At 48.9% G+C, this 69,988-nt stretch overlaps 2 protein-coding genes, 1 long non-coding RNA gene and 1 pseudogene across 8 annotated transcripts; 1 reads left to right on the forward strand and 3 right to left on the reverse strand.

Moving 5' to 3' along the window:
* The first annotated feature begins 2,043 nt into the window (after positions 1–2,043).
* LOC142360522 (DNA-dependent metalloprotease SPRTN-like) lies at positions 2,044–6,063 on the forward strand (annotated as a pseudogene).
* A 622-nt stretch (positions 6,064–6,685) lies between these two features.
* LOC142360523 (protein NYNRIN-like) lies at positions 6,686–13,250 on the reverse strand. 4 transcript variants are annotated; one of them, XM_075413459.1, is made up of 4 exons: positions 13,143–13,250; positions 11,586–11,734; positions 10,525–10,572; positions 8,658–9,812 (listed from the first exon to the last, which is right to left on the reverse strand). In XM_075413459.1, exon 4 carries the CDS (start codon positions 9,775–9,777, stop codon positions 8,854–8,856), a length of 924 nt encoding a protein of 307 aa, XP_075269574.1. In that variant the 5' UTR covers positions 9,778–9,812; positions 10,525–10,572; positions 11,586–11,734; positions 13,143–13,250; the 3' UTR covers positions 8,658–8,853. The 4 variants fall into 4 exon arrangements, with proteins under 4 accessions (XP_075269576.1, XP_075269574.1, XP_075269575.1 ...); XM_075413461.1 differs by adding an exon at positions 6,686–8,322 and having other exon boundaries at positions 9,045–11,734; XM_075413460.1 differs by lacking the exon at positions 10,525–10,572.
* A 1,601-nt stretch (positions 13,251–14,851) lies between these two features.
* On the reverse strand, positions 14,852–38,202 carry LOC142360520 (uncharacterized). 3 transcript variants are annotated; one of them, XM_075413452.1, is made up of 18 exons: positions 38,182–38,202; positions 36,597–36,799; positions 30,976–31,032; positions 30,670–30,752; positions 29,870–30,035; positions 29,046–29,152; positions 27,357–27,584; positions 26,150–26,294; positions 25,062–25,255; positions 22,742–22,848; positions 22,368–22,537; positions 21,384–21,563; positions 20,552–20,686; positions 17,379–19,841; positions 16,458–16,613; positions 15,919–16,026; positions 15,701–15,751; positions 14,852–14,970 (listed from the first exon to the last, which is right to left on the reverse strand). In XM_075413452.1, the coding sequence occupies exons 2-17, from the start codon at positions 36,618–36,620 to the stop codon at positions 15,719–15,721; spliced, it is 4,356 nt and encodes a 1,451-aa protein (XP_075269567.1). In that variant the 5' UTR covers positions 36,621–36,799; positions 38,182–38,202; the 3' UTR covers positions 14,852–14,970; positions 15,701–15,718. The 3 variants fall into 3 exon arrangements, with proteins under 3 accessions (XP_075269567.1, XP_075269568.1, XP_075269569.1); XM_075413453.1 differs by having other exon boundaries at positions 14,852–14,980; XM_075413454.1 differs by having other exon boundaries at positions 14,852–14,990.
* A 163-nt stretch (positions 38,203–38,365) lies between these two features.
* On the reverse strand, positions 38,366–41,202 carry LOC142365441 (uncharacterized). The gene is made up of 3 exons (XR_012766475.1): positions 41,148–41,202; positions 38,893–38,964; positions 38,366–38,421 (listed from the first exon to the last, which is right to left on the reverse strand). It is a non-coding gene; the product is annotated as an uncharacterized LOC142365441 (long non-coding RNA).
* Positions 41,203–69,988: the final 28,786 nt, after the last annotated feature.

Raw genomic sequence — 69,988 nt, forward strand, 5'->3', positions numbered from 1 at the left:
TCCACTCCACGCTGCAGGCCTGGATGATAGCAGAGAGCTCCTGCCATAAGATCGTCTGGCGGCAAGACTTTGACGTTAAACGTTCGTGACGGTGTTTCTTTCTCCTGCAGACCCACGGGCATGTCTTCCCCAAAGCCCTCTCCTGCCGGTTCTGTGAGATCTCAGCCGGGACGTATTGCTAACAGCTGTGGTGGGAACACCATCCCCTATAATATCCCAAGTATCACCTCTTCCTGTGTCAACATCACTGCTGGTATCCTCTCTGCATGTGCTCTGTGGGAACAGGCTGATGCACTGGCCAGGGAGAATTAGGGTAAGTTTGTGCCCTCTGGCTTTTCTGCCTTATGTGTTGTCGTTCTGTGTATGTACTTGCTTAAATCTGAACACTCGGTGTAGCAAACGCCAGACCTAAAGCTCAAAGCATGAGATATGTTGAAATAGACAGCTAGGGCATATTGGCAGAGATACTTGATGGTGATATATTGATGAGTGTTCCAATTAAAAGGTTGTCTTGGCATCCTCAAATGTCGAAGAGCTAAGGAATGAGGGTATCAAGTGCAGGAAAGCTGCCACCTTGCTTCATGGTAAGACAGGAAGCAGAGGAGGTTTTTTGCTGTTTGTTTTTCCCTTTGGGGCGCTTAGCTTTTCTGAGTTGGTTCACCTTCTTTAAGAACAGCTTTGTGGCCTGTAGCCTTGTGGTTTAGTTAGATTGTCAAACTTCCAGGTATTTTTGCCTTGCGAACAGTGAAGCCGGCTGCTCTGCGTAACAGAGAAGCTGAGCAGCATTTGAACTCAAGTCCTTGCTGGGCACGTGACCAGTACTTGCCAGCAGCATTTCCTAAAGTTGCTGCTACTTGTCTATTTTACCGTTTTGTTGTTAAAAATGTATTGTTCTGTGGTACAAGCAGTGGTGAATAAGCAAAAGCCCTAGAGTATGTGCAGTTCAGTCTGTAACCTGCCATCCCATGTGGCATTTGCAGTGACATTTTACACAAAACACAAAGTTTTGTGAGCTACTGTGGGCAAAGGGATATATTGCCACGATCTGTTGGCAAACTTGCAAAAGAGAATAAGCACCGTGTGCCTGGCTCAGCTGTTGGAAGGCTGTAAAAACACTCACGCTAATGAGGCAGGTGCTGAAATTCAAACGGCTTTGCAAGTCCCCTTTGAATAAAGAACCTCCAGTGGTTGGCTGTCCTCTGAGCAAATCTGTGCTCACGGCAGCAATACACGTGTAGTGTTTCGGATTCTGTCCTCACAAGGCTGGTAAGAGACTGTCACACAGAAGGAGTGGTGGATGCTGCTGCTAAGCCAGAGGAAGGAGTCTTGGAGGGAAACCTGTGGGAGGGCAGCCTGAGCACAAGCTTGCTTCAGCCAAGGCCGAATTCAAAACCTGCTCTGTGTTGCCGTTGTCATGTAGGGGAATGATGGCTGGGGTAGTCAATACTCCCAAGGGAGTGGATCTGTGCGGTGGAACAGTAAATACTCACGTAGGCCTGGCAAGCTGTACAAATTTTTAAACCTGTTCAGCTGAGAAATCATGATGTCTCCAAGGTCTGAGGATGGATGATGGAAAGGCACCAGTCCCATTTCTGGGCATCGCTCAGGAAGACACTCGAATTTGGCTTGCTTCAAGTCTGGGGGAAGCCTGCGGCGGGGACTGGGCTGTGAACACCCAAACTTTTGCCCACCTACCAGGGAGTCTCGACGTCCTTTTAAAGCCAGCGCTTGGGGAGCCGGTTCAGTGCGTGTACGCGTGTGTGAGTGCGTTCTGCTCTCACGTGCCCTGCCTCGTGTGCTTGTTACGCTTCCCGGCCTTCCGATAGCGCTGGGCTCTCTGCGTCGACAATGTGTTTAACGGGACTTGCCGACGGACAGCGTGACGCTGTTGTTGCTCCTGGCAGCCCCCTCGCCTGTCAAACGTGCCTGCTGTGTGAAACCAACCAAATGTTTTCGCTCTGCCTCCTCTTTTTGAGAGTTTTCTATTGAAATCAGCGCAGCGATGTGGCTCGACGTGCCGAGGCTCAGCAGGCCGTTGGCGGGATGGCGGAGGACTCGGTGCCGGCGGCGCAGCTCCAGGAGCGGCAGGACGCGGAGGATGAGGCGATGGCAGCAGCAGCAGTGGGCCCCATGGCTCTGCTGGCCCCCTTGGCCCTCCGCCCGCTGCTGGTGGTGGACGAGGCCTGGGAGCTGCCGGACCCCAGCCCCGACGTGCGCAGCCTCTTGGTGCGGCTCAGTGAGGAGCTCCTCTGGAGGCACCTGGCCGCCGTCGAGGTGTCGTAGAGCCGGCACATGGCCCTGTACGCCGCCGTGGGGGTGCCGGGCTGGCTGGCGGGGCAGCGCTGCCTGGGGACGGGCCGGGGGCTGCCGTGAGCCGGAGCTGAGAGGCGCAGGCCGCAGCCGTGCCGCAGGGGAGCTGGGGCCGTGCTGGCTGCTGGGGCCTGGCCCCGCTGGGCCTCTGCTGGCGGCAGCGCTCGCCAGGCCCTCGGCAGCACTGGGGTGCTGAGCTGGTGGAGGACACAAAGGGAAGAAGGGACTTTGAGGCGTTCCTGGTGGCTTACTGTGCAGGAGTGAGGACGTGAAAAGGCTCGGCAGGCGTCAGAGGCTGGGGAGGGCGAAGGGGGAGATGGCAGAGGCCGGCAGTGCAGTCGGCATTGGCGGCTGTGGGTCGCAGCCTCTGATTTCTGTATTTCGCTCTGTCGGGAGCTCTGGTGGAAACAGCCCTCTGCCTCCTGAACGGGTTAGCTCGGAACCGGCCTCTGTCCATTCTTTTTTTTCCTTTTCTTCAGGATTGCTAGCTTTGAATTAAGTGATTGCGAGTGATCTGATAATTTATAGTGTTTCTTCTGCTAGTTCAGTCACAGTTTATTCTCAGGAACCTACTGGCTTAATTTTTTTTTTGCTTGTTGACGTTGCATTTTTGAAGTAACTACTAAAAGCTCTTTGTCATGTTCTGAGTTACCTGAAGTGTGTTGGAAGGGGCCAGCACTTTAACTGCGACTCTCAATTTTCTTCACAGACTACCGAAACAAGTAGCTGCAATATTTTGTTTCCGTGTCTTTCAGCTCTGCTGGAGCGTGCGTATATGAAGGAGCAGGTGGAATGTGTTCCATTCGTCTGAGCGAGCCGCTCCTGAAGTTAAGACCAAGAAAGGATCTTGCTGAGGTATCTGAAGGTTGCTTGTGAATTTGCACATAAAGCGTATTGTGCCTCGTCCCCACTCCATACGCACATTTTACGTTTCATAGTGGGATTCGTACACACAGTGACTTACAGATCAGAGAATAGGGGTGGCTTTATTATTACATTTTTGTTCCTTGTGTTGCAACATCGCGGCAACCTTTCAGTTTTATGTTTCTAAATGGGCAGCGCTGAGTAGGAGTCTAAACTCACATGTTTTACTGACTTTGTAAGGGAAAAAACCCAACTCTTTTTTACTCCTAAGTTATCCTCTAATATTAAAAACAAGCAGAGACTGTAAGCGCAATCAGAAAGTGGCTGTAGTTTCATCTTCCAGGTCAAAAGGCCAACAGCAGAAAACAAGGATCTAGGATATGGCTGTAAACATCGCTTGTGTGGCTTCTTGTCCCTCTGTCAGGGCTGCTTGTTTGAGTTTGCTCAAGGTTCAGATTTGCTGAATGAAGAGAAATGCTGCAGGGCGTCGCTCCTATCACAAGCGTCTCCTTCTTTGGTTGTAGAGGGGATCTTCTCTTTAAAGATCTGACTTGATTTTGAGGATGATTTCTCCTTTTTGGAATGTTGCTTGTTACAGTAATGTTCTCCAGCTTGTTCTTGTGGTATGGGAATAGAGGGAATGCGGCTTGACAGACAGAAGTATTATGCTTTTGTGACGCAGAGTGAACATGTGAATGCATGAGAATAAAGTCAGTACCAAGACAAATGGAAAGGAGGAAAATATCTCCAGCGTAATTTTGAAACTATATGCAATGCTTTTCAGTAAATAGCTAATGATTTGCATCGTTTCAGGCACTGTTGCATGAAATGATCCATGCCCTGCTGTTTGTTACTAATAACGAAAAGTTCATGAATATCATGGACCAGAGTTCCGCAAACACATGCGTCGCGTTACTCGCTGGACTGGAGCCAATGTCACAGTAAGCGTAATCCACTTCACCTAAAGTAATAAAGATTTTTTTTCCTGATGAGGTTTTTCCGTATGCCTGGTGGGATAAAGAGCAATATATTTGTTCTTGTTAGGCACTGGTGGCACTGATACAAATTTGCATCCACGTGTGTGCCAGTTCCACAGTGACTTTGTTGGGGATGAGGGTGGGAACAGGTTGAGGCAGAGGTGATGCGTTATCAGTCGTCTCATTTTTCGAGTATACTCTCTGCAAGTATTTTCCTATGAGCTTTTGTTTTAAACTTCAAACAACTTAAGTGATGCCAGGGACAGAATAGCCCCATGGTCAGAATGAGATCTGGGGAAGACCAGTCTGTTTTAGTTAAGATTTGTATCAGTAGAGGCTAATGAGTTGAAGCTATTTAAAAATCATCTGTCTGATAAGGTAAATTAACATTTCAGCTGGAGGAAGAGCACAAAACTGGTGTTGTTTGCAGTACATGCTAAACAGTGTGTCATTTAGGCTGAAACTGCAGACAGGCTTTTAAAGTGGTTTTATTGCCATTCAAACAAGATAGCCAGGACATATTCCTATAGATCCTGTCTTCTTTTTTTTTTGAAGCTTTGTTTTAATAGCATCTAAATGTTGATCAAATTTCACCCAGGTTCAGTCCTTTTAGCTGGTAATGTAAAAATCACAGCAGGAACGGAAGGAATGGTAATATATTTTAAAAAAATACATTGTGGAACTAGTGATACAAAATTAGAACCTTTCTGATTGACTGCCTTTTTTCTTTTTTCTGAAACCTAGATCCATCATAGTTTTTGTGATGAGGTGGATTTGTACGGCCAGCACTGGTGGGGATGCAATGGCCCCTGTCAGAAGAGCAAACCTGACTTTGGATCTATGAAACGCTCAATGAACAGAGCACCCTCTGTGCGAGAGCATTGGTGGGTTGAGCATCAAGAGACGTGTGGAGGTACATTGCCAAAAGTGAAGGAGACGGAGAACTTCTCCAAGAAACCCCAGGGGAAAACCCAGCCAGCAAAACTTCCAAATTCTGACTCGGCTAACAAAGGTGTTTAAAATCATTCTGTTTTTCCTTTGCCAGACTCTTTTTGTCCAAACAGGCCATTGACCAAATACGGATCAACCGCTACATGAGCTTTGTTTAGATATTACTGCAAACATTAATTATAGTATTACTGATATTAATTAATCATGATATTACTGCTATTACTGAAAGAAACTGCCCATTTGATTTGTGCATTTTTAGGTGGCTCCTCAGCTTATTTGTTTGCAAAAGGTTTAGTTTACTACGCTGTTTTCAAGCAGCAGATTTTTTGGGCGAGGCACATAAAGTACTAAACCTGTGATTTCTATATGAAAAAGTTACTAATTTTTCTTACTTTCTTCCCTTCTTGTTTTGCAGGGAAGACGCAAACGCATGATGTGCAAGATCTAATGCCATGCAGGGGAAAAGGATATCGGCTTGGAGGAGGAGACAGTGGACTCTCAGGAAAAAGCACAGATTCCAGCAGCGTTGTTAGAAACAGTGAAGCGCCTGGTTCACAGCATCGTTCAGCAGTGAAGACAATACCAATCCCTAAAAGTGAGATGAAATTTGAAAAGTCACCCCGTAACGGCATCTTCTTTCCACTTTCTGCTGATGATGCCAGTGAGAAAATCAACTTAGCTTCAAAGCATGAGTTTCCTGAACCCTCTGTTGCCAATACAAAAGCTTACAAGCATGGTAGCGAGCCACCTGTTAAAATTGCTCGCGGTGTGGGAGAAAAATCAAACCAAGGCTCTGCAAATGGCAAGAGGGCTGTGCCATTTTATGGCAGGACATCGAAACAGTTTTGTTTTGAGCAGACAACAGCAGCTTAGGCTGCATCTGAGAAAAATGTTAAAGATTTTATCCTCACACGAGTGGGTTACACTAGGTACTGCTTTATTCACAACTCAGAGTTGGGCTATCACCTCAGTGAATGGCCAAGCTGAACTCGCTAGACTAGTTGATATACATTTATTAAACCGATTACATCAACTCTAGAATCTTCACAAGTTTCTAAGCAACCATTCTGTTCCTTTAAGTACGTCATTTATTAAGTTCTTTCTATTCTTCTGTCTTCCTAGAATTCTCCCTCGCTGGTTTCAGGGTCATCTCGGAGTCGTCATCTGTCCTTCATCTTCTTCTGTGAATTCTGTTTGGTACAATCCATACAGTTGTTTTCTAACCCAACTGCAACATACCGATTGTACGGTTTCTTAACGCAGCTGTGTTCACACCATTGAACCTATGTTCTAGTTCTATGATTTTATTCTATTCTATAATCAGTCTTCTTTATAATCCATCTCTAACATTCCCTCCTTTTGTTTTTATTGCATCCCTGCAATTACTAATTACTATATTTCCAAACTTCTTTTTGACACTTCTTAGTGATTGACATTAAACACGTTAGTATACATTGAAAAATCACAAACAGACAAACAACTATTGTTACAACAAAGAATAAGATCACTAAAGCTTTCTTTAGCCAAGTAGCTAGGTTCGGGAACCAAGAGGTTAACCAAGAAACAGCATCAGTGAATCCCCACGAGGTGTCTTTTTGCACTTGTTGCATCTGTTTACCAATTTCCCAAATTTTCTGCACATCAGTAATTAGCTCTCCACTATGATCGGTGTACATACAACAACTTACACTTAAAATGGTGCAGACCCCTCCTTGGGAAGCTAATATCAGATCCAATGCCATCCTATTTTGTATAGTAATTTTCGAGAATTCAGAAACCTCTTTTTGCAAAGTGAGCAGTCCATGTGCTGTGGAATTTGCTAGTTTTTCAGTCTCTCCAGAAATGTTCAGAATTGCTTTTTCCAATTCACTTACCCCTAAAGAAGGCATAAAGCAACGGAGCAAAGAGTGAAATCCTGCAGGTCTTTCTCTCAGGGGATTAAGATTTCTTTTCACACGATTAATATAGGTCCGGTGCCAAGTGTCTTTGGGTAAGACTTCAGGATGTATTTGCAAATCTGAAGTGAGAACTCCAAGAGCACAAATTCCTCTCCAAGCTAGAGGTAAAGCTTTATATGCTGTTGTTCCGCAAAGCCAAAAGATACCTAAATCTGGAGGGGCTTGCCATCTTAACTGCAACCCAGAACTTATTGTGGTTGTGCTTTGGCAGTTTGTCCAATTTCCCACAATTGTGTGATTTTGGCATAGGAATCGATTAGAACACGTAGAAGGATAACGTCTTTGAACACAATGGACTTGGGAATAGTTCCATTGCTTGGGTAATTGAATAGCCCAGATTTGCTCTTTGTAGGTGTCAGTGAATGTAGTATTATACCAATATCGATTCCAATTTACTGCTCTAGGTACAGGAGTACCTATTAGCTGGAACCCCTGATCAACAGTTTTTGGCAACAAGACACAAATCCAGCGTTCGGTTAGATTTAGATTCTTAATAAAGGAATTCGAGTGACACATGCATGTTATTATGCCATTCATTTTCAATCTGTTCTCCGTGGTTTGTTTCCTCCAGACCTTTTAGGCGTCTGCTTAACCATTGAGGGGTTTGCATGCTTCGATATATGGTGGGTCGATTAATCCTAAAGACAGACATCACATTCAAAAGGTTAGTACATGCATAATCATAAATCACAATCCTAAATTCACCATAAAAACGATTGCCTGATATATCGTATCTATGACAGCACCAATCTCCATGGCCATAAATTCCCCACATGTGATGATCGTAGCACCATGTTCCTCTTACCCAGAGGGGGTCTTGTAACTGAATATGATATACAAATAGAGAGAATTTGCCGCTGTCCCAGTCCCAGTACGCATGCAACCATAGGCAGAGGTCCAGGTATCCCATCGACCGTCAAGCAGAGTTTGTACGTTGACGCAGAATTGCAGAGAATCTCCACATAGATTGATAGCGTCTCTCATCTCAGTCTTCGGACAGTCAGACGTAAGAACGAACCGCCCAGAGTCTGTCTGAATTCCTGCAGCTTGGCCCTTAAGTTCGCAAGACAAATTGCTGTACATGACATTAGGGATATTGGCACCGGCATCTTGATAGTGTATTGCTGATCTTACCCAGAATCCGTGGAGACTGCTAACAGGTATTTTACATCGAAAAATTAGCAACACTTGTACCCAATTCATTGCTCTTCAGTATCTTTCCGGACGTGAGAATGATGGATCCAGGTCTCTTTCCCAGCAACCTTAACAGCATAAAAAGAGGTTAATAGTACAGTGTATGACCACTTTGGTTCCAATCTATTTTCCCGATTGTAATTTTTCACATAAACTTTATCTCCTGACTGTATATCATGTAGCTGGACTTCAGGAGATACACCTTGATACCAATGAGCATGATTTCTCATCTGGGAAAAAGAATCCTGGAGGTACAAAAGGTATTGAGTGATTTGCTCATCTCCATCCAAAAGGCTAGCTTTTGCTGGAACAGAAGTTCCTGGAATGGCAAGAATTCTACCAAAAGGTTGTCTTGGAGTGTTTCTGAGATCCCATAAAACTAAGTTCAAAGCTTCTGGCCATTTTAATCCAATTTGTTTACAAACCTTAACTAACTTCTCCTTAATGGTTCTATTCATCCTTTCTACTTGTCCAGAGGACTCTGGATGATATGGGGTGTGTCATTGTTGTCTAATTCCTAAAGCATGATATATGTGAACCAAAATAGCTGCCGTAAAGTGTGCTCCCCTGTCTGAGTCAATTATTTCTGGAACGCCATATCATGGAATTAATTCTTTTAAGAAGATCTTAACTGCTGATTTTGAATCATACTTTCTTGTTGGGAAAGCTTCTACCCATCCAGATAACTGATCTACAGTCACTAACAAGTGTGCATAACCCAGAGTCTTAGGCATCTCAGCATAATCAGTTTGGAGCTTTTGAAAAGGAAAGGTGGCCGGAGGCCTTTTACCTTGTGGCGGGTTAATTCGCAACGTAGCATATTGCTTGAAGAGTTTACAATTCTCACAAACTCTTCGTGCTGCAGCATAAATTCCTGGTGCTGCCCACAGTCTTTGGATTTGGGAGGCTGTGCTCTCCGGTCCTCCATGAGGTTTCTCATGGAACCAACGGGTTAAGGGTAATAAATACCTTGTTGGCAACAGAGGTTTGTTGTTCAAAATCCATTGCTCTCCTTGTCTCTGAGCTCCTAGTCGTTCCCATAAGGATCGTTCATCTTCGGTTAAGGATTCATAGAGTTGGCACACGTCCAGTGGGCTTGTCCATTCTTCCTTCGTTTGCAGTGCAGCCATAAGATGGTTGCAATGCCTAGCAACTGCTCGGGCTGCTTGGTCAGCCAAGTGGTTACCTCTTGAGATGGCATCTTGTTTTCCTGTGTGAGCTTTAATATATATTACCGCTAAAGCTGTCAGCAATTGAATCGCTTCCAGTAAATCTTTTATCTGCTTTCCATGAGCAATCGTTTTTCCTGCTGAAGTTAGAAATCCTCTCTCTTTCCAGAGGGCACCTGTTGCATGACACACTCCAAAAGCGTATTTTGACTCAGTATAAATGCTCACTTTTTTCCCTTTTGCATACCTGGCTCCTTCTGTCAGTGCGACAACTTCCACACCTTGCGCTCCCAGAGACAAAGGTAGAGGTCCAGCAATTAATACCGTTGTGTCTGTCATCACCGCAAAACCCATAGCCCGTCGTCCTTTATCATAATATGATGATCCATCTGTGAAAAGACTCACCTCTGGGTTATCAAGTGGTTGATCTGTTATGTCGTCTTGTGACTTGCTAGTAAATGTTAAAATTTGCATAACAATGTGGCAGGGTTAAGCATGTTGCACCTTTCCAATTTCAAATTGTCAGCTAATAACAATACCAGTTCATAACAATGTGCTCTTTGGGGTGAACAAAATTTCCACCTCATGGGGTACACATACGGTTAGTGCATGTCCTAAAACAATTGACCAAGATTTTTCTACTATCTCAGCTGTAGCTTCAAGTCTTCGAATACAAAACGGAGCTCCTTTTACTACAGGATCTAACGTAGTTGAAAAATAAGCTACTGGTCTTTCATGAGGCCCTAAAGTTTGGACTAAAATTCCTCTGGCTGTTCCCTTTACCTCATCACAATAAAGTTTAAAGGGTTTGGTATAATCAGGGAGTCCTAATGCTGGGGCATTCAATAACGCATTCCGAAAAGCTTTTTCTCTTTCAGATCCCCATGCTACAGGTTCCACCTCCTCATTCCTAGTTGCTTCATGCAACAGTTTTGTTATTTCACTTAATCCAGGGATCCAAGGTGTGCAAAATCCAGCTTGCCCTAAAAATCCCCTTAACTGCTTCTTAGTGGTAGGTCTTGGCAGTTCCTGTATTATTTTAACTCTTTCAGGATCAATTTCTCTTTTTCCCGGACTTAATAAAAATCCCAGGTACTTTACCTTAGTCTGGCAAAACTGCAGTTTGGATGGAGAGACTCGAAGACCCTTCTGCACCAATTGACAACACAAATATTTAGTATCAAGTATACAATTTTCTTTTGTCTTACTCACAAGTAAAAGATCATCCACATATTGTATAAGAACAGGCAAACAGGGAAGATTTAAATCTGGTAAATCATTTCTCAAAATATGAGAGAAAATAGTGGGTGATAAAACCTTGCGGCAATCGTGTCCAGGTTAACTGTTTCCCTTGCCAGGTGAAGGCAGAAATATGTTGGCTTTGTTCTGCTATTGGTATACTAAAAAAGGCTCCTGTTACATCAAGCACAGTGTAATATTGGCCCCAAGGTGGTATTTCAGTTAATATCAAACTCGGGTCTGGAGCAACTGGATGGGGTGCAATGACATGCTCATTAACTGCTCGTAAATCTTGAACAAACCTATATTCAGGGTCTCCGTCGTTGTCCAACCTGTTTTTACTTACAGGTAGAATTGGGGTATTATAAGGGCTCCTACATTCCTTTAGAATTCCCCCTTTTAAGAATTTATCAATTTGTTTACCAATACTAGGAATTGCTTCTGAAACTATTAGATATTGTCGAATAGAAGGAGGTGTCCCTCCTTTTGTTTGGATTACCACAGGTTCAGCTGATTTTAACAGCCCTGCTTCATCTCCAGAAGTGCTCCATAATTCATGAGGAATATCAGAGAGTTCCTCAGGGATCTTTTTTTCCTCCTTTTTATTTTCTGGTATTTTGATTAAAGACATCCCAGTTACTATTAGTTGGATACCAGTTGGAGTTTAAGAGATACAAGTGCCAAATTCTTGCAATAAATCCCGTCCCAGCAAAGACACAGGTGTTTCAGGGGAGATGCCAAACTTTCCCCAAGCCATTTTTCCTCCCAATATCACTGGAAGGGGAAGCGAAAGGGGCAATTTCTTACCTCCCACCACTCCATCTACCTTGATTTTTTTCTCCTGATAATTGCGGAACAAAAAAGCTTAATAACGATATAGTTGCTACCGTATCTACTAGAAGATTGACAAAAGTACCATTTACCTTTGCTGTGATGTGACCGTTATGATCTACCTTAACTCCAACCACTTCCATCAGTTACTGTGAGTGAGGTCTGGGAGGTTTTTCTCCATAGTTTCTAACTTCGACTGCCGAAGTCACTGGTCTCAAGGGGCATGCGCGCTGTATATGACCTGAATTACCACAATGAAAACGTTCAGGAGTGTTAAAATACGGGGAAACAGAGGGAGGAAGACCTCTGCCTCTTTGACCTCTTCCTCTGATTCCTCTGTGGGGAAATCCCTGGCATCTTCCTCTTTGGCTACAATTCTGAGCAATTGCTGCATCGAGCAAGCTGATTTCTCTTTCTTTTTCTTTACGTTCTCTCTTCCTCTCTGCCTTCAGTTTCTCCCCTTCTTGCTTCTGTTGTTCTTCACTCCTTCCATCAAAAACAAAAGTTGCTATGCTCAGAATTTTAGTCAAAGTTTCGCGTTGCCAGCCTGGCATGTGTTTTCGGAAATATTTATCAATGTCAGGAGAAGATTGGTCCACAAACACACTTAGGGCCAACGGTTCCTGCAAATTTTCACAAGCCATTCCCCCATATTTTTAAAGTGTAGCTTTTAGTATTCCCCAATAATCGCTGGGATGTTCATTAGGTTTTTGCCTACATTCCATTACTTTGGTCCAATTTGTGACTCATTCTCCAGTTCGCCAAACTGCTTCAACTATTGTTGAGCAGCAGTTTGATATGCTTGAAGTCCTTCTGTGGTAGTTACAGCCCAGCCTGGATTTTTCTCAGGACATGGATGAAGTCCATTTCCCCTCTGAGCCATTTCCCTGTCTTTTTGTAAAATTTTTTCTCTTTCGTCTGGTTCGAATAGTTCCCGGAGGAGAGTTCTTACATCACTCCAATATGGAAAATAATCATTTATGATGCCAGGTCATAATTGAGCACATTTTTCGGCATCATCTCGGCATTTTTGCTTGCCAAGATACTAAATTTCCTTGTTTCCAAGGTTCATGTCTTACCACGGCTTGGACTGCAAGGACCTCTGGCGGGGCTCCTGGTCCAGCCCTCGGGTTTGGAATGCAATCCAGTTTCACGGGATACATTCCAATCCCTTTTGAGGTAGAATTATCATCGTCTGCCTCCGGAGCAGAGGGAGCAAAGGGAGCAGAGGGTGATAAGCGACCTCCATTGTTATGATTACCTGCAGGTTTCCTTCTTTGCTGGGCCCAATTATACCAAATATACTAGTAATCAATGTCTTGAGTGCCTGCATCCTCTGGAATTATTCATCAAAATTATAACTTGTGTATCTTAAAAGCTCCCCTAGGGGCCACACATCCATAGGTCCACCTCCTCTAGTTCTAGTGAGAAATGGCCATTCCTCCTGACATAATAGTATCAATTTCTTTTTCTGCAAAGTCTGAGACGAAGGTATCTTACTCCAATTTTCAAAAACCTCAGCAAGGGGCGTCCCCCTTTCCACGCTGGGTGTAGTTCCTGTATCAAATACTTCAAGCAAAATTTAAACACGAGAGAAAATCTCAGCAATCAGTCTGAACACCCTCGAGACCGAAAGCTCTCGGACTCACCCAGTCCTTTTGTTTGGCGCCGGCACTTTGAGCGTTGGTCTCGGGTGTTCCCAGAAAGATCCTGAGTATCCGTCTCCTGTGTCAGTGTCAAAATGTGGCATCAGCCGGCTCTCCAGTGCGGGGAGAGGGCGGGGCCGGGGCGGGGCCGTGGGCGGAGCATGTGTTTGGGGTGGGGCGGGGCTTATTCCGGGGCGGGGCAGTTCTGGGGCGGGGGCGGAGCCATGGGCGGGTGCAGAGCTGGGAGGGGCGTGGCCGGGGCCGGGGCGTGAGCAGTGCTGGGAGAGGGGCGGGGCCGGGGGCGGGGCCCCCGCGCCTCGGAGAATTCCTCGCTGCTTGAGGCAGAGCCCCGACGGGCCCGCTGCGGGGGCGGTGTCAGTGACTGCGCTGCTCTGCAGGGCCCCTTCTGCTGCCGGCTGCGGGGAACCTCCAGGGAGAGAGAGAGATCCAGCCGCGACAGTCCGGGCTCGTCTCTCGCACTCCGGGAAGGGACGATGTGACGAGACAGGGCTGCCGCCTTCTCCTCCAGAACGCCCCTGGCGCTCGCTTGGCTTCGTGTGGCCGCAGTGTGGGGAAACACGGCCAGGCGGAGGACTTTCTCATAAACAGGCACTTCTGTGTGAGCCGCCAAAAAGGCCCCAAACCCCCCCACAAAAAGGAAAGGGCAGAATAATCGAGGCCGAACCCCACCGGTCCCTCCCCGAGAGAGCATTCGGACGTCAGAACTCCGGCCTGGCCCAGGCCGTGCCCTGGGAGCGCCGAGCACCGGCAGCAGACAGCTGCTCTCTCCGGAGGGAACGAAACGGGGACGCTTCCCCTCCCCGGCGAGGCGGGACCGCGGCTCTCAGCACAAAGGCAGCGCCGCCAGGAGCCCGCTGGCCGCCGCCGCCCCCCGCCCCGCCTCGGCCCGCTCACCCGGCGCGGGACGGAGGAGCCCAGGGGCGTGGCCAAGGCGCCGAACCGCGGCGGCCGCCCCCGCCCCGACCCCCGGCACTGCGCCCGCCGCAGCCCGGCCCCGCCCCTGCTCCGCCCCCGCATCGTGCCCGCCCCGACCCCCGGCACTGCGCCCGCTGCAGCCCGGCCCCGCCCCTGCTCCGCCTCCGCATCGTGCCCGCCCCGGCCCCAGCCCCGGCCCCGCCCCTCACCCAGCACTGCCCCGCCTCCGGCCTCGCACCGCCTCCGGCACCGCCCCCGCCCCTCCCAGCTCTCGCCTGCCACGCCCCAGGCACCGCCCCCCCCTCGGTCCCGGAACCGGCCCCGGCCTCGCTCCGCCCCCACATTGCCCCCGTCCCGCCTCTCTCCCAGCACTGCGCCTGCTCCGCCCCCGGCACCGCCCCCGGCACCCCGGCACCCCGGCACCGCCGGCAGAAGGGACACCCGAGAGGGGCAGCCGGCCCGGCTCAGGCCCGCCCGCAGCTCCCGGCACCCTCGGCCGCCAGCCCCGACGGCCGCCGGGCCCCCGCGGGGTACCCGGGGAGCGGCGGAGCGAGCTTTCCTCTCGCCGCCTGCGGAGTCCCCCGTGGCTGCGTGGGCCGCGGGAGAACGAGCCCGAGGGGGCTGCGGAGGCCGTGGCGGCCCTCCCGCCCCGTCACCTCGGTCAGGGGCAAAGCTCCGCTCGCCAGAGCACTCCATGGACACCCCCGAAACCCACTGCATCGAGCCTGGAATCTGCATCAGCTTCCGAGCAACCGCTCCGTTTCTGTGAGGACGTCATTTATTGAGCGCTCTCTGTTCCTCTGTCTCAGCAGAGCTCTCCCTCGCTGCTTTCGGGGGCGGCTCGGGGGCCTCGTCTCTCCTTCACCTTCTTCCGGGAACTCTGTTCCGTACAGTCCTGAGAAAGACTTTGAGACACTTCAAAAAGTTCTGTTAAACTTACTCCTCTTTCTGAAATTTAACCTACTGACCTATGACATTGATCTTGCTACACCTTCTCATTCTGATCTTACGCTGGGTCAGCTGGTGTTTAACCCAACCATGGCAAGGCCTACTCAGGGCACAGCTGAGAGCAGCATTCCACCCCCGTGTGGTTTCCTAACACACCTGTATTCACACGGCTGAGGCCATGTTCTAGTTCTATGATTTTATGCTGTCCTGTAGTCATAATCAAGCTTCTCTACAATCGCTCTCTCGCACCCTGCCTGCTGCACTCCCTTCCCGACACCGGCCGTCTGGGCAGACGCACCCTCGGCCTCTGCTTCCAGAGGGACACGGGCTCTGCCAAGGGCTCTGCTCCACACGGGAACGCAGGCCCCAGCCTCAGGCTGGGAACAGGGAAACGCTCTCCCTCGGCGAGGGAGCTCACCTAACAGACGCCATTCCAGGGTTCTGGATTTCCCCCAGCCCCTCTCCCCCCAGGCCAGACCTTCAGGCACGCGGGGGACGAGACCCGGGTGAGCGGCGCTGTCTGGCCGCGGCCAACAGATGGGTCTGGCTGGGTATTTCCACTGCCCGGCGCACCCCCTCCCCGACAGCCACACCAGACTCGGGCTGCAGCGTCGTGCAGAGCTCTGCCCGTCAGCGCGGCCACAGCAGCTTTTCACGAGAGCTTTCCTGCTGCTCACCTGGCTCTGCAGCTCAGCTCAGCGGTGACTGCAGCACACGGGAGACTCCTCCTGTGAAGAAAGTGCAAGGATTTCCTTTTGGTCTCCAGCCTGGCCGGGGCCACGCTCTCTATTCAACTTCTACAGGGCCTGTACTGGGGGGCTGCTGCCACGGGGACCGGCCGTTGTTCCTCTGCGTGGCCAGAGCCTCCTCCCACCACCTAAGATTCTGCTCCCACCTGTCTGGAAGCAGGCGTCCTGTGCTGGTCAGGGAGAGAAAATCCGCACGCGTCTGGCAGCGGCCGATCCCTGCAACACCTCTTCAGCCTCCTCCGCTCACGTTCCACCTGCGTGTTGGGTGGGAGAAAGGGTCACAGAAACCGGCCTCCAGACAAGGAGCAAAGGGGCCTCTGGACATCATGGCAAGGAGATGTCTGCTCAGAGCCTGTTAATTGCACCAGACAACGCTGGGGGCAAAAAGCACTTGGAGTAGACTATGGAAGAGAAAGAACAAGAGGAAACAGTTCCTGACCCAGCAGTGTCAAACGTGTGTGTGTGGGGGGACAACACTGGGGCAAGCAGGGCGGTACCGCAGCGAATGAGCATTTGCGAAGGCAAAGGGGTGCCAGAAGAGAGACAAAATATGAAAGCCTGTGTCCGCAGGGGGATGTGGGAGAGGGAAGGAAACGAGCAGAGGACTCCAAAGCGCTGTGTGTGGAAATGTGCTGTGCTCCAGGGGACCGCGAGGCTGTGCGGAGGCAGCGAAAGCCTGGTTCACCTGCTCAAGAGTCCTCCGGAGCTCAGCATTGAGTTGCTTCAGCTCCGTCTTCTCATCTTCCAGCCTTGCAACTGCTTCCTGCAGAACTTCCAGCCGCTGCAACAGGAGCCCCTTCTCCGAGAGCCACGACAGCTGCTCCCCTTCTGCAAGAGCCTGCTGGGTAGGCAGAGAGGGGATGATGTGAGCTGGTGCCACGTAAAGGCGAGAAGGGCCAGAACCAACACGTCGGGGAGAGTGACCCGACTCGGGAACGGACAGCCGCCACGTCCCTTCTTCTCCTCCTGGTCCACAGGCCAAAACAACACTCTCCCTTCTAGGGTCCCTCCTCCAGATCACCTTGGAGAAACCCAAACAAATTTGCCTTTGTGCTTTTTGGACTGCGGCACAAGGACATCCCCAGTGCCCAAGAAAGCCTTTAACCTGATCAGGCAATGGTACGAATTCCGTTATTTTTAACACACTGGAGAAGCTGTACCTCACAAACCTACACCTCTGAGAGCATCCTCTAAGCACCGTCCGTGTAGCTGCTGTTCAGCCACCGTTACACAATTCTGCTAAGTTTAGCACATTGGTTTGGTCAGCTGTGCCCTTTCCCTCCCGTGCCAAATCCCACCCACGCTGTGTTGGCTAAGCTTGCCGAGGTAGGAGAGAGCCAATGACCCACCCCCGCTTTTTGGACTTGATTTCAACAGCAAGCTCCGTAGTTCCTTCTGTAGTTCTGGGCCTGGCAGAAAACATTCCAGCAGGTGGATGGTCTCTGGCCGCAGCACACAGACAGGCGAGCCTGCTGGCAGCAGTCACAGCTTTTTGGCCAAGCAGGTCAACTATTTGTGGGAAAATACATTCCCATCTCTTGAAGGGAACATCATCAGACTCCTTTATAGACCTTTTCGTTGGCTGACGGTCAGTCACGCTGTCTACCTGACACTGGTCCGTGTCCCTCGCTGAAACCACACTCTGCGGGACGGCTGTTTCTTCCCTCCGAGTCCCGTGAGCCGTTTCACTCTTGCCAAGGGCAAGAGCCAGTGCTTGTGCCTTCTCTCTCCATTTGACTTCTCTGCTTTCAGTCTGCCTCAAAACAGCAACCATATGCTCCAGTTCTTTCCCCTTTGCTCTGCGCTCATCTTCCAGTTGTTGGGTTAGCTCCTTCTGCCTTTGCAAGGAACGGTCTCGCTCCTGGAGAACTCTCCTCTTCTCTGCTTCCTCTTCCTCCCAGTTCTGGAGTCTCCGGATTTGTTTCTGTAGGGTCTCATCTCCATCTTTCCATCGCAAAGCTGATGCTAACCGTTTCAGGAGCCCACTCTGCCTCCTTAGCTCTTGTTCTCTCTCTGTCAGAGTCTCCTCTAAATACCTGACTCTGCCTCTCTGGTACTCGATCTCTTCATCCTTCTTGGTCAGAGTCTGCTGGACATGCTGGAGATCTTCCCGAAGAGCCCTGATTTCCTCTTCTAGTTCTTGTTGCTCACCTTGAGGTTTGGTCTCTCGTTCCCTCTCATGAAGAGCTTCTTCCAGGAGCTTCTCTTGCTCTCTGGGGTGTCTAACCCCCTCTCCCTTCTCGGCTAGCCTAAGCTGGAGATTCTGCAAGGTCTTCAGTTCTTCTTCTTGCCGCTGGAGTTTTTGCATAAGAGTTTTGTTGTCTTTGTCTCTCTTCCTCACCTCTTCCTCAAGCAGATTCACTTGCTTCTGGCATGATGTTAGGGCTACTCTCATGCTTTCACCACGAAGCTGGAACATGTTCATTTGCTCTGGCTGCTTGAGGAACTCCAAATGGTTCTCCTTCGTTATTTGGCTCGCTTTGTCTGGATCCTGCTCTACTCTCTTGGCCTGCTTGCCTTCCAACTGCTTCTGCTCTCGAAGGTCCTGGACATGCTCTTGCAAAGACGCTATCTCTTGATCTCTAGCTTCTAGAGAAGATTCAGCGTATTCAAGCCTTTGCAGCATAGCTTTAGTCGGCATCGCTGCCTCCTCCTTTTGCTGTTGAAGCTTAGAGATAGCCTCCTCCAGAACCGCTATCTTCTTCTCTCTTTCCTTCAGAGTCCGTTTTGTTGCTTGGAGATGTCTTTGCTCAGCTTCATGCTTTTCCTCCTTTTCCTTGCATGCCTCACAGCGCTTTCTGAGGGATAAAATTTCTTGCTCTTTTTCCTTTAGCGCCGCTTGAAGATGATGCAGAATTTCCTTCTGCTGTTCAGAGTCTTGCTCTTGTTTTTGGAAGGTCTCAATCACTTCCTTCTGAGATTCAATCATGAAGTCCTTTTCTTTCAGTATTGCCATAGAGTATTCCAAGTCTTTCTGTAAAACATTCCGCTGTTCTTCTGTTTTCTCCTCATAGCTCCTTGCCTGTTGCTTTTGGAGGTCTATGAGTCTGTCCTTTTCTTTTAAGGTTTCTAGGGTCTGCTCCAGTTGGTGACGGACAGTCCTCACCTGCATGTGCATGACTTCTTCAGCTTCCTGGATTTGCTTTTGTTGTGACTCAAGCTCTTGATCTTTTTCAGACAAAGAAAGGGTCATCTTTGCTACTTTACCCTGAAGCTCTTGCAGGTCCCCCTCTTGCTCTTCCTTGTGCTGCTGCAAGAGTCTTAACTGCTCCCTTTGAGAATCACACTCCCGCTCTCTGTCCTTAAGAACTGCCCGCAAGTGTTCAAGGCTTGCCTGCAGAGATTTCACCTGTTCTCTCTCCATTTCCAGTTCTCTTTTCAGATGATCAAGATCCACCCGCAGATTTCTCACTTGTGATGCACCGTGTTGTTCCAGCATGATGATTTTCCCCTCCTGGAATTTGATCTCCTGGTCTCTCTCCTCCAGCACTTTGCTCATCTTGCTGACTGCAGTCCTCTCCATTTCTCGCTGCTGCTCCAGGGCTCGGATCTGTTCTTGCTGGGATCTGATCTCCCGCTCTCTCTCCTCCAGCACTTTGCTCATTTTGCTGACAGCAATCCTTTGTTCTTCTTGCTGCTTCTCCAGCTCCCGGATCTGTTCTTGCTGGGATTCCACCTTCTGTTTTTTCTCTCCTATGTCCTTAATAGCCTGATCGAGAGTAGTTTGACACGTTTCTTTCTGCTTTTCCAGCATTCTCATCTGGTCCTGGTCCAACTTCCTTTGTCCCTCCCACTCCAACAGGACAGCATTCAGACGAGGGACAGTCTCCTGCAGAGTTTTTGCCTGTGCTGCCTCTTTCTGGAGCATCTGGATTTTCTCCCACTGCGTTTCCACTTCCTCATTTTTGATTTTTAAGATAGACACCGTAGTCTGAAGTTCTTGTTCAAGGCAGTGATTCATCTCTGTTGCTGTATTTGCTCGGTTTTCGGAGGCTGTGACCGATTCCTGGAGAAGGTTTATCTCCCGTACCAGTTTTTCTTTCACTGCTTCCACTCTGTCCCGTTCATGCTGCAAAACAGCGAGAAAAAGATTCAATCATTCCATCTCAACAGGTTTGCTTTTCATACTAGATTTGACCTCCTGCTTCAGTGCCGGTCAAGGGCTGCCCCCTCTCTCCCTGCCTCTTGGGACGCTGTGGACCTTTCCTGTGCCACCCTTTAGGCTGCGTCTTCCCAGCTTCCTCAGCCCGTCCAATCTTCCTTGTTGCCCTTCTCTGAACCTCTCTGAGCTCTAGTGACTTCTTTTGGGGAGCATCCACCAGAACTGCAGCCAGGATAATCTGAGCCCTGGAGTAGCAGCAAGAAATGGAGACGACTGCAGTCAGCAAGATGAGCACAGTCCAGACTGAGCATGTGGCGTGACGATGTTCTCTCCATTAGCAAGGAAGGCAGGAGACAACAACCCCAGCATTTGATTTCCTGAGTTTGGGGTGGGTTTTTTGGACCTCTACTGTCTAGAGTTTTCACTGTACCATCCTCTAGAGCCCCACTTGTCCCCTCTTGAGGGAGTAAGGGTCAGATCACGGTCTGTCATCCTGTCTTCCACATCTGGACTAGTTTCCCCCATGCAGGCGTACCTATTTATCTGAATCAGTGCTTCTGTTTCCCAAATTTCTCTAGTTTTTCCCCACTGTCTGCTCTCAGACGGGCAATATTGAACAGCTTTCTATTCTCAGCAAACTTTGTCTTCTCAGCCCTTTTTGCGCATCCAGACCTTACCTGCCCATGCTCTCGCTGCTCTGCCACCTCCCGCCTGAGCTGCTCTAGCTGCTGGCAGGCTTCTGTTAGCTCTCCCCAAGTCTGCAGCAGCGTCTCTAATAAAGCATTCTTCTCACGCTCCTTTTCTAGCAGGACCTGCACAGGAACAAAGAGAAGACGCATTTAGACTTCCCATACAACCTCTGTGTGGCAAGACTCAAGGACTGACGGGCTCACACGTTCTCCAAGCACTACGCTGCTGCTGCTCTCCTAGGGCAGCATCTGCCCACCCCGAGGCACAGATTCCTAAGTGAGACTGGAAGTACAAACACGGTCCACCCGTGAGTGAACCTCCAACAAAGCTGTAGTCATCTAAGAGGAAAATGTGTGGCATCTCTCAAGGGTCTCTCTCGCCTTGCTGGTGAGGGTATCCCTTGTCTCCTGCTGTGGCCTGTTTGTCTTTTGATAGCGACTTTTGCATCTGCTGAGCAGCCCGGGACCCAGCCTTCTCCCACAGCTCTGTCCTTGCTGTGCAGGTGGCTTCCTTTGTCAGCTCGCTCACCAGGAGACACAGCGATGGTGCTCACGTTCTCTTCAGGCCTGCCACGTGCCTCCTGCCCTTCTTTAACCTACGCTCTGGTAGCCTCTCTCATTAGTGGCCCTGTCCCTCACGGCACAAAGCTCTCTGGATTTGTGCTCTCTGGATTTTTGGGTTGCTAAGGCACTGCTCCCATTTGCAGAGGGGCATCTGAGAGACACTTCTACCCAGATGGACAGTGTCCAGAGAGGCACTGCCGAGGAGGAGCCCAGAAGAGCAAAAACACCACACCAGCTCTCCTTTCACAGTCTTTACCTCTTGCTTGGCATTTTCGACTCGAGTTTTTTCCTCTTCTTGCTGAGCTCGCACGGCAGCAACTTCCTGCTTCATCTCAAACAGCTGCTTCTCGTGCTCCCTTTCTGTCTCTGCCTTCTCCTTTTCCCACTGCTCCAGCAGCTGCTGCAGCTCTGAACGGTGCCCTTCCCGCTCGCTTGCCTGAGGAGGGGAGGAAGAGACTTCACGATGGAGTCCCAGCCAGGCTGCTCAAACACATGTGAAGCTTCATCCCTCCCGCAAACCCCCACCTCAGCAGTGCCCAGTGATGCCTTTGTGCCCTCCGTAAGTCAGGTCCTACCAAGGAACTTAAAAGGAAGGTCAGCAGGTGGAAGAAAAGGAGACGTCACCTTCCCGTCTCTGATGGCCGCCTGTTTCCTAGCACCCCTCGCCTTGGGATTTCTCTCCATTCTCAGAGTCTCTGCCTGCAAAGCTCAGCTCCATCCTCATCAATTAAAAGCTGCAGACGGACTGCAGGGTGAGAAAGAGCCCAGTGCCCTGATGCCCCAGTCACAAGACAGGCCACGAACTGAAGTCCCAGGAACAAGGGGCCTGCTCCATACGCCTCAAGCCCAAAGATAACACCTCTGTCAACCCTGACAGGACAGAGAGAAAGGAACAAAGTTCCCGTGACTGCAGCTGGCAGGAATGCGAGGAGTCTGCTTCACGGCAGACGGGAGTCTGCTAGGATCCTACCCCTTTGCTGCCGTGCTTTGAGTGGGGACCACCCAACCTCCTGTTAAACTCGTCTTAGGCCCACACCAAGTCTGTGGCTGTATTTACTGTCCGAACACAGCCCGTGGGTCTTCACGGCCTGCAAGTACGAGCCGCTGGCTCTGCTGCCTGGCCTGGCAACGTGTGGCCTCTGGCAGGTGACTGCTGCCATTTCACCCGCTCAGGCTATTCTTCTTCTAAAGCCAGCCCACAAAGCTTGCTTGAAGAACTCAAAAGCACAGTGTTTCCTACCAGGTCTTGCAGGAGCTTGTTTATTGCCGCTTGATGATCAGTTTGCCGAAGGCTGAGGGCACTGTCATACTGCTGTCTTGTCCGCAAGAGCTGTTGTGCCGTGTTTTCCCGTTCCTGCCTCATGACAGATCTCTCTGCTTCCAGCTCACACTGAAGGCGTTTCACTTCCCCTGCAAACACAACCAATGCCGACATTCAGAGTCTACACAGACAGTGGTTCCGACTTTACTGACCTCAAGCCATTTGAATTTCGGTGTAGGAGGGATCTGTCTCCAGCCCCTTCACTCCTCAGAAGCACTGCAGACAGAGAGCTGTTTTTATACCACCTTGCCTAGGCAGGGGATCACCAGAAACAAAGCACGTGACGCTCTCACCTTGGATGGCCTCCTTGGCCTGTGTGACTGTGCCAAGCTGGATTTTCAGCTGAGACAGGTGCTGCTGAGCCTCAAACAGGCTGGATTCCAGGGTCTCCTTCACTGAGCTGCAAGTTGCAAATGCGGAGAGAAATGAGTTTCTTGCCCCTGACACCCACAGGGAGTTATTCCAGTAAGCAGTGGCTCAAGAGCCCCACCCCTGAGTACAGAAAATGGTTTGCATGGGAACTCATATATACAGAAAGCGCATTACTGCCACTGCAGATAGCAATGCAGGCCCCTTCGAGGGAATGCCCAGGCTTTCCTTCTCACCTAGCATAACACAGAAAGCCCAGGCAGACTTGACCTCAAGAGCCAAGTCCTAAATTGCTCTTGTCTGATCTACGACACACGGGTAGCTGTGCCCGCAAGGTCTGTGCCAGCAAGCAAATGCCCAGCCTCTGCTCACAGCCCGTATCTCATCAGCACTTCCACCTTGCTCTGCAGGGGGACAGAAGAAGAGCATTTCCCTGGCTGACTCGTGACTTTGTAACGCTGCTCGTATAGGTAGGGAATTTTCCAGACTCCCTGAATTTCAAAGGGACTAAAGAAATCCATCAGATGGTACAGTAAAGTCTCATGCTTGTAGCAGAGTCCGTAAGAAATCTGAACTCGATTTCAGCTGAACAAGGACTACCTGAAAGCAGAGACAGGCATCCTTCAGTTTAAACTGTCGGAAGTTCAAGAGAAAAAAGTGCTACTTTTCTTCAAGCGTTGGTAACTAAGTAGGCAGTAGCCCAAATGGCTTGTCACTCCTTAGAATGGAAGCTGTAGACCTGCAGGGGCAAACTGTTACATCCCCAGACTTCAAGCAACTGCTGCGTATGACACACGGGATTGTGGTACCAGGAGCTGCAGTTACCTCCCTGACCTCAGACAGCGTCTGTGCGCCAGGTTCCTACAACACACAGCACTGCCTCACTGCTACAGGGATGCCATCAGGATAACATCCTTCAGGATGTAAAGGGGCACCCGAGTGGAACAGCAATCAAATGCACAACCGCAGGATTTCACGACTTGCATGGACAATGGAGGATGTATCTTCCAGAAGGAGAACAAGCACCTATTTCTGATTACGCCAGTCTCTGGCAGGCCAAAGTAAATAGGCTCCATTTTAAGCATAAAGCAAAGTCGGGCTCTAAAACCAAACAGAAAAGACAGAGTTCCAAAGTGTGACAGCAAAAGGCTCTGGAGAACAACATCCCGCAAGAAGAGTTGCTACAGCCCAGTAAGTGACAAAACATAAATCAGCAGGATTAAATCAGAGAAGCTGGAGCTCAGAAGAAGGAGCAGCTCTCAAGAGACAGACTGAGTCAAAACGGTGTTTATCGGCCTCGCTAACAACCTACTCTGGAGCGGTAAAGCACAAAAGTCAAGAAGTACGACAAACAGTCTCTGAAACACCACTCGTACAGCTCCGCAACTTCAGGAGTCTTCTGAAAACACATCTAAGAGGAGGACAAACATCTCGACACGTTGAGTTGTTTCTTGGGGGTTTTCTGGAAAAGCAGAACTTGTCGCATTTGATCTCAGAAACCTGATACAGCAGAAGGACAGAATCTTGTTCCTTCCCCGTACAACATCACCACGACATCTGTCTCTAAAGAACATGTGCTAAGGAGTACAGGACCCCGACACCACTGATGGGCAAGAATTCCCAAAGACTGGCCAGAACTCAAAAGACGCTTCCCTGCGGCTGGGGTAACCAACTCTAGGTCCGGCACCACAGCTAACAAGAGTTAGCTTAGAAACAGAAGGCCCTCAAGATTTTCAGCGGGAGCCTCCAGCTTCACCCGAAATGGCAGTGTCCTACTCACAATGTCCGTACGTAACAGCCTTGAATTCTGAAGATCTTGTGTCAAACTACTTGATAAGGCAAGATCTATGTTCAAATGCACAGAACAAGAAGCGAAAGCCAGAGAGAAGCTTCAGGTTTCAGTACACGTCTGCACGGTTTAATTATTCCTCAATGCAGAGCCAAGGTACCAGATACTGAGGAATGATATTGCCTTGCTTTGGACTTCACACAGGAACGTGCAAGGGGGCATAAACACAAGCCCAAGGCTCAGGAGAGCTTTGTTAGCTTTAGCTGTCAGAAAAATAACATCCAAATCACGGTATACTGGGGTTTTTTTGCCCAAGATTCTTCCATTTTCTCTCCATGGTAGGTGAAAACCTGTGAAAAGCACTCAGGATGCCATAAATCCTCGTGTAACGATTACCACCTTATAATTACAGACATGAAATAACGTCCTGCCTAGGGTCTCCTCCCTGCCTTTACCTGGCCTCTGCCAGCTGCTCGGAAAGGCCTTGCCTGTCGCGCTCCATGGCTGCCAGTCGCAGCTGTAGGGCAGCCTTCTCCTGCACCAGCAACTCCTCCTCTTTGGATGCCTTGGCCAGTGCGTGCCCTTGGTGAGAGGACTCCTGGTGCAGCTGCTCCCGAGCACTGCTCGCTGACCCTTGCTGGCGGTAAACCTGAAAGCGGGACAAAATGCAGTTAGAGCCCTAGAGCCCTTTCTCCGGAGCTCTGTGCAGAGCCACCCAGTGCCGCTTCTCAGTCAGCTGGAGGAGAAAGAGCTCCTGGACTCTGTACAGTAGGTCATGGCAACAAGACTGTTTACTTGTCTGGCACAAGGAAGTTGTCTAATATACCTCGCTGGCATTCAAGCTTGAAGATTGACTGTGATTTTTCAGTTTTTTTCTTCAGTGTAACACCTCTGCTGGGTATTTGCTAAACATACCACCTACTCCAAAACTAAGACTGTCGAACAGACCACAGACCATCAGAAACAAACGCTTCTCCTCTCAAAGCTATCCCATAATACCCAAGATGGTACGTTATGAAACTGACACTGAAGTGATGGCAAACTCCCTTGTCTCCTGCAGTGATGCGATTCTCCCAAGCCCTTTTTCCACTGGACCAAAATCAGCTAGTCCAGAGGAAAGAGTCTTGTGGGATCAGCTGTTTCTCATCCTCTTCCTCAAGGCCTAAAGAGGCTCCAGCAAGTCAAAGCTGCCTGTAGGTCTTAAAATACAACTTCAACAACTGCAAGGTGTCATTCCCATTCTTAGCAGTACAAGACAGCACACTTTGACTTGGAGCTTTGTCCCGCTCTCTGGCCTTGAACAAATGGAGTTTTGAAAGTTGCAAGCTTCACCACAAAAAAAGCATAAATAGAAACATGCAGCCTCGTTTGTTTTTGCCTTGGAAAAAGGGTGAAGAGCTACGCTGTTTGCTTCTTTAGCCGCACGTGAGAGTAGGAGACCAACGTTGCCCCTGCCCTCTGCTACCAGAAACGGCGTCTGTGGTGGTCCTGCCCTCACAGCTCCCTCTCCCACAAGTGCTGCCTAGGAAGAAGGTGACCATACCTTTTCCAGTGCTGGGGCAAGCTGATGTTTCTCCTGCTTCAGCAGATCGCTCTGGAGGTGCAATTCCTCCAGTGTCTCTCTTGTGACTACCAGCTCGCTCTGGAAGGAGGAATGTTTTCCTTCAAGTGCAGCTAAGTCTTTCAGTCTATGAGAAGGGGAAAGATAAACAAGCTTTTCATGTAAAAACATTCTCATTTGCAAAACCAAGAGTAGAGAATCATAGACCCGTGAGGTTGAAAAAGACCTTTAGGATCATCAAGTCCAACTGTAAACCTAACACTGCCAAGTCCACCACTCACTCATGTCCCTGAGCACCACGTCTACACGTCTTTTAAACACCTCCAGGGATGGTGCCTCAACCACTTCCCTGGGCAGCCTGTTCCAACGCTTGATGACCCTTTCAGGGAAGAAATTTTTCCTAACATCCAACCTAAATGTCCCCTGGCGCAACTCAAGGCCATCTCCTCTCATCCTATCCCTTGTTACTTGGGAAAAGAGGCCAACACGCACCTCACTGCAACCTCCCTTCAGGTAGCTAACAGCTTCCTGCCCATTAGTTCTCCCTCTCCTCTTTCATACGCTGGATACAACACTGCCCAAAAGTTCTTCTCTGGCTAAGACAGACTTTTAAAGCCCACACTGCGATTCCCACAATTTCTTTGCCCTGCAGCAGAGAAATGATGAAAGAGCTTGCAGTCTCCTGGGGAGGGAGATGTGTATCAATTTCCAATCCAATAATCGTAGGATCAAAGGACCATTCACATTACTACGAGCAGTGACGCTGCAAAATGGCACTCTTGCCCCAGAGGCCTTCTGCGCTCACTCTTGCAAGGAAACATTAGCACAGGGGTGCTACTTTGCTTATGATGGTCCTGTGCAAATTTCTCCCAACTCCTTTAGCGCAGCCCTGGGGCTGCACAAGAGACAGAGCTCTCTTTGTGCTGGTCTCAAGTTCTCACCAAGAATCAGATAACCACAAAAACACTGTCGTGTGCAATCTCTTCTCCAGTCTTGTCTTACTCAGAAGAGCTTCCGTCAGCCAGACGGTTCTTTCTACCCGTTCTGTTGAAGGCAATGGTTTGACTACGGACAGAAACAAGGCTGTGGAGAACGGGTGTGTTTTACGTGCGGACACAGCCCATCTAGGAATCCAAGAAGCACCCACAAAAGAGAATGTTGGTAATAGCAAAGTCTAAAGCACGTTTACCTGTGCTGAAGCTCTGGCTTCTCCAGGTCCCCCGTGACTTGTAAGCACATCACTTCCCAAGTCTTCGGGCTTATGTCCTGCTCCACTTGCGGCTGTGCCTCTTCCTTCGGGACAGGTCTACGCGCAGTGACGGACTCCCAGAGCTGTGTGCCAGAGTTTAGGTGGGAGCAGCTTACAAGCAGAGATCCAGAAAGCCTCATTTGCTCTGCCTTCAGCTCGGACAAATCTCTGCAGAAGAATAAAGAACGAGCTAATGTTCACACCACTGTCTTTATCAGCTGACTCACTTTTGACCATGTAATTGCGCAACGGTAAAAGCTGGCAGGAAAGGTGACATCTTCGTTGGGGACGAACCATTCGTCTGACACTTTGGGATTGGGACACATCTCGATAGCTGAGCAATGGGTCTCTTTGATGGCTGAGGAATGAGTCTATGTTCTCCTCCGAGATGAGAAGAAATGTATGCAACAGCCAGAAGGCTTCAAGAATTAACCAGGAGGTCAGGCACACTCTACACATTTAGGAATGCTCAGAATCAAAGAAGGCAAATGGCTGACGGTAACCCAGAGTTTGAAGTTGACACCAGAGGAAGGTACTGTTACAGCCACGCTCTTTTTCATTTTATAGAAGGAAGCTGTGAGAAAGGAATCTCAGAGAGCCCAAGAACAAGAAAACAATCACAAAAAGGAGGTATCAAACTAAGCAAGATACATTGGATAAATGCAGTAACAGGGTAGAGAAGCCATTCTTTCTCTCAGCCATGTTGATACAGGAACAAGCAGATGCAAACTGAGCAGAATAAATGTAAGCTGGAAATGAGAAGGGTAAAAGAATTTAAAAAAAAAAATATATATATATATATATAGTCCTGGCTTCAGCTGGGATAGAGTTAATTTTCACAAGGAGCTGGCTGGGCTGACCCAAACAGCCAACCAAATGGGGTATTCTATACCATGCGATGTCATGCGCAGTATTTAAGTGGGGAGCTGGCTAAAGGAGGGGCTTTTGCTACTCAGGAGTGAGCTGAGCATTGGGTGGTGAGAACACTGCATGTTGTACATGCTTTTTATCAGCATTGTTGGTTGCTGTTTTCTCCTCCCTTTGCCATTCTGTTAAAGTGTTCTCATCCCAACCCAACCCAAAGTTTTTGCCTTTTTTCCTTCGGGTTCTCCTCCCCATGCCTCCGGGGAGGGGGGATGAGTGAGAGAGTAACTGCGTAGGTTCTTTGCTGCAAATTGAGGCAAACCCACAACATATATGTATATTCATGAACGATATTTCCATTGGGAGCGGTGGGAAAAGAAACCCAGTGACATTTAAGGCAGATCTTAATCACTCGACAAAACGGACCGCTCTGCACACGGCAGGCACAGCCTTAGTGAGTCTCTTCCCATGTGTCCACGTATGCCTGTGTCTGTGTTAATGTGCCCAGAGATCACCATAGCCAAGTTCATCTGTTCAGGGCCTCTGCACAGCTCACAGACTGAGCCCCTCAGGTTTATCTGAAACCAGCATCAAACAAAAGGATTCTGAAAATAGCCTAAAGCATGCTTAATGGCATTGCTTCAGACTACCCAAGGAGAAATCGGATCTTTAGCTGCAACGACCGCAACACCGAGGCTCAAAAAGCGGGTGGGAAGGGAAGCTACGTTTTTTTCTGCAAGAGATCCAGCCCTCACTTCTACTCACCGGTCAGTGGCAGTCTTCACTTCCAGGCAACGACGGCGCAAGGTTACCACCTGACGCCAGAGGCTGAGCAGACGGTTATGTTCACCCCTGACGTAGCTGTCATAAAGCTAAACATGCAAAGACAAAAAAAAAAAAGCCAATTCAGCCTTCGCTGTCGCTGTACAAGTCCTTCCGATAGGAGAGAGCACAACCACGATCACCAGGTCTCCTTCAGTAACAACTCCAACAGGGGCACCAAGCACTGCACAGGCCCCACAGAAGCACCCTCTGCAGACCTGCCGCCTGACTTCAAAGCAGGGGACCTCCACGCTTCTCCTGCAGGAGTGGCTATCAGCAAAGCAAACGGATCCCGATCCACCGTCTCGCCTTGCAGAGGCGTCCAGCACTCTCGGGGGAGGAAGACAAAACCAAGCCCCTCCAAGACCAGCGTCAGATTTCCTTGCAACAGGCTATTGGTGAGGGAGGCCTGTCTTGTTCTCCTGTTGGCTACTCTGAGTGGGAAAACACACAGACCTCTCTGGTCTCCACTGCTGTCGACGCAGATTTAGCAGCGCTTAAAAAGACGAGCGTTCATGTGTGACTGCCCTGCAGTGCCCAGAAACAGCAAGCACTCACCTTTAACACCCAGCAGCACGGTCACAGCAGGTGGGCATCTTCCCTCACCGAGATTTGCTGACACCCCTCCATCTCACACCCCTCTCTGCTGCTACTCAACACCGACACGTCCTCAACAGAGCCACAACTCGCACACGGCAAGCCCTCTATGCCAGAAATACAATGCATTCCCACTCCGCTCTGGCATCACTGCCGTAGCCTGTCCTTACCTCACGGTCAGTGCGCCACTCGCTCTCCTTCAGTTCCAGCTCCTTCTGGGCCCTCATCCAATCCGCCGCCAGCTTCCCAATGTCTTCTTGGAGGGCTGAGTTGACCATGTTCGCTTGATCGAGGTGCTCCTGCAGACGAGTGTTCGCTTCTGCCAGATCCTCACACCTTGGAACGGGAGAAGCAGCAAGGAGGTCGCTCAACAACTGCTACCCACAAGCAGCATCCCCGTGATTTTCCAATTCCTTCAACACTGACTTCTTGTCAAACTGAGAGGCAGCGAAAGTGCTTTCTAGGATTAAGTAAGACCACCCTGTCACAGCAAACCCATCTGCTTCTCCTTGCTTTGAGCCTTCCATTTCCATCTACAGTTTTGGTTCCCCCCTGCTCTTCAACTCTGAGGATGCCCACAACTAACGTCCTGCCTCCCCTTTGTGCTGCCTGATCACTGGATGCATCACCTTTCTCTGTCCTTGTCCTGGCCACCTCTCTTCCTCCACTCTCCTCTCTTGATTCTCAGCCCAAACAGGGGCTCTGCTGAGTAGCTCACCTACTGAATCGCGGAAGAATTTAGGCTGGAAAGGGACCTTTGCAGGTCACCCGGAGCAACCCCCCGCTCAAAACGGAGCCGTTCAGCGCACAACGCTGTTACTGCAGCCCAGAACAGACTGTGGGCCTTTCTCCTTCCAAAGAGGCTTGCCCAGCTGCTTCCCTTGGGGAGGCCGGGCAGCGCTGACAGGTTTCCCCTCGCTTCCATGAGTGTCCAGGACACCCAGTGTGAGGTAACGCAGCTTCCTTTTACCTTTGATGCTCCTCTTCCAGCTGAAGCAGCGCATTCTCCAGGCTGTGCTCACCTCTGGCTTCCCACCTGCCTGGAAGGGATCCCTGGAGAAGAAAGGAAACGTTTTGTCAAGTTCTTGTGTTCCCTTCACTGTCACGACCACGGAGAGCAAGGGAGGGGACGGGGATTACTCGGTGGGAGTAGCTCTCCTCGGTCTCCCACTGCTGCACTCCCGCAGCTCATGACCGCGAGTGCTCCCGCAGACCTGAAGCCTGGGAGTCCTCTCCTGCCCTCCGTCTCCTAGGTTTGCTTTAGCCGCGCACTCACCGCTCCCGCCGCCAGCTGCCGCTCCCGCTCCCGGCACCGAGCCCGGTACTGCCACACCTGGACGGACACGCAGAGTGACGACGAGCGGACGCAGCGCCGGGATCCCCGCCGGGCCCCGACCCCCCGCCCCGCACCTTGGCCTGCAGCTGCCGCACCAGCCCCGCCTGCCGGCGCCGCGCCTCCTGCGAGCTCTGCAGCCGGCGCCGCAGGGAGGCCGGGCTCCGCGTCGCCATGGCCCCGCCGCGGCCGGGCTCCGCCGCCCGACGGGCCCCGCTCGCCGGCGGGGGTCCGCTCCGCGGGCGGCCGCGGGGTCGGGAGAGCCGGGCTGGCCCGGGGCCGCTCCGCGGCGGCGGCTCCCTCCTCGCTGCCGGCCGACGGCGCCGCGGCCCGGGCTGCGGAGCTGCCGCGGGGGAGAGGCCGCCCCGGCACCGCTGGCTCCGGCGGGTGCTGCCCGGAGACCGTTATGGAACGGCGAGCGCGAGGGCGACGCGGGCTCGCGCCGGGGCCTGGGCGGGAAGGGGCGCGCGGAGGGCGGGCCCAGCCCCGCCGGGGGGGGGCGGTTTCAGGTGGCCCCGGCGGTTCCCAGACGGGCCGAGGAAACGTCTGCGGGGCTCTGGGCGGGCGCGTCCTGGCGCCAGGGAAGGGTCGGGCTGGGGGCGAGGGAAGAGCTCGGGGCCGAGGGGGCTGTGAGGCGCTGGGGCGGGCTGCCCGGGGAAGCGGCCGAGGCACCGTCCCTGGGGCGTTTCGGAGACGTGAGGACGCGGAGCTGGGGGACGCGGTTGGGTGGTGGCATGGACAGCGTCGTGCTGATGGCTGGGCTCGGTGGTCCTGAAGGTCTCCTCCGACCGAAGCGACTCTGTGGTTCTGTGATCCCATGGTGCTTCCCTCGCCGGCTCTCTTGGCCAGACACGGACTATTGCTTAAAACTTCCGTCAGGGGTGGGCGTCCGTCACACGGCAGGGGCTCTCTGGGTGTCTTTGGATATCGGACGGTAAAATGGCAAGTGTCCACGGACCATGTCCGGTCGACCTGAGTACAGTGATGTAGGTGGACAGCCACGCCCATTAAGCCAGAGCAGAGCAGGAGTCATCTCACCACGAGCGAAGGAGAGAGCGGGAGATCTCGCTTGCCGCGTAGGCAAGGTTAAGGCACCGTTAACGATTCATCTGACCCGCTGACGGGCAGCACCCCCATCTTCCTCCTCTGCTTGGGTGGGACACTGTCCCGCGGGGAGGTCTCCTGCGCCTCGGGGGTGCCGGCTGGCGTGGGGCACTTGGCCTGCTTGCTGCCCACCTTGCCCGCCCTGGGCACCACGCGGCAGGAGACGATGCCCAGCGGCAGCGTCAGGCGGGTCAGAGCCACCCGGGGCTGCCCCCGCAGAGCCTCCTCCAGCGGGGAGGATATCCCATGATATCCTCCTAGGGAAGCTGAGGAAGTGTGGGCTGGATGAGTGGTCGGTGAAGTGGATAGAGAACTGGCTGAATGGCAGAACTCAGAGGGTTGTCATCAGCGGCGCTGAGTCTAGTTGGAGGCTGGTAACTAGTGGTGTCCCCCAGGGGTCAGTACTGGGCCCAGTCTTGTTTAACTTCTTCATCGACGACCTGGATGAAGAGTTAGAATGTACCCTCAGCAAGTTTGCTGATGACACCAAACTGGGAGGTGTGGTAGATACACCAGAAGGCTGTGCTGCCATTCAGCGTGACCTGGATAGGCTGGAAAGCTGGGCAGAGAGGAACCTGATGAGGTTCAACAAAGCCAAATGCAGGGTCCTGCACCTGGGGAGGAACAACCTCATGCACCAGTACAGGCTTGGGGTGGACCTGCTGGAGAGCAGCTCTGCGGAGAGGGATCTGAGTGTCGTGGTGGACGACAAGTTAACCATGAGCCAGCAGTGTGCCCTGGCTGCCAAGAAAGCCAATGGAATCCTGGGGTGCATCAAGAAGAGTGTGGCCAGCAGGACGAGGGAGGTTCTCCTTCCCATCTACATTGCCCTGGTGAGGCCTCATCTGGAGTACTGTGTCCAGTTCTGGGCTCCCCAGTTCAAGAAAGATGAAGAGCTACTGGAGAGAGTCCAGTGGAGGGCTACAAGGATGATGAGGGGACTGGAACATCTCTCCTACGAGGAGAGGCTGAGGGAGCTGGGCTTGTTCAGCCTGAAGAAGAGAAGGCTGTGAGGGGACCTTATAAATGCTTATAAATATCTGAAGGGTGGGTGTCAGGAGGATGGGGCCAAGCTCTTTTCAGTGGTGCCCAGTGACAGGACAAGGGGCAATGGGCACAAACTGAGGCACAGGAAGTTCCGTCTGAATATGAGGAAGAACTTCTTCCCTCTGAGGGTGACGGAGCACTGGAACAGGCTGCCCAGGGAGGTTGTGGAGTCTCCTTCTCTGGAGATATTCAAGACCCGCCTGGACAAGGTCCTGTGCAGCCTGCTGTAGGTGACCCTGCTTCGGCAGGAGGGTTGGACTAGATGACCCACAGAGGTCCCTTCCAACCCCTACTATTCTGTGATTCTGTGATTCTGTGGGTCAGCTGTGCGGGGCCGATGGCGACGAGGGGCAGCCGCGGGGCTCGGCAGAGCACTCTGCCGAGGACCCTCCAGGGCACTCTCCGGGGGACCCTCTGGACGACCCCTCACGAGACTCCTCTCCGCAGGAGACTCCACGGGACCCTCGGGCAGCCCGGTGGGGAGGACCGCTGCCCCCCGGCCCTGCTCCTGCTCGGGGTCCGGCCAGGGGGACATCGCCACCCCTGAGAATGGGTCGGCGTCCCCCAGCATTGCCCCCGCTGCTCGGCCCTCGAAGTGATCACCTTCCGCCCCGTGCTCGCAGAGGTCAGGGGGCTGGTTGAGGAAGGCGCTCAAGTAGGGGTTGTGGGGCGCGCTGGGGACATCGGGGACAGTGTCCATGCTGTCCATGGTGTCGAGCCAGGCGAGCGCGTCAGAGATGTCCGTGGTGAATGTCTGCTCGTCCGGAAACTGCAGGTTGTCCCCTGCCCGCTCGGGAAAGGCCTCGGCGAAGGTGTCCGGCCCCAGGTCGGGCAGCTCCAGGGACTTCTCCGTGCCTGCCGAGATGGCCACCCCTGCTGAAACAGCAACCCCAACCGCCCGGCCCCGGGGCAATGCGAGCTTTCCTGGGCACGGGACGCCCGCCTGCAGGCTCTGCCACCCCCTCCACACTCACCATGTTCCGTCAGCTGGCCGGGGCGACCAGGGTGGCCCGGTGGGGGCTGGTGCCAGGGATGCTGTCCTCGATGGCCACCGCGTCGTTGCCCGAGGCCTCCAGCGGCTCCCAGGTGCTGCTGGGCAGGGTGTCGAGCACAGGGAGGCTTGCACCCAGTGCTGAGCCATGGAGTACCGGCGCTCCCCGCGGGCCACGGCCCATGGCCCCAGCTCCAGGCCTGGGGTCTGTTTCTGTGGTTTTTATCTCATGCCTTTTCTAGCAGACAGTGTGGTTCAGTTTGGCTGTTGGAAGGACCAGTGACTTTGCTGAACAGAAGCAAGTCTTTCACTACCTTCATTTCTAACAAACATATTTTGAGAGCACCAAGAAATTATTAACATCATACAATGACAGAAATGCATCTTACTGCATGTGGGAGAGGAATTCCTCTTTAAAGGAAAATTTACTGAGAAGAAAAATACGTTGTGTGAAAGATGCTGCTGTCCTTTTTGCAGACAGTAACGTTATCGGCTTATTCATTTACTGGCTACAAATAGTCATCTGACCGCAGTCGTGTTTCTTTTCCATTCCCCAGATACATTTTAATGTGCTTAATGTAGATGTGTACACATTTTTGTATAAAAGCTGTTGCTGAGGCTTCCCAAAGGACCAGTTAAAGTGTATTGGTCTCCAGTCCCAGCCACTGCAAACCCTGTCGAGTGTAATGGACTAGTTCGGCCACGCTGCTGTTCAATGCCAGAGCGCACGTCGCTGTGCTGAGTTCAGCAAAAAACTCTGGAAAAAGAGGAGGCAGAGCGAAAACATTTGGTTGGTTTCACACAGCAGGCACGTTTGACAGGCGAGGGGGCTGCCAGGAGCAACAACAGCGTCACGCTGTCCGTCGGCAAGTCCCGTTAAACACATTGTCGACGCAGAGAGCCCAGCGCTATCGGAAGGCCGGGAAGCGTAACAAGCACACGAGGCAGGGCACGTGAGAGCAGAACGCACTCACACACGCGTACACGCACTGAACCGGCTCCCCAAGCGCTGGCTTTAAAAGGACGTCGAGACTCCCTGGTAGGTGGGCAAAAGTTTGGGTGTTCACAGCCCAGTCCCCGCCGCAGGCTTCCCCCAGACTTGAAGCAAGCCAAATTCGAGTGTCTTCCTGAGCGATGCCCAGAAATGGGACTGGTGCCTTTCCATCATCCATCCTCAGACCTTGGAGACATCATGATTTCTCAGCTGAACAGGTTTAAAAATTTGTACAGCTTGCCAGGCCTACGTGAGTATTTACTGTTCCACCGCACAGATCCACTCCCTTGGGAGTATTGACTACCCCAGCCATCATTCCCCTACATGACAACGGCAACACAGAGCAGGTTTTGAATTCGGCCTTGGCTGAAGCAAGCTTGTGCTCAGGCTGCCCTCCCACAGGTTTCCCTCCAAGACTCCTTCCTCTGGCTTAGCAGCAGCATCCACCACTCCTTCTGTGTGACAGTCTCTTACCAGCCTTGTGAGGACAGAATCCGAAACACTACACGTGTATTGCTGCCGCGAGCACAGATTTGCTCAGAGGACAGCCAACCACTGGAGGTTCTTTATTCAAAGGGGACTTGCAAAGCCGTTTGAATTTCAGCACCTGCCTCATTAGCGTGAGTGTTTTTACAGCCTTCCAACAGCTGAGCCAGGCACACGGTGCTTATTCTCTTTTGCAAGTTTGCCAACAGATCGTGGCAATATATCCCTTTGCCCACAATAGCTCACAAAACTTTGTGTTTTGTGAAAAATGTCACTGCAAATGCCACATGGGATGGCAGGTTACAGACTGAACTGCACATACTCTAGGGCTTTTGCTTATTCACCACTGCTTGTACCACAGAACAATACATTTTTTAACAACAAAACGGTAAAATAGACAAGTAGCAGCAACTTTAGGAAATGCTGCTGGCAAGTACTGGTCACGTGCCCAGCAAGGACTTGAGTTCAAATGCTGCTCAGCTTCTCTGTTACGCAGAGCAGCCGGCTTCACTGTTCGCAAGGCAAAAATACCTGGAAGTTTGACAATCTAACTAAACCACAAGGCTACAGGCCACAAAGCTGTTCTTAAAGAAGGTGAACCAACTCAGAAAAGCTAAGCGCCCCAAAGGGAAAAACAAACAGCAAAAAACCTCCTCTGCTTCCTGTCTTACCATGAAGCAAGGTGGCAGCTTTCCTGCACTTGATACCCTCATTCCTTAGCTCTTCGACATTTGAGGATGCCAAGACAACCTTTTAATTGGAACACTCATCAATATATCACCATCAAGTATCTCTGCCAATATGCCCTAGCTGTCTATTTCAACATATCTCATGCTTTGAGCTTTAGGTCTGGCGTTTGCTACACCGAGTGTTCAGATTTAAGCAAGTACATACACAGAACGACAACACATAAGGCAGAAAAGCCAGAGGGCACAAACTTACCCTAATTCTCCCTGGCCAGTGCATCAGCCTGTTCCCACAGAGCACATGCAGAGAGGATACCAGCAGTGATGTTGACACAGGAAGAGGTGATACTTGGGATATTATAGGGGATGGTGTTCCCACCACAGCTGTTAGCAATACGTCCCGGCTGAGATCTCACAGAACCGGCAGGAGAGGGCTTTGGGGAAGACATGCCCGTGGGTCTGCAGGAGAAAGAAACACCGTCACGAACGTTTAACGTCAAAGTCTTGCCGCCAGACGATCTTATGGCAGGAGCTCTCTGCTATCATCCAGGCCTGCAGTGTGGAGTGGAGTGTGGAAAACTGAGATGTGTTCAGCTGCGTAACAAGTAATTGCCCTTTGAGTGCCAGGCCAAGGTTTTTGAAGTGATTTGCAACTCTAAGAACTTCTCTTGACAATAGAAATTGCGGCACCAGACATCAGAAAGGGCCACCAATCCACCTTCCAAAATCTACACCTACTTGTGGAAACTTTCACCAGATCAGCATAGCGCTTTTTCCTCATGACTTACAGTTCAGGCATGATGAAGCTCCCCGCCTACAGAAGCTGGAGCTTTCTGACAGCGGGTCAAAGCAGCCAGTTCAGCCTACACAAACTCATTTAGAGCTCTAGGGAACCTAAATGCGGGCAGCTGCCTGCCTTCCAGGCACAGGCAGGCTTCATCACATCACTTGACCTCCTCCACCTCAACCAACCTAATTTTAGTCACTGGTATGAGAGGGCTTCCACCACGCTCGCAGGAGACCATTTACTTCCCAATAAACTATCCTCTGCAAGGTGGCAGAAAAATCACTGGAATTACAGCATCGCTATTACAGACCAAACAACCCTCTCGCCAACGCAGAGTTTAGCAGGGGCAGACGGGGAGCCGGGTAGCTGTGTGCCAAATGCAATTACCACGGCACACAGAAAAACTCTTCCTTACTCATTGTCATTAAAACACAGGCCCAGTCTGCTGGGCGTCGGTTCAAACTGTTGTGTGACAGCTTCCCTTCTACTTTTGCTGCCACACACACAGCAACACTGCTGCAGATAGACAGAAAGGACAAAATGCTCAGTAACTCACCAGTTAGAAGAATGAGTTTCTTTTTCTTAATTGGTGACTGAGCTAAAGAGACAAATATTGAAGTATCACCTCAAAGTTATGCTACCACAGGGTGAAGGCATAATCCTAGTGGGCAGCGGCCAGGGAGATGGGGATGGTATCCCATTAAGTCTCAATGGATCGCTAACAGAACAAAGATGGCACCGACAGGGGCTCTGAAACAGCACAGTGACAATACCATTCTTGCTCCTCTGACCTGCTTCTCTAGTGGAAAACTACTTTGCTGGGGACATGGTAACTCTGGACCTCGTAACAAAAGAAAAAAACCCTTTCCAAGGAGAAAAGACAGGAAAGAGAGAGCAGAAACATATTCACGCCCCCTAACAGTATGATTTCAGGTGGCAAGAAAGAGCAAGTGGTGAGGCACTCTCAAACGCAGCTTGCACTCAAATACTCCAGCTACTGTTTTCACTCACACCCTTAGAGACTCATTACAACGTATGTATTTTTAAATCTTACCTTGCAACGCATGGAGAAGGTGCTTGTGTTGCTCTGGAAGAACTCTGCAGCGGGGAACAGAACCCTTGCTAGGTTTGGGCTATTCAGCTGACAGCAGTAACTGCTGCAGCCATCCAGCTGGCAGCTTAGCAATACGCATACCGTACCCTGAAGTGGTCATTCAGGATCCTGGAATACTTCATTGCAGTGTCTTTCTCATAACGAAACATTGCCATGTGCAGAATGGACTGGGAGCGCATGCTGTGAACAGAAACACACCCAGGCATCGGTGTTGACACTCGCTGCTGCCTGCCAAGCAGCCATCAGCCTTGTGGGACAGAGGCAGGCACACCCCAACTGTACTGCAAAGTCAGGAAAGCTCAGAACTTCTCCTTCCGCTCATCTTAAAAAAAGACTCTGTGAAAACATCGCAAGGGGAAAAAAAAAAACAAAGAAGGAAGGGCCATGTCTGGTCTTTTATATAAACAGGTTCCCAACCTCTTCATAGGTGCCACGGGCTGAGGAAGCTCTGGCCCAGACGCGCCTCAGCTATGTTCAGCTACAGCTTCACTTACACGGCTCAAACACCGGCTTCTGGTTTTGATATTGTGGGTTCTTCCCTTGCAGAACTCTATTCCCATTTAAATCATTCATTCGCCTCTGAAAGCAATGGGCCTTTCGCTCTGTCAAGTCAAAAAACAGACTCTGAAGGCTCAGGAAAAAGTTACGCACCATAACACAGCAAAGGCTTTTTCATGTGAAGATGCTGAGGAGTCCATAAAGGATTTCAATGTCGTGATGAATCTAAGGAAACAAAATAACAGAATCTTATCAGCCATCAGTGCTCTGGACTCCCACTGTTTATGAAACAACAGTCCACGCCGTTATCTCAAACTTCGGTCCTAAGGTCAGGAAACCTGCCCTGAGTCCTTAGTCCTGACCCAGAGTGCTTTGTAGGCTTTTGAGCAGAGGACTCTGTCTCAAAATACCTTGTTTTCCACGCAGCGGGAACAGATGTGGCCCCTGATGCGACCCACTCTCCTCTTACACTGATTAATGGGCAACATCCCTACAAGTAGATGCCTCCCGTGGACCACCAGTCAGCCTGGGGCCCAGAAAAGGTATCCCCACTACTGAAGATAAACTACTAATTCAATTATTTCTAGACAAGACAGACATCTTAGTGGAAATGTTTCTTTTGGCAAACAAACAAACAAGCAAATCTCCGTTTTGAAAACAAAGCAACAACATCATCTTGGAAATACAGTCCATCAGGACCAGAATGCAAACAATACATTTCAAAAAGTTTGAAGTCTACCACAAAAAAAACCCCTGACAGCTTTTTCAGCTCTAAGGCAAGAAGTCAAACCAGCTCTTGAAAACACTCACGTAACCTGTAATTTCAACATGAATAAACTAATACCTGTCTCTCTTCTACCCAATCCATGGTCCCTTGGGTTGCACTGCCTGTGTACGTCATACTGTCTACACACATCTTCAAGGGCTGTGAAACTAAATGAGGAAGGTTGCTAAAAGAAGCCCCAGGAAAGGGTACAGGTAGAAAGACACATGGGAGAAACCAGTAAAACCTGCCTTCAGTCAAGCTGCAAACCTTTGGGGCACTAACTGTTCTGCCACACGCTATACTGTTGCTTCACTTTTTTTAACTGAAATACTACTGAACTCGCATGCAAAAGCAGCTTCAGATCTGGATAAAGCAAAAACTCCTTCACGTCCTTGATTGTCATAATCAGTGTCCTCTGGTGTACCTCAGCTGCAAGGCTCAGATGCAGAGGGGGATGTGGTGCCTACTTCTCCTGAGAAGCAATGCTGAAACATTTCAAAGGATTTGTCTCTGGTGCCTCGGGATGGTCTGTCTGTCTCATGCTTGTACAGTGACCTCAACTCTGCTCCACGGCGGGAATCCAGAGCTGCCACAGCTGCAAATGCGCGGTGCAACTAACTCTTCCCCTCCAAACGTCCTGCCTAACCATGACGCTTTGAAAACCGCTTACTTGATGAGATCTATGGTGCCGCTGAATACGCTGGAAGCTGATTTTGGTGCTGCTGAATCCGATTCCAAGGCGATCCCATACTCAATGAAGGAAAGGGCAGCACCTAGGTACTGAAAGGCACTTCCAGTCGTGTCAGTCTATTGGGAAGAAAATTCCCATGTTCAGACTAAGACGAAACCTACTTCTCTCAAGGGTACCTAAATTCCTTTTTTGTCTCTAGTTAGGCAGGATCTGAAGAAAGAAAAAGATGCAAGCCAGGCCTCTGGGGGATAATTCAGGGGTTCTCAGCAGAACCCCCAATGTGGTCCCAGTCATCAGCTTTGTGTGCTCTGGCTATTTGTATCTCTTCCTCTCGCTCAATGTTTTCCTTGAGTAATTTGTTATCTTCACGTTTTTTGGACATTATTGTCTGGTCTTGGAGGCCTGCCTTGTGAGAGGCAGGTGAGGCTTTGCTGCTACACTATTCCCTCACTCCATTTTCACAGGTCAATGGCAAGCAGTGAATGTACATCATCCAACTGAGTCATAATCAGCAAAAAAATACGTTCATTCATGCACGCTGTTAAAACTGCACCTAGCAGAGAAAGCCAGTTACATCTGCAAAGGACACTTCCAAGTCTTGCTCACCAGCAACGTAATTACCCTCAGAATCCTGATGTTTCAGAGGAAAATGTCTTAAAACTAACTGTTGCACCTGTCTTCCAAGGTCTTTGTGACAGCTCTGCAAAGCCAGCAGGCCTGCTAACCTCAGACAACATCAGTTCTGAATCCTGTTCTCTAGGTGTCTTTATAACGAAGGGAAATGTCTGAACATTTGGCAGATAAAGACAGCCGCCCCACATACGCCTTGAACAGATGCCAGGTATGGAGTACGGAAGTAACGTTAGCCAGCGCATCTTAGTCACATGCATGCAGGTATCACGTCCAAATGCCAGAGCTGGGTAACGTTTCTGGCTCAGGGCCAAGGCTTACCATTGCATCAGCTTTGTGCTTCAGCCTCTTGGCCTCTTCTACGTAGTATTCCACCGGATGCTGTCTGAACTGGGGACAGGGAGAGGAAAAACAGAGAAAAAGGGCAGGGTAATTATCGATTTTACTTCATCTCTAGAGGATGCTGTGAGTCCAAATATCCTGTTTTGGTCCAATATCCTGTTACAGCCTTATCAAACACATTACAGCTATGATAGTTCACTAAATGAATGTTGTCTGGATGTTCACAAATACACAGCAGCTGAATGCACAGATAAACTGAATTCATTTCTTGAAAAGTGTATGTTGGAATAACATTGAAAACTTACATTTCCAGATAAAAAACCAGTGGAGGTTAGGCTACTATGAGGCCAGGTTGACTTCTTCACTCCCACGGGAAAATAGTAGTCGGGGGATCTCCTATCATTCCACAAGTACAATACTACAAATACGTTTTGACAGAAACATACAGTAAACTTTGCAGTACCACACACTCACCTCAAACCCAAAGAGCTTGCATTCAAGTTATCTGCTTACAAGAGGTATGGCCACCAATGCTTCTACAGGTCTTGGTCTCAATCAACACAAAAATGACAATAAAGTTGGAACACACACATTTCTGTGCACTGGGATAATCTAGTCGCCAGGCAAATGGCACACAGCCACCTGTGCACTAACAAAACTGAGAAGTGGAGAGTCACGCCTTCTCAGAAAAAGTCAGTTGCCAGCCCAGCACCTGGTCACAGAGGAGTTTGCCGCTTGTCAAGAATCAGACAAATCAAAACCCATCACTTGTAGACAGGCACAAGAGACACCTCCTCGCAGAGTTACAAAGCACCTGATTTCTAGAGTAGCTTTCCTCAAACTAAGAACTCTCGTAATGAGACCTTTGCTTTGTGGTGGGTGGGCTAAGTTCCAGACACCAGAAGGCAGTACAGACATCTCTCCCTCACTCTTTCCTCCCAGAAGAAGTGCTCATTAACAAGCAGAAGCCAGGGTGGCTGTAGGGCCAGCCTTGCCTGGTGTCTTCAGAAAGTGCAGACACGGGGTGTAAAACAAAAACTTACTCTTCAAACTTCAATTGAGGTCTCCTTGGCTTGGAGGTACCATTTGGCAAAGAAGGCACTGGGAAAGGATCTGTGACATCCCCTGCAGATCCCTGAAAAACCACAGAGCCAAGATGAAGCTACTTAGAGAGATACATCTAAATCACTGAAAAGTCTGGCTTTCCTAAATCGCAAGAGAAAATGTTTACTTGCCCCAGGCAATAGTCTGTTCTCCAGGCTCTCCCTCTATGGCTAAGATAGCAGCAAGGCTGCAAGCGGCGCACTTTTCACGGCCACTAGCCAAGGCAGGAACACATATTCATTCACACTTACTTGCAGCTTAGGCACACAGCAATTGCTCTTTCTCCATTACTACCTACATTCTCAGGAAAGAGCAAGCAGTTAGAAGCCAGCTAATTCAGCATGCACAGTCTGGCTTAACAAACACCCCCCTCCCAACATCCTAGACCACACACACCCAGTAACAGCAATATAACTGAATTTTGCAACCCAAAAATGCAACAATCCAGCTGCAAGGATCATTAACAACTTTGTAAGAAAGCTATAAAGCCTTGTACCCAGGTGACAGAGAAAACCACAGGTTGCTTGTTTCTTATCTTGAAGCAATCCAATCTTTCTTTGGTAAACACATTGGTTTTTTTTACTTCCAGTTGCCTACAGTCAGGAACAGTTAGTGCCATAAACATGATTCTGTTGCCTTTGGTGTTTACATTGCCACCCCTTCTCACTGCCTTTCATTGGTGAGATGAAAACGGATGATGGAAAGTCAGTAGAGAAGTTACAATGCAGGCTTTTGGGCTAGCAACACACGGTCACAGAGAGCCTTAAAGGGGCAAAAATGCTTCCAAGAGCTTTCTCTGGTGGCTGGTTTATCTTCCTTCCTTTTTAATATCCTCAGAGCACGTTTCTAAAAAGAGTCACACAGCACCCACGGGTCCCAGGAAACATCCTGCCAGTTAGAACGGATACCTACTTCGATGCCCTTGGACAGTTCAGAGTGATTTCTCTCCACTTTCTTGTGCTTGGAGAACAGAGGATCCTTGTGGCTGCTCTTGCTCCTGGCAGTGTTATCCACGCCAGGCAGCTCGCCGCTTTCACTTCTGGGTCTCTTTTGGGCCATCTTCGTTGACTTTGGCTCGGGATGTGCAGGAGACATGGGTGGCAGTGGCAGAGGTAGCCTGAAATCTTTCGTCTGCATTTCAAATGAAGCTTTTGGTGCTCTGGGAAGCGAATTCAGCAATTGCGATGAATGGGGTGTACATATAATGCAGGGATTTTTCAGAAACTTAGTTACATCATGTACCAATTCTGCTGAAATTTCTCTGGAAGCGTGAGGTGACTTGTTAACATAAAGAATCCAGCAGAAGCAAAATGAAACTTCAGGGACATCATCGTACATTAGATACCACATCGTCCCCTGCCAACAACACACAAGCAAGTTGCTTTTCAAGTAGGAATAAGCCTCAAGACTTGTCCTTGGAGTAAAGACTTGCAACCAGAACATCAGGACGTTGCCAAAAAGGCATCCCTCTAACACAGCCCCTTTCCATGGGAAGAGGGAGAGAGGCAACTACAGTGACTAAAATCCCTGGGACAAATCACCCAACAAGGCACATGAACTGCAGCACTGCCTCTCTCTCCCCATTACAGTAGAAGATATCTTCTAGGCTCAGAGACGCTCACCCTCACGCTGGATGCTGTACGTGCTTTGACAGAATTCAACCGAGTTGTTCTTTAAGACTTGCCAGCTCAACTAGACAACAGTTACAAAGTTGAGAGGATTCAAGTGAGAGAGACTTAAAATGCTGTGCTTTTAAATGGCAGAGGCTATGACATTTAATAATACAGTGACATATCAGATTTCTGATCATCTGAAGTTAGGATAGCCAGTGAACTTCAGCAGCTCTAAGCAGCACCAAATAGCTCAAAACCTACTTTGTCTACTGCTCATTTCCATCATTTTTATTCAGCTTTTCAAAGGTTCCAAGAAAACACTGAGCAGTGAATCCCAACTCACGGGGTCTCAGTAAGAAGGCTTCATTCTATTGTGCGTGGGACAGTCCTCTCCCCTCTTCCACAACCCACTTTTCCCACAGTACAGTCAGTCCCTGCAGCTAAATATGAGTTTACTCATAGTGTCAAGACACAAACCTCAGCACTACATACCAATCCAAGCCAATACCTCAGATTCAAGCCACAAGCAAGCAGGAATTGAATGCAGTAGCCCATGACTGACACACGAGCCTCCCCTCAGGGGAACGCTGCCCATTCGAAGACATGCTCTTGGAAGCATTCGCTCTGTCAAAGACCTAGCCAAAATGCTGGTAGTACACCGGTATGCCGGTAAGTGCTATTCAAGGCCAGTAACCCGTGACAGCAAAAGCAGCTGAAGGAGCAGACCGTCCCAGCATTAACAGCTGACTTTTTTCTTTCATCAGAACCTGTGCAATTAAGGAAACAGCAACGATCACCAAGTCAAAATTGATGGACGCACAGTTACACTTAGTACACTATCATTTCCCAAGAAGCTGCCAGAACTCTCTGCTGTGGACATGATGGCTCAGTCACGGGAACGGGAGCCATGAATTCCAGGCCACACTTGCAGCTATTTCACCTGTTTGCAGTAGGAGTCTGAGCAGGCAACTCAATTTGTCTGCACCGCAGTCTCTCCGCAAAACGTGTTCTTATCATCTTCTCACCTTACAAAGAGCTTTAAATGCATGTTAACTATCATGAATCTGATAAAAAGCTTTCTGCTGCTTCCCATGAAGAGAGAGCACAAACTTCCCCAAAATAAGCATGGCAGCAGAACCCAGAATGAGGAAGACATGGGCAAAGAAAAAGACGTTCATAGAATCATAGAATGGTTTGGGTTGGAAGGGACTTTTAAAGATCATCTAGTCCAACTCCCTTTCTGAAAGCCTGTTAGGGCTAATCCCATTTCTCACAAAAGCAGATTAAGTGATACCTGAACTCTCAAGCCTTACTCACCTAGAATCACGGAATAGTTTGGGCTGGAAGGGACCTTTAAAGGTCCTCTTGTCCAAAACCTCTGCAATGAGCAGGGACATCTTCAACTAGATGGCAAGTTCTCTTGCCAACCCCTGAGACCCTATTGTGCAGAACAAGCATACGCTACTCCCCACAGAACGGCTGCCACCTCCTAGACCATCTAGGGCAATCATCTGCTGACAGACTACCACCACTGTAGTTTGGAGGAGAGCAAATGACTCCTGCATCCCAGCACGCAGGCAGTCTACCATACTGTTTGCAACTCAAACAACGTATAATTTTTTTGCACAAATTTGTTTCCTGCATCTGGTCTGAAAGACAGCAGTGCAGATGGCTGACTACCGGCTTAGAAGAAAAAGTAGTACAGGCACAACTGGCAATTAAATTTCTTGCGGCATAAACAGATTTTTTGAACTACATGTAACACAGGATCACAGCATGCAGCAACGTAAGCTGCAGGGTGGACAGGCTCGTGTTTAAAAGGGTGAAGTCTTCGTTCCGATCTCAACTGTCAGAAATCAGGACAAATGCCACAACATTCAATGCTTACCGGTAATATAGGTGTGTTATATTCTGACTCGCATTCTACCAAAAGTCCACATTCCAAAAATTTCGTGATTAACCCCTCCAATCCTTTTCGAGCCTCCCCCTTAATAGGATATTGTTTTTGTCTTACCGGTTTGGATCCAGGTTTTAAGGTCACTTTTACCGATTCTGCTAATTTGGACCATCCCGGAACTTCATTTGGCCAAACCAAGGGGATTACTGCGTTTTCCACCTCTTCTGGAATTTGTTCCTCCTTAAAAGAATCCTGTAACATAAACACCCTTGCCTCTACGGCTTTTGATTCTGGTATCAATAATTCAATTTCTTCATTTTTTTTTTTAAAGTTATTTGTGCCTCTAATTTGCTTAATAAATCTCATCCTTACAAAGGCAATGGACATTCAGGCATATATAGAAACTGGTGAGTTACCCACTGTTTTCTCAATCTAAATTTCAACAGCTCTAAGAAAGGTTAATTTTCTTTTTACCCTGTCGCACCAACAACATCTACAGATTTATGACTACATTTCCCTTTACATGTGTTTAATACCAAATAAGTGGTCCTTGTATTTATTAAAAATTTTACTTCCTCATTCCCTAGCTTCTCAGAGAGGGGCTTGGAGGGGAGAAGCCGATTCTGCTACCCCCCCCGCCCCGTCCTTCCCCGTGTCCTTCCCGAAACCAGGCTAAATCTTCCTGCCCCCCCCCCATAGGAGAAACAGAAGGACTGTCTGTCTCAGATTTTCGGTCCTCCTCATCACCTCACCCATCTCCGACAAGGTGCAACCATTAATTCAACATCATCCTCCTCAGGCTCATATTTCAAACACTCTTTGCCAACACTACAAGCGATGCAACATTTCTTTGAACCCTTTTCGCAGTTTCCTTTCTTTAAAGCCATTACCATAGAACCGCGCGGATGTATCCCACACTGCCTTTGCCATTCCGAATGATTTCTCAACGAGAAAAACAAATCTACATATGTCATTTCTTCCTATTTACCTTCCCTTTTACAAAACAACATTAATTGCAAAATGGTATTATAACACAGTGTCCCATCCTCCGGCCACTTCTCCCCGTCATCCAGAGTATATAACGGCCACCGATGATTACAATACTCAATTAACTGTTTCCGAGTTAAAGGGTCCCCCCGCAGCTCTTTCCAGTGTTTTAAAATACATCCCAAAGGCATGCCCCTTGGGATGGGCTTTTACTCGGAAAGGTGCCCATCCTTCAAATGACCAGTGGTAGTGATTGTGCACTATATCACAAACACTAATCAGAGGGACCCCAACCCTTGTTGGAGCTCCCTTTGGGATCCCAGCCCCCTGCTGAGATCTTGGAGACTTCAACCCCCTGTTGAAGACCTCCCCCTTGGGCCCCGCTCCACCGGCTTTCACCGAGCAGAGACTTTCCACAAAGGTACCTTTTAGCCCAACTCTATGAGGTTTTCACCACGATTTACGAGCAGGCGTGTATTATACCTAAAGAATGCCTTAATTAAATTCCAGGGGACTTACTTGGAATCCTTCGGTCCGGGGATCAGAGGTTCTCCTCGAGAATCCCTCGTGGAGGTCCCGTGATCCCGCGGATCCATTGGTATTCACAAGCAGGGTCCCATCTGGGTCGCCAGAAACTGTCACCGAAAATCCGGGAATAAAACCTGGTAACACCAATGTAGTGTTAAAAGGCAGGCATTCTTTATTGCGACGTCAGATGCACGGGGGATAATTCCGCCGAACGTGCATACCCCATACCCTTTCCGTGCAGTTTATATAGATCAAAATATACATATTCATCTGATTACATAAGCCCTTTCTTTCATAGTCAAATCAGTCCATTTTCATACACTCCTCCCACCCGCGCTTGCGCAGTGCCTCCTAGTGGTGGTCGTCGGGGGTCCTAAGATGAAGGCTTATCCTCTTCATCACAGTTTCTGCGCAAACTCAGTCTTCTTCTGGCTCTTGTCCCTGCGGCACGGGTCGTCTTGACCAGTTCTAGGCACCTGCTGGTTTTAATTAAAACTAACTTCTTTGGGGGGAGATGTATGACTTTTTGCTTCAATTAATTCACACAATAGATAGGTACCACAAATACACCTGCAACCATTTGGTAACGCTATTTCTATTAAAAATCCCCCTTCACCATTATTGTTTAACATTAATGATTACCTAGGGACTAAACCCTCTGTTCCCAGACCTAATGTCCAAATGGGCAGGGCTGTACAAGGGACATAGCAGCATTGTTCATGCTTTATGATTAACTAATTCCATCACCTTGGTTACACCCCGGTGCTAAGTTTACCTGATACCAAGAAACCTTTTTATCTATTCGTCAATACAGAAGAGGGAACGGCATATGGGGTTCTAACCCAAAAATGGGCAGACAGGAAAAAACCTATAGGTTATTTTTCAAAGTTGTTGGACCCTGTTAGTAGAGGCTGGCCCACCTGCTTACAGGCTATAGTGCCTACAGCCCTTCTAGTTGAGGAAGCTGGGAAAGTTACCCTAGGGGGGGAATTAAAGGTATATACACCTCATAATATAAGGGGGGTATTACAGCAAAAAGCAGGAAAGTGGATTACTGATGCTAGACTATTAAAGTATGAGGCTATATTAATACACTCTCCCAAACTAGAAATTGAAACAACTGGTCTACAAAATCCAGCCAAATTTTTATATGGGGAAGCAAGTGAAGAACTGACGCACGACTGTGTCCGATTTATAGAATCCCAGACCAAAATAAGGGAAGATTTAGAGGAAGAGGAATTGCCCAGCGGAGAGAAATCATTTGTAGATGGATCATCGGGAGTAGTAAACGGGAAACGAAAATCAGGATATGCCATAATAGATGGGAACACTTCAGAGGTGAAAGAATCTGGCCATTTGGACACAACCTGGTCAGCCCAGGCATGCGAGTTATTTGCGGTCCTAAGGGCGTTACAGCTGCTAAAGGGAAAGGTGGGGTCTACATTCACTGATTGCAGATACGCGTATGGAGCGGTCCGTACTTTAGGGAAGATCTGGGAAGAACGGGGACTAATAAATACACAAGGAAAGAATCTGGTACGTGAAACCTTAATAAGGCAAACTTTGAAGGCCTTGAGGGGACCTAGGCAGGTTGGTAAAAACATTATTAGAAAACATTGTACCAAGATATGGGAATATAGCTGTAATAGATTCAGACAGAGGACCACACTTCACCTCTAAGATTATTAGGGAAGCTTTGGATCCTCTGGGAACACGATGGGAATATCACACCCCGTGGCACTCAGAAAGTTCAGGAAAATCTCCTTGTTTCCAAGGTTCATGTTGATAACTGTAAAGGTAACAAATGTAACATGTAGGGGATGTTATCACTTCAAGTGGTCAGAAACAAGTCTTGGTTCTTTGTGAATAATTCCAACGGTTGCAAGACAAGGGACTCCTGAATAATCCCTTTAGGCGCCTGGGCCTTGGGAGAACAGGTACGCAAACTACAGAGATAAGGAGGCTGCAGGATAATCTGAAGACCCCTGCCGAGAGACGCCAAACAAACATGTGCGATGGACATTACCACATATGAATGAATTCTCGGAAAAGCCATTACTATGATAAACATTTCTTGGAAATGTAATGAATATGTATGTTAACATAGCATAAATACCTAGTAACTGTGTCTCTTCGGTGCACACGTTTGGAGGAGAGATCCCCCGTGTGCCCGGCGCCGTAATAAAGAATACCTGCTTAATAGTCTGCCGACTATTGAGTCTTCAATTCCGGCTTTTCACGGCATCAATGTCTTACCACGGCTTGGACTGCAAGGACCTCTGGCGGGGCTCCTGGTCCAGCCCTCGGGTTTGGAATGCAATCCAGTTTCACGGGATACATTGATAAGCGACCTGCATTGTTATGATTACCTCCAGGTTTCCTTCTTTGCTGGGCCCAATTATACCAAATATACCAGTAATCAATGTCCTGAGTGCCTGCATCCTCTGGAATTATTCGTCAAAATTATAACTTGTGTATCTTAAAAGTTCCCCTAGGGGCCACACATCCATAGGTCCACCTCCTCTAGTTCTAGTGAGAAATGGCCATTCCTCCTGACATAATAGTATCAATTTCTTTTTCTGCAAAGTCTGAGACGAAGGTATCTTACTCCAATTTTCAAAAACCTCAGCAAGGGGCGTCCCCCTTTCCACGCTGGGTGTAGTTCCCGTATCAAATACTTCAAGCAAAATTTAAACACGAGAGAAAATCTCAGCAATCAGTCTGAACACCCTCGAGACCGAAAGCTCTCGGACTCACTCAGTCCTTTTGTTTGGCGCCGGCACTTTGAGCGTTGGTCTCGGGTGTTCCCAGAAAGATCCTGAGTATCCGTCTCCTGTGTCAGTGTCAAAATGTGGCATCAGCCGGCTCTCCAGTGCGGGGAGAGGGCGGGGCCGGGGCGGGGCCGTGGGCGGAGCATGTGTTTGGGGTGGGGCGGGGCTTATTCCGGGGCGGGGCAGTTCTGGGGCGGGGGCGGAGCCATGGGCGGGTGCAGAGCTGGGAGGGGCGGGGCCGGGCCGGGGGCGGGGCCCCCGCACTTCGGAGAATTCCTCGCTGCTTGAGCCAGAGCCCCGACGGGCCCGCTGCGGGGGCGGTGTCAGTGACTGCGCTGCTCTGCAGGGCCCCTTCTGCTGCCGGCTGCGGGGAACCTCCAGGGAGAGAGAGAGATCCAGCCGCGACAGTCCGGGCTCGTCTCTCGCACTCCGGGAAGGGACGATGTGACGAGACAGGGCTGCCGCCTTCTCCTCCAGAACGCCCCTGGCGCTCGCTTGGCTTCGTGTGGCCGCAGTGTGGGGAAACACGGCCAGGCGGAGGACTTTCTCATAAACAGGCACTTCTGTGTGAGCCGCCAAAAAGGCCCCAAACCCCCCCACAAAAAGGAAAGGGCAGAATAATCGAGGCCGAACCCCACCGGTCCCTCCCCGAGAGAGCATTCGGACGTCAGAACTCCGGCCTGGCCCAGGCCGTGCCCTGGGAGCGCCGAGCACCGGCAGCAGACAGCTGCTCTCTCCGGAGGGAACGAAACGGGGACGCTTCCCCTCCCCGGCGAGGCGGGACCGCGGCTCTCAGCACAACGGCAGCGCCGCCAGGAGCCCGCTGGCCGCCGCCGCCCCCCGCCCCGCCTCGGCCCGCTCACCCGGCGCGGGACGGAGGAGCCCAGGGGCGTGGCCAAGGCGCCGAACCGCGGCGGCCGCCCCCGCCCCGACCCCCGGCACTGCGCCCGCCGCAGCCCGGCCCCGCCCCTGCTCCGCCCCCGCATCGTGCCCGCCCCGGCCCCGCCCCTCACCCAGCACTGCCCCGCCTCCGGCCTCGCCCCCGCTATCGCACCGCCTCCGGCACCGCCCCCTCCCCTCCCAGCTCTCGCCGGCACCGCCCCAGGCACCGCCCCCGCCTCGGTCCCGGAACCGGCCCCGGCCTCGCTCCGCCCCCACATTGCCCCCGTCCCGCCTCTCTCCCAGCACTGCGCCTGCTCCGCCCCCGGCACCGCCCCCGGCACCCCGGCACCGCCCGCCCGTGCCCGCGCAGCCCCGGCAGCCTCTGCCCCGCACCGGCCGGCCGCCGGCCTGCGCCCGCCGGGGAAGGGCCGTCCCGCCCAGCGCTTTTCGTCGGAGACAGCCCGGAGCTCCCCGCAGACGCCTCCCGCCGCCGGGAGAAGGGACACCCGAGAGGGGCAGCCGGCCCGGCTCAGGCCCGCCCACAGCTCCCGGCACCCTCGGCCTCCAGCCCCGACGGCCGCCGGGCCCCCGCGGGGTACCCGGGGAGCGGCGGAGCGAGCTTTCCTCTTGCCGCCTGCGGAGTCCCCCGTGGCTGCGCGGGCCGCGGGAGAACGAGCCCGAGGGGGCTTGCGGAGGCCGCAGCGGCCCTCCCGCCCCGTCACCGTGGGCCATCTCTTTTTTATCTGAAGCAATCTCTGGCTGCGAGGCCTCCCTGGCGCCCCACAGATCACTGGGTTTACAGTGATGGGCTGTCTCCCTTACTTTTGTCTGATAAGTTAAGATAAGCACCAGCTAATTGCTCCCTTTGTTAACTCTTCAGTCCAAGCACGTTGTTCCTCTTGCATTTGACAAGTCCAGCAAGGCCGTCGATTACACATGGGATGGCAGGTTACAGACCAGAACTGCACATACTTTAGGGCTTTTGCTTATTGACCACTGCTTGTACCACAAGACAATACATTTTTAACAACAAAACTGTAAAACAGAAAAGTAGTAGCAATTTTAGGAAATGCTACTGTCATATTAATTATTCCAAAAGTATCATTCCTCCACGGCCATGTTGGTTCCGGGGCACCCCTTCCCTCCAGCGTGTGGACAACACCACACCACACAGCTTGGTGTTATTAGCAGACTTGCTGAGGGTGCACTCAATTGCTGAATGAAGATGGGAGAGATAGGTGAATTTTGTGGTCTTGTTAAAATGTGAAGTTCAAATAATGGCCCTGAATGGCAGGGCTCAAGGGGGCGTAGCAGCCAAGTCACCAGCAGTGCCTCTCAGGTCTCAATTCTAGGGCTTGTTCTGTTCAATATTTTTATTAATGATCTGGAGGCAAGAGTTGAATGCATAGCTGGTAAGTTTGCAGATGATCCTTAACTGGGAGGTGCTGCTGACTCTCTTGAACAAGAGGCCTTGCAGAGGGATCTGGATAGATTGGAGCATTGGGCAGCCATCAATGGCATGAAATTCAAGAAGAACTAATGACAACTTCTGCATCTTGGATGGAGGAACACGAAGCACAAGTATAAATCGGGAGAGGAGTGACTGGAGAGCAGCCTTGCAGAAAGGGGTCTGGGGGTGCTGGTGGACACTAAGCTCAGCAAGAGCCAGCAGCGTGCCCTGGCAGCCGTGAGGGCAAACCTCATCCTGGGGTGAATCAAACACAGCATGACCAGCCGGTCAAAAGAGGCGATTATCCCGCTGCATTTAGCATTGGTGAGGCCTCCACTGCTTGAGGAGAGGAAGCAGAGAGAGAGCTGCTGATCTCTTGTCCTTGGGATCCACTGACAGGGTGTGTGGGAATGGTTCAAGCCTGCATCAGGAGAGGTTCAGACTTGATATTAGGAATCATTTCTTTACCAAGAGGGTAGTCTAACTCTAGAACAGGCTCCCTAGAAAGATGGTCAGTGCCCCATGGCTGTCAGTATTTCAGAGGCATTTGGACAATGCCCTCAATAACATGCTTTAACTTTTGGTCAGCACTGCAGTGGGCGGGGAGTTAGACTAGGTGATCGTTGTAGGTCCCCTTGAACTCAAACTATTCTATTCTATTCTATTCTATTCTATTCTATTCTATTCTATTCTATTCTATTCTATTCTATTCTATTCTATTCTATTCTATTCTATTCTATTCCATTCCATTCCATTCCATTCCATTCCATTCCATATCAATGTTTGTGAAAGCTGCTGAACCAAAGCAAACCAGAAAGTGGTCTTCTGACATTGCAGCTTCTGGAAGATGTTGCACATTTGGAAACCTTTGTTACATTTCCCACTGGCAAAGCTTTCTCCTCTGGGACTTCAGCGAGCATCTCTTCATGGGCTTCTGACAGTTGTGCTCTGGGTTGTGGCCACTCAGGTCTTGAATGCTGAGCTCAGGCTGAGGGATCCCACCTCCTCTCTGGGCAAACCTCTCCAGTGCTTCATGATCCTCACAGATTTTGGTTTTGATTCCTTATCTCCAGCCTGAACTTCTCTCGTTTCAGGAGGTGCCACTGTCTGTCACCCTCCCTCCGGGCAGTGCTGGGAAGAGCCTGTCCCCATCCCCTTGACGCCTTCCCCACAGTCACGGGGCTGTGCTGTGAGGTGCCCTGACCCCTCCTCTGCTCCGTGCTGAACCAGACCCATCCCCACAGAGCCTCCTTGCCTGCCCTGAGCCCCTCTGGTTTGTCAGCCTGTCTGCGGGACCCCAAATGGGTCCTAGTGCCCGGAGGAGGCCTGGTGGGTGCTGAGCAGAGGAGATCACCTTTGTGTCCTCTGGCTAGGGGAGAGAGATGCGAGAAAATGCAAGAGACCAAGACAAGTGTTGCTTGTGACTCCCCATGGGACAAATCAGGGGAGCTCCAAGGGCTGGCCAGCAGTGCTAGGGTGTGGGGAGACCCGCGGGACTTTGTCCTGCAGCCCCCCAGGGAGGCACGAGGTGTTACCCAATGAACTCTTTACCATACGTGCCTGGAGACGTCTGCCCTGGCCAGAGCAACCTGACGGGGCCCTGGGAAGACATGGCCAAAGCCTCAGTGCCTGGCAGCAAACACCAATGCCGAGCCCAGGGCAAAAGGTGAGGAGACGGAGTTGGTTGTGGCATTGTGGTAACCCCCGATGCATGTGCTGGGGCTGCGGTGATGCCGGGGCGAGCGTCGTGGGCCAGGGTGGCCTGTTGGGATGTCCTCGAGTGATGGGTTCTGATGTCTTCGAGACCCCAAGTGACAGGTTCTGTTGTCACCAAGGGATGGGCTGTGATGTCACCTAGCAATGGATTGCGACCAGGAGCCCCTCGTTGCTTACATCCATGCACCGAGCCCCCCTGGCTGGCTCGCGAGCCTGCACTCCAGCTGAGCAGTTCGTGAGGCTGGAGTGTTGAGTGAAGCCTTTGATGCCAGTGTCCTGTGTGGGGAGCTGTCCTGCTCAGCTCTCCACGCCTGACCCCAGAGCCCCTCAAGGATTTTCCCCGGCCCTGCCAGCTTCAGGCAGCCATGGGCACCCAGGAGCCGCGCTCGCAGCAGCAGAGGTGAGCTGGGGGGGAAACCTCACCCTGGGCAGCTGGGAAGGTTTCCTTCTGGAGGGACCTGGCCACTTCTTCCACCCCTCCCCAGGCCAGTGACCGTGGTCTCTCTTCCTTTTCTAGCGTGATAGCAGCTGCTGCAGCGCCTGTAAGAGGGAGCTTATTGTCATCTCCAGCTCCACCCAGCCCACTGCAGCGGATGGAGAGCATGGCCACAGAGGTGGAAGACCGCTGCCCAGTGTGCCTGGACAGCTGGGACGATGCCACCTATGTGATGCCGTGCCTCCACCGCTTCTCTTACCGGTGCATCCTGCGGTGGGCTTCTCAGCAAGCCCGAGTGCCCCCTCTGCAAGAGGGGGATCCAGTCCATCGTGCACTCGGTGCGGGCAGTCAATGACTTTGAAGAGGTCGTTGTCAGACCATCCGGGCTGGCATCGGCGTTGGCTGGCACCCACCAGGCAGAAGGAGCTCATGGCCGTCCAGCTGCCCACAGCCCTGCAGCAAGAGTACGACAGCCTGTGGAGATGGTGCCCAGGGCTCCTCTGAACGGCCTCTGGCCTAACACCTGGGCAGCCCTTTTCCAGGGCCACCCAGATCTCCTCCAGTCCCTTCTGCCCTGGGTGCGTCAGGAGCTGTGACTGATCTTTGGGAATCGGCGTTCACGGGCAGACATAGTGGAGGACATGGTCATGTCCCTGCTGGTCCTGTTCGGGCTGGATGAAGATCTGCTGGTCCAGCTGCTGGGGGTCACCCTCCAAAACCATGCGGCGACATTTGTGCACCAGCTCATTGATGTTGCTGTGCAACGGTGGGGCGGGGAGGCCCACCGTCTGCTGGGCCTGGAGGACAGCCATGCTGCCAGGGGGTGGGAGGGCAGCTCTGTGGCTGCTCCCGGCCCCGCTGTCTCCCGAGGAAGGTCTCCTTCCCCCCACCTGGCCCCCTCTGACAGCCCTGAGGGAGCCAACATGGACAACCTCCCCATCACCTCAGCAGCTGCCCTTCGTGGGGGTCCCGCAGCCCTCCCTCTTCCCCCGTTCCTATCCCCAGGGAGCAAGAAGAGCCCCGGGAGGAGCCCGAGGAGGACGCGGCACGTTCATCGACTTCCAGCCGTGGCAGGGAACGCTCCCCTGGGCGGCCACAGCGACCCGCAAAGAGGAGGGCTGGCAGCCCCAAAGCCTCTTCTCCAGCCAAGAAGAGGCCACCCCGCCGGCAGCACTAGAAGAACGGCCCAGGCGCTGCCAAAACCAGGGCTGGGCCAGCAGCTGGGGCGCGTGCCAGCCCTCAAGGGCTTCTGACCCTCTGAGTTGAAAGAGAGACAGTAAAAGAAAATAAAGGCCTGAAAACTGTGGAAAAAGTCTCAGTGTCGTTGACAGCGCCGGTGGCGTTGCTATCCCCACCCGTACTGCTTGCTCCCCCTTTTCCTGGGGCTGTGCTCAGCATTTCCTGGGCAGTCAAACACTGGAACAGCCTTCCTAGAGAGGTGGTCAATGCCCCATGCCTGTCGGTGTTTCAGAGGCATTTGGACAATGCTCTTAACATGCTTTAACTTTAGGTCAGCCCTTGAGTGGTTGGGCAGTTGGACTAGATGATCATTGTTGGTCCCTTCCGACTCCTCTCCTCTCCTCTCCTCTCCTCTCCTCTCCTCTCCTCTCCTCTCCTCTCCTCTCCTCTCCTCTCCTCTCCTCTCCTCTCCTCTCCTCTCCTCTCCTCTCCTCTCCTCTCCTCTCCTCTCCTCTCCTCTCCTCTCCTCTCCTCTCCTCTCCTCTCCTCTCCTCTCCTCTCCTCTCCCCTCCCCTCCCCTCCCCTCCCCTCCCCTCCCCTCCCCTCTGTCTTCTGTTTTTTTTCCTTTAGTTTCAACAAGCGAGAAACCCAAGCAAACAATAGAGGAACATACAAACCCACGTTTCTTCCCCCTGCCCTCCCCCCCCGTAAAAATTCTGACAATTTGTTAAAGGAAATTAATGGATGTATTGTGCAATATAACTGTTGCTCTTGCTGACTGCATTGAAATCAGCATTTCCGATATTATAGAGTCAGCGACACTCAGCTGCGCAGGTAAGCAAAGCGAGAAAAGGAATTCTGTCACTACTTTCCCATGACAGGCAGATGTTCAGCCATCTCCAGGAAAGTAGGGCTTCACCATGTGTTACATGGGAAGACAAATGCCATCACTCCACAGCACCCCCCCTTCCTCCCTCTCCCCCCACATTTGTATTGCTGAGCATGGTGTCGTACGGTCTGGAAGAGGAGGGTGAGCAGAGAGTGGAGATTGTACCTTTGTTATAACTAAGGAATAAAAAGGGAATCAAAATGAGAAATGAAACTGAAATTAATGAAGCCCTGCCCCTATTATGGTTAAAAGTTTAATATTAACTATACTGGGTTTAGAGAAACAGGGTTTTGAAGGATGAACCAGAGAGTGAGGAGTCTTAAGAATAGCTAACGAGCTGTGAAAGGCTGCTGAGGTTGCTGAAAGAAATGGGTAACTAGGGTAATCCCGGCAGGGAAAGACTGTGACCACGGACTCACAGACCACCTGCCCCAGTTATCCCCCAGACTCAAAAGGTGAAGAAACTGAGCGTGCGTACTAAATTACATGCTGGACGAAGAGACTTTGACCAATCATTTAACTGAATAGCAACGCATGTGTATTAGGAAGGTGAAGATGGTCATGTGAAGCGTATAAACAACTGTCGATTTGTGAACGAGGTGTGCTGTCTGGGGACAGAGACCCGTATTTGCGCAAACCTGCAATAAAACAGCTCTGCTCTGTGTGTATATTGGCGTACCGTGCACCAGGGAAACGAACCCCAGGTTTTGGGACAACAGAGAGAGTTAATTGGCTTTGCAGCAGCTGGTCTGGGGCTGTGGTCTGGATTTGTGCTGAAAACAGTGTTGGTAACACAGGGGTGTTGTAGCTACTACGGAGCAGTGCTCACACAGAGTCAGGGCCTTTTCCGCTTCTCACGCTGCTTCACGTCGTGCAGCGAGTATGTGCAAGCACAGACGCAGTCTTTAGGACCTCACTGCATGAAATGCTGAATATCCACAACTTCCTTTGGCCCCTCTTTGGGGCCCTGAGGACAGAGACAGCCAGGCTGCAGGGGATGAAGTAAGCTAACAGGGGATGCAGCTGAGATCTGGAAAACACACATGTATTTTTATGATTTATTGGTAATTATGCCTTAAAACATAGCTCATAAAAACCATTTCAACTGTCAAATTTTCAGAAACATATTAAATAGCATACTTCTTAAATTTCCATTTTTTATCAGTCTTGAAACGTGTCCTGGGTTTGGCCAGGACAGGGTTAATTTTCACCGGACTCCAGGAAGGGGCACAGCCAGGGGGGTGGGGGCTGACCCCACCTGGCCAAACAGAGCCCGGTATTCCATACCATGTGCCCTCATTCTGGGTTCCGGTGGGGGGGGCAGCGCGGCGGGAACGCTCTCGTGGCTCGGGAGCGTGCGGCGCCGGTGCGGTCCGAGAGAGCGGGTCTGTTTTTGTCGTGTTTTCTCCTTATCTGTATCATTGTTGTTCCTGTTTCCCTCTGTTTGCTGTTCAGTTAAACTGCCCTTATCCCGACCCACCGGTTTCTGCCTCTTTCTTTCCATTCTCCTCCGCACCCCAGCGGGGGGAGGGGCGGCCGCGTGGCGCTTTTGTTGCCGGCGGCAGCTGAAACCAAAACAAAACGTTATAGTGTACTTCCTTCATCCTATTTTTGACCTTGCAATTTAATTATCCATTGATCTACAGTTGATCATTTCCTTATTTCAATTTAGATTGTTTTTGTCGACTGACACGCTTCACCACTTTCTCCTGTCTGCATAGCATTCTCCTATTCACTTCCACATATTCTTGGCTCTGTTGTCAAAAGAGATATACAGAACATTTTGTGCACAACTTATTAGAGCAGAACTATGTGCTCTTTCAGAAACATCTGAAGAAGTAAGCTTTCAACGAGAAACAAAAGGTAGAGGTTGTAATCTCGGCTTTCAGAACAGCTGTAAAATGTAGTCATGGTCCTTAGGGTATCTTGTGAATGTTTTGTAGCCTGAGTCCTTTCAGGAATTTGGACCTCGGCTGATCATCGTTCAGCTACGGCAGATGCGCCACGAGCAATCAAAGAGAGAGGCAACGAGATCACACTCCCATGCTCTCTGCTGTGCTTTGTCTGGTGCTACAAGCCAAACCCCACTGCTTGGAGCTCCTGACTTGAAAGGCAGCTACATATTTCGCTCTCATATCAGTACTAGTGGGAAAAATTAGAAACCACGGGTTAGATCTACAGGCAAAATTACACGTGGTCAAAGAAACAAAACTATGAAAGGCTCTTTCAGACTCCTCAGCATTGCTTAGGATCTGGCAGGTTTGGGCCAGGGAGGTTTTAAGAGCACTTTTGCATTTCTGAGGTGGGGAGAGACAAGGATGCTTTTCCTAAAAAGATCAGATTGTAAAAATGCCTCTCAAACAGTTACCTGAATTGTTGTTTTGAACCTGGAGAATGTTTTCACGTGTGGATTTCTTTTCTTCCAGGTTGCTGCATTGTACAAACCAGAAGTATATTTGTCTGTAGAAAAAACATACACATTGTTTCTTCATTTCAGCTACAGTTTCAGGAAAGACTGTCTTAGTCTGATATGGCAATTAAAAGTTACAGTAGCTGAAGTGTCAAAGAATGCATCAGGTGAATCGTACACCACCTCTGAGATACAAGCTCGTATGAAATACAGACATTCTCTCAAGTGCTTTATGAAATAGACACTCTCTCTGTCTAGCACTTAGCAGATCATCTGCCATCTTGCAGCATTTCCATCGGGCTCACAGGATGTTCCAGATGAGGCGATTCTGCCACGGACATCCTTGACTTGAGCCGAGTGACTGTTCCTGTGTTGAAAATCTTCCCAAAGGCATCAGCTGCTTTTAGATCAAAGGAATGCATAATCCAGTCTCCTCTTCTACCCCTACTTGTGAGAGTACTAGGTGCAAGGCAGCAGTCTGTTGTAGGGCTGGGCAGATGATTTTGCATCAGAGTGTGCTGCCTAATGACTAAGCATTTCCTGTAAAATTTAGTTAAAAATTAATATTATTAATACTTTGGATTTCTGTTAATTCCAGCTTAATTCTGTAAATTTGTATTCTTAATTCCACAAGAATCCTTATATTTTCAGTTTATATACAACAGGTAAGTATTACCGTAGCGTTCCGTTTGAGTCCCAAATCTCCTGTTTGTGTCAAGGTAACTCTTTTGTTCAGAGCATTTCCTGCCAGACGGCTCAGGTACTGCTGAAAAGAAAAGCAGTGAAAGCGGTAATGGTTGCTCTTCCGACAAAAAGGCCGATCCTCTTTTTTTTTTCAAATGCTCTATCCTTTTTGAACCTGGGAATTTGCTAAGATGTATTCTTCACATTGAGAATGTTCTCGCTGTAATCTCTATACCAATCTGTCCACATTTAATCAAAGCAAACATTCAAAGGTAGAAGAAGAAACCCACAACTGTTTGTCCCCGGAGACGAAGCAGTGATGTTGGGATTCATGCCACTGAACTTTATTCATCTGCAAGTGGGGTTTACTCTGTCTGAAGGAGGTTCCTTTCATTGGAAATTAGGACAGGGAGGCACCTCGAGACGGAGGTTCAACTCGGCTTAAGAGAGGCGACAGAAGTGGGCAAGACAAAACCACTTTCTTCACTTAAGACCTTTTGAATTATTTGCCACAAAATTTCTGATGAAGTGACAGATGGAGAACCACAATTATGCACAGAAACCATGGAAACGGAAAGTAGAAAGGCAAATACACCCCAAATTCTGTGCTGGACTGTGGGAAGCTCTATTAGCAAGGTAAAAATAAAGGGAAAGATGTAAAATCATGCTTACACCTGAAACAGGTTGCCAAAAAGAAAGATATGAGACTTGGAATCCCATCCGTAGGTTTCTTGTCAAATTTATGACAAGGGACGTACTATCAAGGGGACAGTAGGCTATGCTGGAGATGGAAAAAAGGTGAAGGAAAATATCACCCTGGATGAATGGCAGGAAGAATGAATTCAGCCCTCTGTCCAACCTAAATAATGTGCAAAAATAATACTATAAATCACAAAATGTCACAATCCATTTGAATCGATAAGGGAGGTTTGAAGAAGATCCAAGCCCTTGTTAATTCAAGATATAAATAATGCTAAAAAATGAAACTACTCAGAAATCCATCACAATCAAAACTCCGGTGAAATCCTACTTGTGGAAAAAGACGGTGCAGAGCAAGGTCATTCCTTCCTCCCCTGCTGGGAGGAAAAGAGTTGAACAGCAAATGCTTCTTGAGAGGAAAATGAAATTCTCAGGCAAAACTACCTCCACTACTATTGCTATCAACAGTTAGAGTAAAATGAGAAGTTGAAGGCAGACTATTCTGAGATTTAGTCAATATTTCAAAAAAATGTATCACACTAAAGACGCTGTAAAACTTGGGGATCAGTATATTCGTGCACATCGACACATCATTTACCACAAGACATTCAGCAATGAGTAGCTGATGCCAAAATATATTCTTACCTCCATTGTCAAAGGGTCTACGATCTCTTCTGGGAACGCTCTCTGTTGTTCTTCTCTATGAGTGGGGGAGCAGTTCAGTGCAATTTGCTTGAACTTCTCGCTTTATACTCTTCTTTCTCTTTTGTTAGATATTTGCATCCTGCCTAGTGTTAACTGATGTCTAACTCTCATGCTCTCTAACAAAACACCTTAATACACAGGCTCAGGAAGACTATGGCTCCAAAGTAAAGAACCCGCTACAAATTACCTGCTCGTTGTTTAGCTTCTCACTTGTAACAAATGATATTTATGAATCCCGTCTGACCAAATTATATGGTGTTTTCAAGACACACGTCATTGTGGTACCTAAAACCTCAGAGAACTCCACTGGAGAAATGAATTGGGGAAAAATCTCTATCCTTTTCTCTGAATGTATCTGCATTTTCAGACTGACCCATTCGCAGCTGTGAACGCAACTGCCTCACCCACTGCTCTCCTCTGAGTGCAGAATCAATTGGATGTGCACGGGGCATTTTTTTTTTTTTTAGTGTAATCCTAAAGCAAGCAGAATCTTTAACAATGGCTTTGATTGTTATAGTTCATGCTGCAGCGTGAGAGCCTCTAGAACACGAAGAGTAAAGAATAACTCAAAATGGTGGAGTTTAATGCATGCATCTTCAGTTATTTGATTTACCACATGATGTTAAGCAAGGACAAGCTGATGTTACAGCGTATTACCTCTATTTTGAAAGGATTTACGATTTATTCTGGGAATACTCTCTGCTGGTCCTCTCCTTCTGGAAATCTCTCCTTCTCTTTTTGTGTTCTTAAATTTTGGAGGAATCGCATTACCATCACCTGGAAGTGCAACAGAAAGAATGTTCTGTTTGTGTTGAAAATCGTTGCTATCCTGTTGGAAACCTGATCTCCCACTTCATACACAGATCTTCTTGGGTGGGACGTGGTTTTACATGTTAATTACTCTAAAAGTATCATTCCCCAAAAGGAGAGCAAAAAGAGTGTCTATATTGTCTCTAGCAGAAGAAATCTTGAAAGCAGTCTCAAAAATTGACTATAGACACACAGAGACCAGATACATCCTTCCTCTACACTGCGTGGGTGGTGTGTGGACCTCTCAGTCTAGGTCAGAATGTGGCCGAAATTCTGTACTTCTGCTTCTGTTTATGGCGTACTTCACAAAGGTTTACTTTTCTGTTTATGGATATTGCTGCAATCTATTTAGGAATATAATGCTGGATCAAATTTATTCTTGCCTATATTTGGGCATAAATAACTTAATACTCACCCACAGGGACAAAATCAAAAGCAACACAATACAGACAGGCATATCTGCGGCATTTTAAGAATCCTGCATATGCAGGAACCCACCTGTAGAGCCACTGAACTTTGGCTCTTGGTTGACAGGGACAGAGCGATAGACAACATACACGGATCTTCGAGGCTCTGAAGGATTAAAATAACTCTTTCTTCCAGTTTTTCTCAGAGAAAGAGTGTCATCACCATCACTTTGACCCCTTGGTTGGTAAGGTGGTTTTCCCCTGGGGTCTGAAGTGTGAATTCCTAAAAGTGAAAACACAGACAATAATGTTGTGCTGTTACTCAACGTTTGACGCACTGCAGGAGACTGGAGGCTGGAAGACAAGGTTAAAAAACTGTTCTTTGTGGATAGTCCAATCCAAATACGGATTGTTCATATTTGACCCTAAGTACAGAAGTTACCTCAGTGGTGCTAAATCATCTAACAGTTTAGTACAGAAAAATGAATAAGCCAACTTCTTTCCTGAAATAGCTTTGCCTGTTCCTGTATTAGGTGAGTTTCTTGGCTCCTCAGAAATCCATTTCTTTTCCTTGACTTCTTTACTGTGATGGCTCTTTGCCAGCTCAGTCGGGTTTCTTTCTGAGGGATTACAATAACACATAGTTATGTTTTTAAAAAGCACACAAAATTTTCTGATTCCAAAATGCTACAGCTTTTTCGCGAGCCTAGTCTCCCACTTCATGCACAGGTGTTCTTGGGTGGAACGTGGGTTTACATGTTAATTACTCTAAAAGTATCACTTCCCAAAAGGACAGCAAAAGTGGCTAAATATCTTCTAGCAGAGGAAATCTTGAAAGCAATCTCAAAAATTGACTATAGACACACAGAGACCAGATACATTCTTCCTCTACCATGTGTGGATGGTGTGTGGACCTCTGGGCCATCCAGGGTTGAGCCCGTGTAGACCAATGCACTCTGAAGTACACCTTCTGGCTGTGCTATGAATTTCTTCTTCTGTCTGTAGCATCTAGGGACATCCTGGACATGGGCAGCGCGTGAACGTAACAAAATGCTGGAAATGGTGAGTCTAAATTTGGGATGGCATTGGTTGCGTAGGGAAGCACACTTCACACTACAAACAGAACTTGACAAGGCGACTTGCAGTATAAAGCAGCCACAGCGCTCTTCTCCTGGCCCCTCTGCTCTGCAGGAAGACGTGGCTTTGCCTGCTCTGCCTTTTCTCCCGCTAAGGTAAATAAGCACTTTTGGTTCCTCTCAGTTCAGGCCAGAATGCGGCCGAAATGCGGTAGTTTAAAGCCAAAATCTGTCCTTTTTTTCTTTTTTACTCCAAAACCGCAAAGTAATTGTGACACGCCAAATATATTCTAGAGTTCTCTTGTGAAAAAGATGAAGTCTATGCATCATGGTAATTAGGTGTAGGTATTTTAATTTGCTGTATGGGACTAGTTTTTAAGTGAACTTGATCAAGTGTCATGCTCTTTCCTTGACCCAATTCTTACTGGTTCTATTTAGGCTCATGTTTGGTGAGATACCCCCTACATTCAAATCTGTTTTACTTGATGGAAGTGGAAAGGGCACGGGCCGCCACAGGATCAAATGTGTGGGCGTCAAAGATTTTGGGTGCTCGGGAACTGATCCTGCTCACAGGGAATCTAACAGATGATGCAACCTGGGTAAAAGAAGCAGAACTGGACTATAACGTCCAACAACTGCTGCCGTGTTGCAGTGAAAGAAATCACACTGTTAATGGAAAATTTCACTTCAGGTTGGGTTTATGCCAAGTACATAACATCCACCACACTTGCAGAGGAACAACAATATCTCGTCTAAAAATTAGGAAATGTACAATAATCAAGTACCTTTCCCATTGGAATACTTTGATGCAGTTGGTTCTTTTTCCCGAAGTAGTCTCTCTAAGAAAATACCTTAATACACAGGCTCAGGAAGACTATGGCTCCAAAGTAAAGCACCAGCCACAAATTACCTGCTCCTTCTTTAGCTTCTCACTATTTATGAATCCTGTCTGATCAGATCAGATGGTGTTTTCAAGATACATGTCATCATGGTACCTAAAACCTCAGAGAACTCAACTGAAGAAATGTTTTGGAGAAACATCTCTACAAATAAGCACTTTTGGTTCCTCTCAGTTCCAGCCAGAATGTGGCAGAAATTCTGTACTGCTGCTTCCATTTATGGGGTACTTTAAAGCCAAAACAATCCGAAATCCATCACAATCAAAACTCCACTGCAAAAAAAAACCCTCTACTGCAAAACCACTTCTACTACTATCAATATCTAGAGTAAAATGAGAAGTTAGAAGCTGACCATTTGGAGATGTAATAACTCTTTCCAAAGAACAAATCAAATAATCCAATCCAAATATGGATATTTTCTATTTGACACTAAGAACACAACTTCATTAGGTAGAGCTAAACTGTGTAACACTTTAGTAGAGGAAGATGAATCAGCTGATTGTTTTCTCAAAATACCTTTGCCTGTTCCTGTAACAGGTGAATTTCTTGCCTCCTCAGAAATCCATTTCTTTTCCTCTACTTCTTTGCCGTGATGGTTCTTTACCAGCTCAGTAGGGTTTGTTTCTAAGGGATTAAAATAACACATAGTTACTTTCTTAAAAAGCACGCAAAATTTTCTGATCCAAAAACGCTATACGGTGTTTTCAAAGCCTGTTCTCCCACTGCATACACAGGTCTTCTTGGGTGGAATGTGGGTTTACATGTTCATTATTGCGTAAAGCATCATTCCCCAAAAGGAAAAAGAAGTGGCTATATTTACTCTAGAAAATTTCATGGTTGCAAAATCTTGACTGCAATCTCAAAATGGACTATAAACACAAAGACCACCCTACTTTGAACTCGTACAATTGCTTTGACCAGTTCCACTCAGAATGTTTCTCATTATCAATGAGAAAGTCTTCAGGAATACTGTATTGAGGGCGGACAGTTTAAAACTACAAATGTTTGCTTTAATCCACATATACATTTGTAATAACTAAGAATCCAAAGTTGCATGCAAATTATCTGTGTCACAGGGCGAACAAATCCTTTTATTCCATATTTATTATGTGATTATTCCAAAGAATAAATTGCATAATCCAATCCAAATATGGATCGTTTCCGTTTGACACGAAGAACAGAAATTAACTAGGTAGTGCTAAATCACCTAACAGCTCAGTACAGAAAAATTAATAAGCCAGCCATTGATTACCTCCATTTGCAAAGGATCTACGATCTGTTCTGGGCATACTCTCTGTTGTTCCTCTCCTTCCGGAACTCTCTCCTTCTCTTTCTGTATTATTCACTTTTGCAGGAATTGTGTTACTGTCAGCTGCAAAGGCAACAGAAAGAATGTTTGAGCTGCCCTTGTGCAAGCGCAGTGAATGGCACTGCCATTCTCTTCCTCCCACCTCTACGAGCCAGGGGAGTAGTTTAGGCCAATTTGCTGGAACTTCTCGCTTTATATTCTTCTTTCTCTTTTCTTAGTTATTTGGATCCTGTCTAGTGTTAACCGATGTCTAACCCTCATGCTCTCCAAGAAAATACCATAATACACAGGCTCAGGAAGACTATGGCTCCAAAGTAAAGAAAATTTCTCCATTCCCATGTTTTCTTAACATATCATCCACCTCAAATGTGTTTTATATAAAACGGTATTATCAAAAGTTTATCCCAGACATTTACACAACCTGAATAATAATACTCTTTTTTATTACAAGTAGCAGGTCATATTTCTGCCCAACAGTTCTTCCTGACTGATTTTTAGATGACTCTGTCATGTTCTTGCAGGAAGAGCATAACTCTCTCTCCTAAAATGGAATTATGCTATTACTTAGTCAGTAAAAACACTAATACGGAAATTTTTAAGTCGTGCCACTTGGTCAAGAACAAAGGGGAAACATAATAAGGGAGGTAAGTATTTATTCATCAGTATTTCTTTGACCTTAATCATGTTGGATAAAGCCCAACATTCAAAACAAAATGGAACACCTTTGTTAATGTCTTTTACTGGACACTTCAAGGGCGTATGTACTTAATCTAAGTTTAGTTATAGAAAAGCTTGATGTATCACTACATGTCGTCATCTAGACACACAAGACAGCCAGCAGAGAGCGCGGAGCACCTCTGGGAAAGGGATTCATCTCCCATTTCTTTGGCGCTATCTTATGATGCAATAAGTAGCCCCACAAGAGTGCCTGTCTCTCTCCATTTCCAGCAGAAGCTCTGGATGAGAAATTTAAATGAGATTTCTAACCTTAGGATAGTTAAAATTAGACTACAAATATCTTGATCTCGAAGAAAAATTATAAAAATTATATAAACTACTTGTTGTATCTCAGGAGAGTATGCATAGGGTTAATAGCCCGTTTCTTCCTTCCATTTACAATCGACACAGGTAGTCGCCACCTGTGGGACACCATATATATATATATATATATATATATATATATATATATATATACACACACATATATATGGGGAAAAATAAATGAAGAATTTTTATGCCCTTTGTAATATGTTATCCTTTATTGTACCGGAATTAAAAAAGTGGGAAGGAGGGGCAAACTGTGTATTTCTTTCTCCCTGAAACGGTAATTTTAAAAGTGGTAAACATTGTCCAGGAAGATGAAAAGTACTTGCCTTTCTGCAAGTCTCGTCTGGTAGCTTCCAAGGGTGCTAGCCGATTTCCCCAAGGTGAAGACACAGCTTTTGGTGATTGCTGGTTGTGGGGGTGCTGAATCCTGTAATACTCTCCTAAACATACCCCAAGAGGGAAAAACCCCCCCAACGTTTACTATATTGGCAACACTGCTCTTTAGGAAAGAGTGACTAACATCATACCAGATTTATAGCATATTTCCTTTACGGCTCTCTTTCCTCTTCAATATCTGCAGCAGGCCTAGGCACCCAATTAGAAACATCTGTAGGAAACAGACTTAAAAGATTAATAGACAGCTACAGAAAGACCTTCAACAATTCTCAATAATCAAACCTTTTGGTCACAATTCATGTTTTTCCTGACTGCACTTCCTGTTTCAGTGACTCTGGCTTACTCCGACTAAAGCTGAGGTAGGGAGCACTAACAGGCAGCCCTGCCAGCCAGCCTGCAGGGCAGGGGGAAAGTGAAAAGCAGCTTGGGGCTGCCTGAGAACTTGCACCATCATGGGCGGAGTGCACGCATGGGAGTAGGTTGTTCTCTCACTTTCACTCTCCAGGAACGTGCAATTCATTCCTTCTCTATGGACTGGTCATCCCAAAGTAAGACACAGGAAATGGATTAACTACATTTTAAAAAAACAAAAACAATGAAACTACATAAATAGATAAACGCATACATTCAGTTAAGCTAGTAAGAGTTTTGTATGGATTCCCTTTGCTAGATTTAAGAAGAACTTTCTGTAATAAAATGAGACTGCCTACAGAGTTAAGGAAATGACTAGAACAAATTATTTAAGTTAAAGTCACACAACTACTTTTTGTACACTGACCTGAGAATTCTCCTTCAGCGAGGAGTGTGTTCAGGCCCTGTTCAGAAATTTGTTTCCCAGAAAAGAAGTGCCTCCTAAACTCGTAATTTTGTCCCCAAATGTTGAGAAATTTCAAAGAGTCTTTGACAACCATCTGAACTGTGGCTCACATTTTAAACTCTATGTAACAAACAAAAGGTATGTGCATTATACCGCTGCTGAAATACACAGCTAGGCGTTTCACAGGAGTTAGAAGATGTTGCCTCACTCACATCTGGTGGCTACCAGTTCCAGTGTTTTGCAGAACAGCTGGGAACTGTTTCAAAACCTTGTCAACAACTCTTTTCTAAAAATGGAAGCGTGCTTATAAGAAATCAGTGGTGAAGCACATTGCAAGAGTCAAAGAAACCCATCCTACTTCCTTGTAAAAGAAAGAAAAAAAGTGCTTACCGTTCTCTTCCTCCTCATCATCCTCTTCATCGTCCTCGTCGTCGTTGAGGTTTATAATCAGTGGAGGGTGAACTGGTAGGACAATATTCTCTTGATGTCTGAGTGATTCTAGATGGGGGGCTGGAGGCCGAGTCCCCCCTTGGACAACCTGTTGCACTGGGGCACCTGCAGAAAAGACATTAGATTCATTTTGTTGGGAGGGAACTCGAATATCAAGTCCAGGTTCAGAGCAGCAGGTATAGTTATCCTGCTGAGGGAGTCATTAAGTAGACCGATTGTGCCTTTTAGGACAAATCTTCTGCCGAGGTTGGCAAAAGAGCACCTTGCAAGTACAGAAAGCGTGAAAACACAGATAGATACTGACAACACAGGGAAAGGTGTGATTAGGAATTCCTGGGCTGAAGTGAGTAAATGAGTTGAGGACCCCGCCTGTGAAAATACTGTCAACATGCTGAAGAGTAGGCAGGCAGGTATCCCTCCCCATGGCATCACTTTTGAAGAATTTAGCAGTGCTAAGCACAGGATTACCCATTCTGAGCTTGTGGACATCTTTTTACCATCAATTTTCGGAATCACAACTCTCTCTACAAAGTACAAAATGTAGATTTTGAGAAAGAAGACGAAGTTCATGAAAATAATTGACACTTAAGGAGAAGAAAATCAGAAAAGATATTCTTTTCCATCAAAATTTCTATCTACACGTAATGTTTGCAGCAAAACTATTCCAGACCTGGGATAGCATTTTCGGAGAGCCAGGAAATGCAAGTGACTGAAAATAAAAATGATGAAGAATTCTGAGTCTATTTGTATGGTTCGAGGTGACCAATTTGCAACTACAATCAGGATTCCGATTATATAATATAATCATTATTCAACTAATAATATTGAAGTTTGATATGTTTTCCAGTGTTAAAGAAGTAAGATGAAGCATGGGCATTTTCTTGTAGTCCACTTGTAGTTATTCTTGTGCATCTCTTGCTTGCCTACGAGCACCACGTGTCTCATACTAAACCCGTTTTAGTAACACTCCTGCAGACCAGAGTGGTTGTCTCTCACGCAAGAGACAGTAAGATACAACACTTTCACTTGACAGATGAGTAACATGACAGCTAAAAAAATACCTATGGCAACCCTCTTCAAATGCCAATACAATTCCTTTCTTTGCCTTGGACTTGCTGGGATAGCAGATCACCCCTGACTGGTTTGCCACGGCACCCTTCTTGGCCTTAATATATATTACATAAGCACTGGGACTAAGCACCGGAGGGACATTTTTGTGTATTTACTTACTCTAATGAACAAATTGCTCAGAAAATAGTTTTACTCACTGTTACTAGGTGGCAAAAACTGTCCATTAATGTTGCGAGGCTTGCTGTGATGGAAGGCACAGCTGATCCTCACGCAGCCTGAGCGTTGTGTTTCCCACCAACAGGGGATGTTGCTGTACTTTTGCTGCAGGAGAAGACAGGTTTCTGATATTGTAAATTAAGAATGAAAATGGACTAAATGGATTAGCACACGCTGTACTGCTGTGCACATGTGACTAAGATTTTGTGGGACCACGTTCTGATATTTTAGAACATTTAAAGACATCTTTACAGTTGTCTCAAGCTCCAGATACCTCAAAAGATATCTTGAGTTAGGTCAGGGGAGCTTGTGAGATGTCATATTGCAGGCACGCTGGGGTCTGGAGCCAAAGCCCGTCTCCCAGGCACTAAC

Source organism: Opisthocomus hoazin, chromosome 2 (assembly GCF_030867145.1).
Source record: "Opisthocomus hoazin isolate bOpiHoa1 chromosome 2, bOpiHoa1.hap1, whole genome shotgun sequence".
Classification (NCBI taxonomy): domain Eukaryota; kingdom Metazoa; phylum Chordata; class Aves; order Opisthocomiformes; family Opisthocomidae; genus Opisthocomus; species Opisthocomus hoazin.

Excerpts from the sequence above, each read along its gene's own strand:
- LOC142360523 (XM_075413458.1), bottom strand. The coding sequence starts at position 9,897 with ATGCAAATTTTAACATTTACTAGCAAGTCACAAGACGACATAACAGAT.
- LOC142360520 (XM_075413452.1), bottom strand. The coding sequence starts at position 36,620 with ATGCACTGGCCAGGGAGAATTAGG. Across the intron at positions 20,687-21,383 it reads TCGAAAATGCCAAGCAAGAG|GTCCTGCTAGAAAAGGAGCG; the intron begins GTAAAGACTGTG and ends GTTCCTGTGCAG. Across the intron at positions 15,752-15,918 it reads GGACGCCTGCTTCCAGACAG|GAGGAGTCTCCCGTGTGCTG; the intron begins GTGGGAGCAGAA and ends CTTTCTTCACAG.